The following is a 62,311-nucleotide window of genomic DNA, read 5'->3' as shown; positions in this document are numbered from 1 at the left end:
ACATCGTTTTTTTTTTTGTTTTTTTTTTTAATTAACAAGCTAACACTTTTGATACATAACAAAAAGAAACAAAAAATTACATGACACTTTGCAAGAGGTAGCCCTTTTTGATGCACCCAGTTAAATTCGATGGTTGTCTTTCTTAATATAACCTCCACCTTCTATCCCAACCAACCAAAGAACAAGCTAGTCAAGTTTCGTTCAGTATTCTAAAGTGATTGGCAACTAAAACTTCCGATAGAACACCTCAAAGATGAGGCTATACATGTATTGGTAGATCGTGCGCGTGCAAGTTTCTTATCACTATGTGAATTGTGCTAGAATCAGGGTGCCTAAATATCTAGACTAAGACTCCTAATAATTACATATTTGCACAAGAGTCAACATTTCAAGGTAAATGAGCTCCATTTTTATGATTTTTTTTTTTTCAATTTTTTTTTTTAATTATTATTTTTTTTTTCAAAAAGGAAGAGTTCAATTTTTCGATTATGGCATATTATCATGGTATCTACTCTATACCCCCAAACCTAAACTAAACATTGTCCTCAATGTTTCAAAAGATGAATAAAATTATAATATACGAATAGGACCATGCTGGGCAGAGAAAAAGGAAAGAGAATACCCGGATGTCGGCGAAAGCAAGATTAGAACTCTGTTATTCAAGGCAAAAATCCAACATATGTCAGCCGAGATCATATTGGATTAGCAAAATATATACAAAAGGAACAAAAGGATTTTTAAAATTTTTATCTACTGGATTATATACAAAAAATTCACCATACACTAACAATCTAAAGAGTTGAGGATCAACCCAAAAGACAAAGTGTAGAGGTTTCAACAGCTTCACACAATAATAATATGATAGGCATGCAAGTGAAGCTGTGAAACAAAATGAGCTACCCCCAAACCTGGATTTTTCAACGGATAAAATTTTGGAAACAAAATCTCGCAGTTTTGGGGGTTCATCATGTACAAGGTCTAACTCAAAGTGAACTTTTCTAGGGACGGGCAAACATGCATATCCTAACTGTGGCTCCTCGAAAGTATTGTATTTAGATGCAAAATAGTCCAAGAGGACTTGAGAGGCACACAGTTCCAGGCCTAGATTAGGTATTCTCATGAAAATTGGTTTGACAATATTGTTACAAACCAAATCTAGGTAGGATGCAAGGATATCAGATTGTGACTTAGGCAAGAAAGTGACATCTAAGTGTCTCACATGCATGAGATCAACAGTATCAATATTATCAGTCACATCAGCATTATCTAAGTCACACTCAAGATGTGTAGCATGCTCATCATCACAAAAAATTTGCACAAGTCCTAATTCAGAATCATGGTTATCCGATATATTCAAATTATCATCAACAGAAGCAATATATTGTGGCTTAAGTATGGAATCAGACACATCAACTATGTTTTCATGCATAGGATCATTAGTGTCAACAGAAGATTTACCTAAGTCATGCTCTTCACAGGATAATTGCACAATATCAAAATCAGTATCAACATCACATGCATATGGAATATTAGAAGAAATATCATTCATGAAGGTCGGGGCAGAAAAGCCTAATGTATTTGAAACCAAAGGTTCCACAACATTTTCAGCATAGACATGTTCTTCTAACATAACATTATCATCATCATCATCATAGTAATATGCATACTTTTCCCTATTAGCAGTTGTGGTGTTATTAGTCAACTCATGTTCCTCTAGATTAGGTTCATATTCAATATCATACACATGAGAAAGACTAGACATGCTATTTCAAAAGTTCAATTCATTACCACCTATATCATGTGACAGTGTCTCAGTTTCCCTAATGGATTCCCAGTGACTGGTTTTCTCTACAATCTCAGCTAAACATTTCCATGTATCATCCACAGTTTTATCAAGAAATTCACCATTACACATACACTCAACCATGGCTCGAGATTTAAAGTCTAGTCCCTCATAGAGGATAGCGACAAGTCTCCACTTCTCAAATCCATGGTGTGGACATTCGCTCAACAAATCATTAAAACGTTCAAAATAGTCAAAAACAGTTTCCTCATCCAATTGGACAAAACAATTGATACTTTGACGAATAGCGATGGTCTTATGATGTGGAAAGAATTTTTTGAAAAATAGATCTGTGAGTTGGTCCCAAGTGTTGATTGATTGTGGTCTCAAACCGTAAAACCATGTTTTGGCCCTTTCCTTTGGAGAAAATGTAAACAAACGCAATTTCAAAGAGTCTTCAGACATATGATCAGGTTGCATAGTCCGACAAATTTGTTCAAACTCTCTTACATGAGTATAGGGGTTCTCAGAATCGAACCCTCGAAATATAGGAAGTATTTGTATCATGCTTGCATTTATTTTAAAAGGGTTATTGGTTTGAGGTAAGACAATACATGATAATGGAATTTTTATTGTGGGAAACATGTATTCATGGAGAGCATGAGGTTGGACCATATTTAAAAAAAAGGAAACTAGTGTGACACAAATCCCACTATTTGGTTGATGAAAATTTGGTTTTTAAAGGCAAGGGGCAAAGCCCATTTTGGTTTTTAAAGATGGGGAGCAAAAATTTGGTTTTTGAAATTAGAAGCAATTTTTTTTTTTTTTTTGTGTTAGGTTTTGAAGCCCAAATTTTAGTTTAAAAGAAACTACAAGCCTAACAAACAACTAAATTACAAGCCCAAATAAAGAAAGAAATAAAAATAAAACTAATTATTAAAAACCCACAAAAATAAAAAAAGAAAATAAAAATAAAACTAAAATTATTACAATCCCAAATAAATAAAAGAAATAAAATTAAAATAATTATTACATGCCCAAAAAGATAATTACAATTACAAGCCCAAAAGAGAATAACAATACAAACCAAAAAAATTACAAGCCCAAAAAATTTGGGTTTGGGTTTAGGCTTACCTTTTTGGAGGGAAGCCCAGTTGGGATTTTATCCCTTTTCTTAAGTTGCACAAGCCCAGTTGGGCTTGGGATCTTCCTAAACTTTTGTTGGAGAGGCCCAGTTGGGCTTTGGCTTTCCTTCGGCTTTACAACAGAAACCCAGTTGGGTCAACCCATCAGCACCAGGCAGCTTGGAGAAGGCAGCATCAGCAAGAATGGCTAGCTGTACCAGGTTCACTCCAACTGCACCAGGGCAGCCTAGCAGGCAGAAGTAGCAGCAGCAGCAGCAGAGGCTGGCAGCAGCAACAGGAAGCAGCAGCAGCAGCAACACCTGTTGGCTCAAAAAGAGAAGTAAGTTTCTCTTGAAAAAGAAGCAATGAGGGATCAATACAGCAGTGATATGCAAACTAAGATGCAAACTAATATGCAATATGCAAGATGCTAATGCAAGTTACACTAAGATGCAGTTAACCTAAGATGCAATGCAAAACAGTAAGATGCACAGCAAGTTATGCAAAAACAGCAAACTAAGATACAAGAAAAACTTCAACAAAACAGCAACCAAGTCCCCGGCAGCGACGCCAAAAACTTGGTGGGCCCGGGAAAGCGTATAAAATTGAAGCGAAATGAAACGGGCCTACGGTAATACCGCAAGTGCACGGTCGTCAGTTGTAGTATGTGTGTGCAAATACGGGTCATTCCACAGGGACTAGGGTGTGTGTTGAAATCTTCCTAAGCTAAAGTTATCTAAACAAGTAACTAAGTGGCAGTGAGATAGTGAACCAAGGAATAACTGTGAAACAATGGCATTGAGCCAAAGGCAGTGAACTAGTGTAGTGAATAAAAGAAGATGAAAGTAAACAGTTGTGGGAACACTACTAGGGTTTTTGAATCCACCACCTAATCTTAGCTAAGTAATTCAGTTACGGTGATGTTCTTGTCCCTTGTAATGGATGTTGGACAAGATACAAGTCTGCCATTTATCCAGGGTGATCTGAAGATGGATAAATAATCACAATTGAAGTGTTTATCCTAAGCATTAATTGTCTGATTAAATCACAACTAATCAAATAATAAATCTATTCATTTAAGCTTGAATTGCAGCACAGCAACATAGAAGTATTCCAACTACCTAGGTTGCATATAACAAACAAGGTGAAAGTAATATGTTGTAGGACAAAGATTAAATCTACCCTTAAGCAATTAAGCACAGCAAGAACACTTCCATGAACATGAATCAAATTAGCAGAAGATTAAGGGTTTCATCTCCACCCCAGCAAACCAAATTAGAACATGCTGAACATAATTAACATTTGAAATTGAAATTAACTGAATTAAGAACTATAATTGAAATTCACAGAACATGGATAATTGAGGAACTGGCTAGTCCAGTCCTCTTGGTGGTGCTCTGGCTAATCCAGGCATGCCCCATTACAACACCCAGAGACCCCTATTTATACATACAAGCTATAATCAAAGAATCCCCAAATCAGTACCACATCAGCAAAATTAGGGTTTGCTAAAAAATACAATTAAAATCAAAATTGGCTAACCTAATCTACTGATAAGAACCCTACTACGTGACCCATACTTCAATTTCGACATACAATCGATTTCCCCAAAAAATCCCCAATGTCAGAAAAATTAGGGTTTGATAAAAAAATCTTACCTAATCTCTGAAAATGATTATGACTCTTCACCCATGCCTCTATTCCTCTTCATGCGTCTTCTCTTGTTCTTCCCATGCCCTAATTGCTTTTCTAGCTCATCTATTTCATCAACCCCTAACCTAGGGTTCCTGTGAGAGGAAAAGATCGAGGAATTGATGTTATAGAAAGCTAGAGGAGTAGGGGAAGAGTGGGTTTCAGTTGGTAGGAGCCATGATGTCTTTGGTGAGAGTTGTGGTGGTGGCAGAGGCGGACATGGTAGTGGTTGAGGCGGACATGGTTGTTGCAGAAAGAAGAGGGGAAGAAGAAGGAAAGAGAAGGTCGATGGAGTTATAGCTTAGGGTATGTTTGTTTGGGTGTAATAGACCTAGGTGTTAGGGTGTGTGTCGGGAACATCAAGATTTGATGTCTTGCGAAGATGAGACGTGGGATAATATCTTCTGGAACGGATCTAACGGCGAGATGGAGACAGATCATGAGCGACCGTTGGATGCAAAAATACAAAGAAACTGACGGCTCAAGATCGAGTAAGGTGCTGTGGTGTTAGACAGGAGCTTCAGACTTTGATGTACTGGCGATGCTGCGACCGTATGATGCTGAGATGATCCAATCTGACGGCTAGAAAGGAAAACGGGTATGGATATAGGAAATGGATTTGGATGAGGGTTTTGGGCCTTGGGTATGCCAAGCCCATATCTTCTTTAAGAACAATTCTTCCTCTTCAAGCCCAGTTCTAGCCTCCTGGTCTTGCGCACAACATTCTTCGCGGCTTCCTTGTGTTATTCCTCTTGGCTTCCACCACTTTTCTGCTCTTTTTGCTCCGCTATTCATCCAAACTTTATTTATTACCTAAAAATGCAAAATTAGTTAATAAAAATATTTATTCTTGAAAACAAAGAAAATACAGAATATGGGATAAAATGTAGAATTAATGCACAAAAGATGAGTTAAATGCCAAGAAAAATATATAGAAATATGCACTTTTTAGCACTCATCAGTAATCCCTTGAACTTTGGAACCCAATGAAGAAGACTTGATTTAAGTTCCACTGCGTCAGTTAGCGTAATACACAATGGTTGAGATTCTAAACATGGTGATGTTAGATCTCTCAACGTCTTCCTCTCCGGAGGTGGAGGTGGTGGTGGTGGAGGTTTTTCAACGTCGTTCACCATTGTTGATGAATAAGTTTCTTCTCGTTGATGCATTTTCTGACATGCCTGAAGTACCGTTCCTTTACGGGTTTGAATACCGCACCTCTGGTATCCATGTATTTCGGTGCCAGAGATTAAGTACCTTAAAACAAAAATATAGAAAAAGAAATTAAAAATTAAAAAGAAACTCTAAAAACAATAATAAAATTAAAATAAATAACAACTAAAGCTACCGACTGCTCCCCGGCAGCGGCGTTAAAATTTGATGGGTGTTGTAGGCTCAACAAATTAATAATCTTATTTCCACACAATTAACTGGTAGTATAATGGAAGTAAGGATCGTTCCCACGAAGAACAGTGAGTTTTAGTTGTCAAAGTGTCACAAAAGGGGGGGGGGGGTTGTTTTAGATTTCGAACAAAGTAAATAATCAAATCAAATAAAGTCGTATTGTAATCAATAAAGAGAGATATGATCGATGAATCCTTCTTCGTTAATAAACCTTCAATGAGTTATTATAGTTTCCTACTCGTCGTTAATCATAGGTTATCACCAACCGCAGAATAACAGCTAGATCAGTGCTATCTAGGGCTGTCAATGGGTACCCATTACCCGGAATCGGACCCGCTAGATTCGGGTCCGGTTCTGGGTCCAAAAGTTGGACCCATTAGCAACTTAAGACCCAACGGGTAATTACCCGATTGGACCCGAATATTAACGGGTCCAAACAGGTAATATCCGCCGGGTACCCGCGGGTAATGGGTACCCGGTTATTTATCCTTTTATTCATCTTTTTAGCAAAATTATAGGTATTTTGCTAGTTTCGGCTTTGAATTTTTTTCAGTTTTTTATTTTTTCTTACATTAAATATTTATTCAGTAAATTAATATTAGAAATAATAATAAATTTTTATAAAAATAATTTAGATCCAAGTTAAAAAGAGAAAGAAATTAAGTTTTAAAGATTTTTTTATAGCTTTTTTAATACCCAACGGGTACCCGGGATTTTAAACGGGTCCGGTTCTGGGTCCGCAAATTTAGGAACCGGACCCGACCTTAATAAGTAGGGTCCGGGTCTAGTGATACCCGGGAAGATCCGGAACCATTGACGGCCCCCAGTGTTATCCCCTAAATTCCTTATATCACTGGATGCGGAAGTTCTCGCCTACCAGATTCTATTCAACGAACCACCAAGTAGTAGATCACTCAAGGTGTAATCCAATTGAATGCTTTATCTTTTGTGAATTTATAGGTTGATCTTACTAGTTAGACTCTTAGATCAAGATCGAATTTTTAGTGTTGTTTATACACAGAATTGCTCCACGGAATCCCTCTGCAAGTTTTTGTGTTCTCTACTTGCGTACAAGTTATTCGACGATTACTTATCTCCTAACTTAATACTAGCAATAGATTGAATCAACAAATCAATTTAGTTGGCCATTTAAACAATCTATCAATCAATAATAAATATTCATAATAGTATAAACAAACGATAATCATATGAAGAACTTAAAAGTGGATTAATATAATAACTCAAATTTTGTTTACAACTTATAATTCATCCTCAATCAATAGGTGTTTAGCTACTCATGGATGTAGAAACATCCATGATATACATATGAGAAAAATAAAGAGATAATGTTAGATTGATAATCGCTCCGTATGATGATTCTTCTCTCCAAATCCTAAAAATTTCGTGACCTAATGATGTGATATGATTTCACATAACCTAATACCTTTTTATAGGTTTACGTTGCTTGGCCTTCACGTATTTAGTTTGGTTTAAGAACCCGACCCGAAATAACAAAATAACGAATCCAAACGTGCCCTTAGGCTTTCCAAGGTATTAATACACGTTTTCCACTTGCTAAGTTCGCGAATTCAAATTCCAGTATAAATTTTCGGAATTAAAGTATGAAACCCGTCCGCGAACTTTACTATCTTCGTATTCAATAAAAGCTTGTTTTGGCCACAAGTTCTTCATCCGAACTCGGAATGACCTCATTATTTTTGTATTCTTTTTATATTTCAATTATATTCAAGATAATGATGATAAATCATTAATTTGAATGAGGTAAGATTGGTCTTTGGACCTTCTCTTGATTTTGAGCGTTGTTCTCCTATTCGTCGCACTTCTTCCACTACTCTTGGATTTAGGCATTTGGATACTTGGAATACTTCTCTTCATAGATCTTTTGTATCTCCTTTTGGATGAGTCACCTAATAGAGGCAAATAAGAGCAAACAAGAGTAATAATACGAAAATATGCAAGAATAATAGCTAAAACAAGTATGGAATGGACACTAAAATCATATGAATTATGCACTTATCATATTCCCATAATCTTTACTTACCTTTTTTGCATAATAGGTAAAACATATAGTTGATAATCCACTCCCCCTTACAAAATGCTCCGAAAATTCATATGTTATAATATAATAGTATTAAATGATTCTCCCATTTTTGTCAACAAATTGACAAAGGTGAATAACAATGGATCATAATAAACTACACAAAAGAATTATCGAGACTAGAGACAACATACCGGATCTTTATTTAGACGATTTCACCAAGTAAACTTAGCGTCTTTATCAAGGAGACATAAAGTTACAATCATCACCTACAATTCCACAACCACACTCACCACAAAGATATATCAATTAAGCAGAAGTTCAAAATGAACTCTCTCCCATTTGATGTCATTCCTAAAAGAACAACATGAACAACCTTTCTCTAACTACAAGAAAATAATTTTCTTAGACATTAACAAATTTACAAGTAAAATTATTTTCCTAAATATATTTTTTTCTTTTCTCGTCAATTATGAACAAAGAAATTATAACCAACGATCTTAATGTCAGAGGCACTAAGATATATTACTTTCGTGAGAAAAATAATCATCGACAAAAATATTCTCTGGGCCAGTTATGAACAAGGACTACAATTTTAGCGATATGAATCAATGTGATGATGGTATCCTCTTTATCCATGTACATACGTAGAGATTAAAGTTCTCGATCTTATTCTCTCCCAGTTATGGTTTCAGGGAGGAAAGACGACAACTAAGAATATTATATGGAGTCCCTATAATATTCACAAAGTGTAATCGTGGGAAGATCAATATCTCAATTCTCAAAATAGTTTACTCCTTTTTTATCAATAAACACGAAGATTTAAGAGCTTAACCTATGAGAGAATATGAAATATTCGTCCGAATTACCATAAACTTGTTAGCAAAGAACCAATCTTACATAATAAGAAATACACATGATAGTCGATAAATATTAGGTATTGCAACCATCTCCAAAATAAAATTTAAATATATAACCTTTAATCAATAGTATTTAGAATAACTAATGTAAAACACATAAATGTGCTACTAAAAAAGCTAGTGTTCCTCCTTAAAACAATAAAAATAAATATTCCTACAAGCAGTTAACTAGAAAATAAAAGGGAGAAGTAATTAATGGAGCTAAGCATCATCTTCACTTTCAGAGTCAATCCATGAGTCTCGAATATTTTCAGTATCATCTTCGATCTCGAGAATTTTGTAGCAAACAATCCCAATTGTTGCTGCACCTTTTTGTTATATTCCTGAGAACTTCGTGAAAAACCCAAGGAGGTAGGATCACAAGAACCGATCGAGGGCAGAGATGAACTCATTTTCCTTTAATAATCATGCACTCTCATCCCTCGAACAGTAGACTTGAAAATGGAAGAGAGATTACTAAGAGAAGTATCAATTAGAGCAATCTTGAAGGCTTTACAAATACTCTCGATTAAACAAGGAAAACCCAATTTCTTGTCATAAAGAGTTATGGTGGTCATTTGTTGTATGATCCAACCACAAATTTCAAGACCTTGAATTTCCAAGTCAAGGAAGTAAACTATTTCCACGAAGTCTCACCTCCAACGAGAATAATCATTGGTCGAAAGACAAATCTTTGGAATCCCAACTTTCCCAAAAATCTTCAAAGACATGGAAAGTGGAAAATTTCTATCTTTCCAACCAACACTTCTACCAATGAGCTTATACGAAATACTTTTACAAGAAGGGCTTATCTTCCCTTTGTCCAGGAAAGGAGAAGTTTACCATAGGTATACTTGTAAGGCTTGCTAGCAAATCCCTATCAATTTAAATGACTCTTTATCCAATATTAGTTCTAAAGAACAATTTCTCAAGATCAACATCATGAATGTTAGCATAAAATCTTGTGGGAACATCAAGTCCTTCACCATGTCCATCAAAGATGTGACAAAGATTAGTACTTTTTAGAACAAGATAATTCATCAATATCCACATACTCCTTGACCAAATTCTTTTCAAATATAAAACCTCTAGAGAGAATTTTATCATAGGTTTTGGAGCATTCTTCATCAACAAAAGTAATTTTCTACAAGATATTTTATTACTTGATTCTCCTTTTTCCTTAAGGGTAATAGCCTTTTGAGAAAAGACCTCAGGCATTTTCTTAGATTATTTAGCATCCCTTCGATTCCAACCATACTTGCTTAAAATAGTAAATTGAGAATGAAAAAAGGGAAGAACTTACTTGGAAGAGACCTACTAGAGGGAAATCACCCAAATTCACACTCTCCTTGAAGAATAATTTTGACTCCAAGAAAGATGGTATCAAAACTGAAGAAAATCAACTTCAAGATCATGAAAAGTACAACTAGTTTCATAACCCTAAGTTTCCTTTCTCCAGCCGTTCGTGAAGTGTTGAAAAGGAAGATGAATAAGCAGTTCGCGAACCAGTGGATACTATATATTTTCCTCATGGGCTTTATCCGGTTGCGGAACGAATTCTATTTTGGGGAAAATAACTACAACTTCTAAATTTTTCTATAAAAAGTACCCTTTTTGAGGAAACTCTTCTCGATAAAAATCGATAAGAAAATTTAGATGATATCACTGAGACTCACTAATAAGTCTTAAGTGATGAGTGAAAACTCAAAAAAATTGTGATATAGAATTGGTTAGTTGATACATAATCCGACAATAGTATGTATTTTACCAAGATGAACGGCGTTACCCGAATATTCTGATAAACAATTGAGATAACGTTGAGAAGGTCGGTTTTTATTTCAAACACAAACCTAAATTGAAATATCAACATTATGATTATATAATATCTAAGACCATATCTCATATTGGTTGGTTAACAAATATTCCCATGGATCATGTTCTCGTCTTTTTCTTAGGTGTCAGATTGTAAGGATAGTGATTTTTTAAGAGCATAAAATTTGTTGATACCATATCAAGTCATTACATTTTTTACTCACTTTTGGTGATATGGTACCACCCAAGTCGTATTTGATTTTCATTTGCAGATACATGTGTATGAGACACACATGACACCATACAGGGAATTATGTCGTAAAACACATCTTTATGGAGCAGAGCTCAACATGACAAGGCAGATCTTTTAATATCCACTACACAAAAGAATTCACATTCTTCATTATCTGTTGTATAATAGTAAGAAATAATTAGATCCCACTAGAGACACTCGATAAAAGATAAATCAGAAAGGTCACAATAAACCAAAATAAGCACAAAATTAAATAAGAACTATTTATCTGTTACTTGCTCCATCTCAAGCTATATACATGGTGCGGTTGTGCCAAACTCTTGTTACCAATAAGTTGGGTGAGAAAGAATATGCTCATGAACCATATCAAAATGATAGTTTTCTTCTCCCGTGCTTGGAGTTCCATAACCAGAGTAGTCAACGTCTTTGCATTCTTCCTTTGAAGGGATTGTGCAGGACTTCCTAACATGTCCAATTTTCCCGTAATGATAAAAGATTTTATCAGAGTCAAAACTTTACAAGGAATTAACCTTGTTCTTGATCAAGACCAGATGTTGCAAGAGTTCAAGAGTATCTTTAATGGCTTTAAAGAGATATTCGTCTATACACTATCCTTTACCGCATACCTTAAGAAGATTGAAAGACAACATTTTAATAAAATGAAGCCTAGTACTCTTGACTTTTTCCCTTTTTGAGGGAACTTTTTTTATTTAGATTCTTTCTACCAACCATCAGATCAGAAATCTTGGTTGAGTTGAGAGCATCTAGAGAGACTAAACAATCAGTTGATACCCTAGGAAGAAGGCTCTGGAGAATCTTTAAGGTAATTTGGTATACGTTATCGGCGAATGGAAAAAGCCTCCAAATATATTCACCCATTAGGAAAATACTTTTAGGAACAATAAAAACACCGAGTTATTAGGTCTAACAATGATTGCTGGCTCTGACAGATTGAAAATGAGAGGGTACCAAGTACACCACCAACGTTTTTGTTCGGCTACATGTATGGACAAAACCTAAAACCATTACAAGTATATTTAAATTAAAGATCCTTTAACAATATGTATATAAAGTTTTTATCTTTCTCTTCCACAATCAATATGTTTAGATTGATAAGGCCGTGAACCTTACTGTGTGGAGTAGTTCTTGGACGATCTCACAAATCAATACCCAAGATCAAGCTAGTCGTATCCAAATCAAGAGGATCCGAATTCTGACAAGTATGTAACTTGTAATATATCTTTCAAGATACGAGTTCAACAAAACTAAGTCTCGTAATTGAATAAGAACTTAACCTACGTAAATTGAATACATACTACTTGGCCATTCCTATTATATAATAAAATAATATAATACAGAAAAGGAAAAATACGAGACACCTAAAGTTTTGTTAACGAGGAAAATTGTACCTGCAGAAAAACTCCAAGACCGATCACCAAACTATATTAAGCCGCTAAATACACTAGCCTACTACTATACATCGAACTGGAATATAGTTGAGACCGAATTAATTTTCCAAGAAATTCAGCTGTAGTCGTGCTCCTTACATCTCTTGAACCTGGCAAGGCTCTAGGAAATTGATTCCCTTAGTTGATGTCCTTTACAACCCAAGAGTTTCTTTAACCTAAGTGAAGACTTTGATATTAATATTGCTCTAACAGGAAATTCTATTTGGTTTCCCGTTATATCTTTAGATATTGGAAATTTGTTTGGAATAGACAAAAGCTAGCAAATCTCACGAATCTAGAACAGTAACTCGGTCAGCTGAGAAGACTGGATTATTAATCACCTCTCAAGAATAATCTAAATGTGTTAATAGAGAAGAGTTTTAGATATCTATCTTGAGGAATCACAAAGTTTGAGACGAACAGAACTTTGCGATTTTTATCTATCTCGCTCATGATCGAAGATTAACTAAAACCTCAATGATCAATAAGAACAAGACTAGGATACACGAACTATCAGGTATAGATAGTCGGACTTGGCTTCAAGAATTCCTTGGTGAAGTCTTCGATGCGTAAACCTAATTATTGTTCACGGAGGAAACCTAGGTTAATAAAGGAATCTAGTAAGCAACTGGCACATAGAAATGTTACGGATTAAGAAGTCATGTTGCATGAGTTCTTTTATTTATAGACTTTCAAGACTCTAGGTAGATTTGAATTCAAGCTAAGATAACTTAAAATTCAAGCAAACACTTTCTCTGTTTAGATAAAATTCTTATTAGGAATTCATGTAAGCATGTGAGAAGTTTGTTAGAGCACTGCTCGATCGAAATCGCAAGTGTTGCTATATCAAGCTTGTTTTTCAAGTTTAGTTGCCAAAACTATAAGTCTTGATTTCTGGTCTACTTATTGCTATGTCTCGGATTAGGATAAAATGTATAGGTGAGCTTTAGACTTCACGAAGTTCATCTATTGATGACGAATAACTGCTAAGGGGAGCTTGTGGAACTTCATCAACAAAAGGTTTGTGGAGAATTGAACTCATCTATCACTCAGAAGTCTATTCTTTACATATCCCATTGACACAAAGTCGTATAGCTATATAGACTTTACATTATACGCATTTGATATTTTGAGCTGAGTTTAACTCGCTTATATCTTTCTTGAAATATGTGTTGGAAATCTTTTTGATTTAACTACATTCATCATTATTCTTGACGAAAGTCAAGAGATGATCATGTGAAAATCACCAGGTAAAATCTTACATGATTTGTGCAAGACAATCATTTGATGTAGACTCAGAATGTTTCATATTGATCATTCAATCACTTGAAAATTGCTTATAAGCTAATAGTTTGTGTGAGACAGCTATTGTCGTCTTCTAAGAATGTTTCAATGATTTAAATGGGAGTTAAGAGTTAAAATCCATGTCTAGATACATTACGGTTTGTGTACTTAGTGTACGAACTGTTTTGACGGAATTCAGGACCAGAAGTTTGCATACCGTCCACAAACTTATTCAACTGTTAAGTCAGGGTACTTAAGTTTGCATACCCGTTTGCAAACTAATTTAACTGTTGAAGTCCGAGAACCAAGTTTGCATACCCGTTCGCAAACGGTTTCAACTGAGTTCGGTCCGGAGCTAAAGTTTGCATACTTGTTTGCAAACTGTCGGCTTGTGACCAATGTCCGGAATTGCGTACCCGTTTGCAAACTTAAGTGGTTCAATCTCTTAAATCGGTTAAGTATGATTTCATACTTATGAACAAATACATTTATATAATAAGGAATGCAATCTTTGCAAACCGAGGCTAAAATGTTCATGAACTGATTCTTTTGAATCAATCTGATTTTGTTTCAATTGTGCCTTGTACACTTCTATGAGAATATAAACAATGAACAACTCTATGAGTAACACAATTAGATTCAATTTATTATCAATCGATCTAGAAGTGTTACGATGAACATGGTTAATACAAATGTGTTCATATGGCTAACTTCAGTTAACTGTTATTGAGCCAACTTAATATACACGTTTAGGTACGGTTACCCATATCTAAATGAACGTATATTTCATTTGTGTGTAACAAGCTAAGACCATCTAACGGTGGAAAAATATTAGCTTGAATCTTAAATCAGGTTTCATCTAACGGTGAATATTGATTGCTTTGTTCCAAAGTTATCAAACCCTGATTTGAAGACTATATAAGGGAGAACTCTAACAACTGAGAAACTTAATCCCCACACCTCTTGTGTGATACTAGTTGCGACTAGAGTTGATTCTCCTTTAACCTAGGTTTTTCCTAAAACCATTATAGGTTAACGACTTAAAGACTTCATTGGTATTCTGAAGGCAGACCCAACTATTTTCTATGTAGTGACGTGTTCTGATCTTACTTTGTTCTATCCTATTGAGTACTACTTTCTCTAAGATTTGCTCGAAATTTATCTCCGATAGGTAAGATATAAAAAGTAATCACAAAGCTATTCGTCTCATTCTTTGTGATTTCACAATAACTTGTTCTACTACCATATAGTTAAGTTATTGTGAGGTGATTGATATTTCTAGGCTGTTCTTCGGGAATATAAGACCGGATTATCAATTGGTTCATGTTCACCTTGATCTGTCAAAAGATAGAAAAAAAACTCCGTAGATATTTCTGTGGGATACATATTTATCTATTCTAATAAACTTTTCCGTGGGAGACATATTTGTTTATCAATTCTTCGACTTTGGGTCGTAGCAACTCTTAGTTGTGGGCGAGATCAGCTAAGGGAATCAAGTGCGTAGAGTCCTGCTGGGATTTAGAGACGTAAGGAACGTGACTGTACCTTAATTAGTGTGAGATTGGTTAGGGATCAACTACATTCCTGTCTCAAGTTAACTTGTAGTAGGATAGAGTCTGTAGCGTCTTAATACAGTGTGGTGTTTAAATCTGGACTAGGTCCCAGGTTTTTCTGTATTTGCGGTCTCCTTGTCAACAAAACTTCTGATGTCTGTGTTATTTCTTTTTCGCATTATATTTGTTTATATAATTTAAATATCACAGGTTATGCGTAGTTCAATCAATTGGTAAATCCAACCTTTGGTTGTTGATTCAAATTGATTGACACTTGAACGTTGGTCTTTGGTACTGATAGATGCATTTATGTGTCTATTTTGTTCTCAATATTCTGTAATGTTAGTACTCGATTTTATGCTTATTTTGCTATTTTATGTATTTGTAGGTGTTTTTGAAGAAATAATCTTTTATGGAGAAATTGGCTCGAAAATTTATATTTGCACCCTTTGGAGAAAATCACTAAAGGCACCCAGCAGATGTACTAAAGGCACCCCAGAAATATGTTGAAGGCACTCGGAGGAGTTGATATCGGCACCCATGAAAATTACTATTTACACCCAGAAAATTCTATATCCACCCCAGTCTATCTACTAAAGGGACACATGTGCAGGATAAGGTGCACCCACCCACATTCAAATTCTGGATTTTGACGGGAAAATGGTGTTAAAACAGGCAGAATTAGGGTTGAGATTTTAAGCGGTTTAAGTGAGATTAAATAGCTGATTCTTATTGTTTGATTCGAGAGAATTGGGTTGGATAATCACTGATTAATAAAACATGGATGTATGTTCACGGGGGAAGATAGACACGGGATTTGCTGTGATTTCGTGTGTTGCAGAGAAGATTAAACGTGTAAGAACCGTGTTTGGAGTGTGTTAAGCTGCAGTAAAATCGTGGAAGAGATAAAAAAAAAGGAGACAGTGCTCATGTTCTATAGCTGCAGACGCATGGTTGAGTTAAAAAAAAAAGGAAAAATATTCCCGAGTAAAGGAGGAAGATTTTGCAGTAATTGCAAAGATTTGAGGAGGCTGTTATGTATAAAGAGTTTGTTGTGGAGCTGTAGAAGAGCTAGCAAGTGATTGGGAATAGAACGGAGAGTTGCAGAGAAGAAACCATAGTTCGCAGGAAAAGTTTCCTGCTGCTGCTGGTGAAGAAGAAGCTGAAGAACAAAAGCCTGCATAAGACAGTCGCGCAATTTGCTACAAATCAGAACTGTCGTTCTTGCTACAGTGTAACTTATTGTAACTATTAATTCACAACTCTTATAAATGTTGCAGTTTCCTGTTTTTATTATTCTTCTCTCTTTTCACCATTGTAAACACACTTTTTATCTATGAATAAATATCTTGAGCGTGTTTTCACCATGGTAATTTTATTAAATTCTTTTTACGACTTTTGCATTAATATAATTTGAATTATGATTTTAAATTAATTAGTTGTGATTTAGTTTGATGGGTTATGCTTAGCTTAGGTGTTTTGGTAACTCATGCTTACCTTTTACAATTCATGTTTTATAAAATCTACCTTGGCAAAGATTTAGAGTCAATAATTATTATTTTTGGAGCTATAATGGTCAAAGAATTAATAATTGAACCATAGAATATGAGTTTGGTGGAATTCTGAGTCCTAGTAACTCTTAATCTTGTTACCTTATTTTGCATATTTTTGCTAGTTTTAATATTTTATTTTATTAAGTCTAAAATCAATATTTTCCCAAGTCCGAGAAACGAATTCCCTACTTATCACTGTAAAAACTACATCAGGTACCGTTCAAGTTGTTTCTCATATAAATCAGGCTCGCGGATTTCTATCTGTTTGATTTGTTGGTTACATTGAGAAACAAAAATATAACTCTTGGATATATTTTCCTTGATTGAGTGTGACTGTATAGTTGATTCTCTTGGAATTATATTGGGGGTTAGTCCATACAGATTGCCTAAATGAAATATTGGGTGTGGTTGTTAGACCCCCCCTCTTTTTCAATTGGTATCAAAGCAGGCAAACACGTTTAAGACCTCATAAGTATGTGTTTGTAGTAATATGACTATGGACAGAAATACTATCTCTATAAACTTACCGTTAATCTTCGATGGCTCAAATTACTTGTGGTGGAAAATTTCTATGTTTGCCTTTCTCCAAGCACGTGATTTTCAATCATGGGTTTGGGTAGTTAATGGCTATGAGCCTCCGGTTGTTATAGAAGGCGATGTAATTGTTCCTAAGGATATTGGTGCATATGATCCTGCCGAGATTCTCGCTGCAAAGAAAAATTCTGACGGATTAAATGCTATCATTCATGCCATTACCCCAAATATTCAGCACCATGTGACTACGTGCACTAAGTCTAAATATGCTTGGGATATCTTAGAAACTGTATTCGAAAGAAATTCCTCTGAGAAAGAAGCTAGGCTTCAAAACCTAAATTCTGATTGGGAAAACATTCGTATGGCTGATAAAGATTCATTTGATGAGTTTAATCACAAATTGTCTGAAATTGTTAATGCATCTTTTGCATTGGGTAAGATTATTCCTGAAAAAGACATTGTGATGAAAATTCTTAGATTGTTGCTAGCTAGATAAGGTTCTAAGAAACATGCCATCGTTGAAGGAAATAACCTTGATATACTTTCCAGAAACACTCTTGTTGGGGAATTAAAGATCTTTGATCATGACTCATGAGCATACATTCAAAACTGGAAAGGATATTAGTTTCAAAGCACAAAAGAACACTAAATTGCTTGACACAAGTAAAAGTGTTGGCACCTATGTTGTTGATCCTATTGAGACTGATTAATCAAATGAAGATATTGACAGTTCAGTCTCATTGATCACAAGACAGTTTAGAGATATTCTTTTTAAGACAAGTAAACGGTTCATCAGAGATATACCTAGGTCATCTGTCAAAACTCATGACCTTGCACCTCCTAAAAACAGGGACACCGTCGATACTGACGATGAGGATATGTCACAATGCCATAAGTGTAAAGGTTTTGGTCATTTTGCTAATGAGTGTCCAAATCGTAGAAAATATACTGGAAACAAAGGTCTTGCTGCACTCTTGATGAAATGTTTTATCACTATGATTCAGTTGAAGATGAAAATTCAAGTGTTGCGCTCCTTTGTGAAAATATTGATTTTGATAATTGTAGTAATACGTACATCAATTTTGATATTCTTCCTGGAGAAACTTCTTCAACCACTTTGAAGGATAAAATGGATTTTTCCCTGTCTACTGAAAATTCTGTCTCACATGTTTCAGGTACCTCAATTTGTTTAGCAGCATGCTCAACTATGGTGTCTGAACCATCCTCCACATTGACATTTTCTTATTGTACTTTTAAAGTTCATTAACTCTCTAAGTGTTTCAAGTACAAACATAAAATAATATATGCCAACAAACTTTAACGGAGAGCACATCGATTAGCAAACAAGCTCAAACTTGTTCAGAAGTCTAATTCATCTGAGGTATGTAAACTCAATACTTCTCCGAAAAAGTTAATTTCTAAAAAAAAATTAGACCTCCACAGAAATGAAAAGGTCTAAACATTATGTCAAAATGATATTAAGAATTCCATACAAGAAGTGTATGGTGGACAGATTATTGTTCACCCCAACACAGCTTAATTGGGTTGAAGGTGCATCTTGTCTCATGTGCCTGATTTCAAAGAGACAAGAGATGTGCACAAATCAGGCTTTGAGAAAAGAAAATTCTTGTTTTATTTTTCTCCTTTTTTTTTTGGAATTTTGTTGATCTTTTCATATCATAAATTGGTATTGAAAAGGTTTTCCTTGTTTCATTAAAAGAGGGTTAAAATCGATAATTCAACCTTTTTTAGGGTTATGAATTGGTCGAACGTGAATCCTACTCTGTATATAGGTTCCGTAACGCTACATTCCTTCCTCCTTCCATGACAACTCTTTTTATCACAGGATTGCTTGTAGAGCTTTAATTGTGTATTTCTCTCACAATTTCATATTTGAATGGAGACTCCAAGCATCATATCTTCTGATGGAAAAGATTTTAATATGATTTTTTAATACATCAATCATGAAGGAAAAAGATAAATCTCATTCCTCTATAACTTTAAAGAGAAAAGGGAAGAATATGAATAAACCAAGGGCTATCCCCTCTTATCTTCAGAAGTTTTCTGGTGTTCTTGAAGAGTTGAAGGAAACAAAAAAGGAGATTCAACAAAAAAAGTCTATTGTTCTAAGGACTCTTTAAATTCAGAAGGCCTTGGTTCGGCATCAGTCAAGAAGGTTTGTTGGAATTGACTCTTTTCCTCATGAACCTTATGCTCCAATGGTTGTTGACGATAAGGAATTCGGGACAATACATAATTTTTCAAAGGTCTTAATGTCTAGGAAACTTCTTATGAGAATTTATTCTTGTGTTTTAAGAAGGATAACTAGGGTTTGGAATTGCATCTATTTTGATTACACATAGCTATTGTCAACGATTTTCATCTTGCAATGTTATAGATTTATTTATTTAAATTCTAAAGCTATTTGGAAGATGATTTTGCAGTATTAATCTTTATTGGTTTCATATATTTCAAAAAATGTTATGGGATATGTGTGTTTACGTCCGTGAATTATGATTGTTCCATATATGTCAAAAGTTAAGTCTATTATGTAATTATGCAAATATTGATAAAACATATATTGAAATTTTGAATATTCCGCAGTATTGATCTTTCCCTGATCCACTTCTATGTGAAAGTACTGTAGGGATCCGTAAGTTTTCTTATGTTGAGCATTTCCGATTAAATTAATCATTGAGGTTCCTTGTGGTTAATTTGATTGAGTTTTCTGGATACAAATTTATGTTTCAAGTGATTTTTTAATGTCCAAAGAAATCCTTCTTTTCTTGTAAAAGTAAGGTCGCTCTTGTTTTTCTTTCAGGAATGACATTTTATGGGGGAGAGTTCTTAATCGAACTTGTGCTTAATTGCCAAATCTTTGTGGGGAGTCTGGCTGTGGAATATTGTAGGAGTTATCTTGTATCTTTATAAACTCCTTTATGAATACACTAAGTTTCGACTATGTGAAGTCATCGAAACAAAGTTGATATGTTCTCATTTAGTCATGAAGTATCTCTTTGAGAATTTCATTATGATCCCGCTAGTTTTCGTACCATTTCAAATTTATATTGACAAAAGGGGGAGAATTATTTTGTAGTTCACACTACATATGCATATGGTTTACGGATCACTATGTAAGGGAGAGTGGTTTTCACTGTCAGATAAAGTATTGACTAAGGGGGAGTGATCATACAATTGAATTTGATGTTGTGTAATAATACTATGACTAACAATAGTTGATGTTTTCTTATTTTTATGGCTACGGATCTTCAACAACTATGATGCTGAGTTGAACACGTTCAAAATCACTGTAGTACTTGGAGTGACGAAGAATTCAAGAAATGTTGAAGAACCAAGGAAATCAAGCATTTGGATGAGAAGCTACAGAGTTTATTTATTTTGTAATCCATATGTATTGATAGTTTTGTCACTAAAATTGACAAAGAGGGAGATTGTTAGAGCACTGCTCGGTCGAAATCGCAAGCGTTGCTATCTCAAGCTTGTTTGTCAAGTTTAGTTTCCAAAACTATAAGTCTTGATTTCTATTCTACTTATAGCTATGTCTCGGATTAGGATAGAATGTTTAGTTGAGCTTTTGACTTCACGGCGTTCATCGATTGAAGACGAAGAACTACTAAGGGGAGCTTGTGGAGCTTCATCGACAAAAGGTATGTGGAGAGTTGAACTCATCTATCACTCATAAGTCTAATCTTTCTATCTCCTATTGAGACAAATTCGTATAGCTATATAGACTTTACATTATACACATATGATATTTCGAGCTGAGTTTAACTTTCTTATATCTTTCTCGAAATATGTGTTAGATAGATTTCTGCTTTAACTACGTTCATCATTATTCTTGACGAAAGTCAAAAGATGATCATGTGAAAATCACCTGGTAATATCTTACATGATTTGTGTGAGACATTTATTTGATGTAGACTCAGAATGTTTCGTATTGATCATTCGATGACTTGAGAATTGCTTATAAGTTAATAATTTGTGTGAGACAGCTATTGTCTTCTTATAAAATGTTTCAATGATTCAAATGGGATTTAAGAGCTAAAACCCATGTCTGGATACATTACGGTTTGTGTACTTAGTGTACGAATTGTTTTGATGGAATTCGGGACCGGAAGTTTTCATACCCGTTCACAAACTTATTCAACTGTTAAGTCATGGTACTTAAGATTGCATACCCGCTCACAAACTAATTTAACTGTTGAAGTCCGAAGCTAAAGTTGCGTACCCGTTTACAAACTGTCTGCCTGTGACCAATATCCAGAACTTAAGTTTGTGTACCCGTTTGCAAACTTAAGTGGTTCAAGTTCTTAAATCGGTTAAAAATGATTTCATACTCATGATAAAATACATTTATATAATAAGGAGTGCAATCTTCGCAAACCGTGGCTAAAATGTTCATGAACTGATTCTTTTGAATCAATCCGATTTTTGGTTCAATTGTGTCTTGTATACTTCTATGAGAATATAAACAATTGAACAACTCTATGAGTAATAAAATTAGATTCATTTGGTTATCAATTGTCAAGAAGTGTTAAGATGAACATGGTTAATACAAAAGTTTCTATATGGATAACTTCGGTTATCTGTTATTGAGCCAACTCAATAGACACGTTTAGGTACGGTTACCCATATCTAAATGAAAGTATATTTGATTTGTGTGTAACAAGCTAAGACCATCTAACGGTGGAAAGATATTAATTTGAATCTGAAATCAGGTTTAATATAACGGTGAATATTGATTGCTTTGTTCCAAAGTTATCAAACCCTGATTTGAAGACTATATAAGGGAGAACTCTAGCAACTGGGAAACCTAATCCCCACACCTCCTGTATGATTCTAGTTGCGACTAGAGTCGATTCTCCTTTAACCTAGTTTTTTCCTAAAACCATTATAGGTTAACGACTTAACGACTTCATTGGGATGCTAAAGCCAGACCCAACTATTTTCTCTATAGTTCCGTGTTCTGATCTTACTTTGTTCTCTCGTATTGAGTACTATCTTCTCTAAGATTTGCTCGAGATTTATCTCCGATAGGTAAAATATAAAAAGTAATCACAAAGCTCTTACTTTCATTCTTTTTGATTCCACAATAACTTGTTCTACTACCATATAGTTAAGTTATTTTTAGATGATTGATATTTCTAGGCTGTTCTTCAGGAATATAAGACCGGATTATCAATTGGTTCATGTTCACCTTGATATATCAAAAGATGGAACAAAAAATTCGTAGGTATTTCCGTGGGAGACATATTTATCTATTCTAATAGACTTTTTTGTGGGCAACAAATTTGTTTATCAAGTCTTTGACTTTTCGTAAAAACTCTTAGTTGTAGGTGATATCAGCTAAGGGAATCAAGTGCGTAGAGTCCTGCTGGGATTCAGAGACGTAAGGAACGCGACTGTACCTTAATCAGTGTGAGATTGGTTAGGGCTCAACTACATTCCTTTCCGAAGTTAACTTGTAGTAGGCTAGAGTCTGTAACGGCTTAATACAGTGTAGTGTTCAAATCTGGACTAGGTCCCGAGGTTTTTTTGCATTTGTTGTTTCCTTGTTAAAAAAACTTCTAGTGTCTGTGTTATTTATTTTCCGCGTTATATTTGTTTATATAATTGAAATATCACAGGTTGTGCGTAGTTAATCAATTGGGAAATACAACCTTTGGTTGTTGATTGAAATTGATCGACACTTGAACATTGGTCTTTGGTACGTTCAAGTTGTTTCTCATATTAATCAGGCCCGCGGATTTCTATCTGTTTAATTTGCTGATTACATTGAGAAACAGAGATATAACTTTTGGATATATTTTCCTTGATTGAGTCTAACTGTCTAGTTGATTCTCTTGGAATTATATTGGAGTTAGTCCATACAGATTTCCTAAACAAAATATTGGGTGTGGTTGTTAGACCCCTTCTTTTTCAAAGTTCGCTTGAAACACAGAAGAATATACGCTATAGAACAGGGTACTAGAACCATTTGTGTTGACAAAAATGCGTTATGAACTTTCAAGCATAGCTCGTGTTCATTAACAATCAAGACTTAAACCATGGTTCACAAAGACATAGTGATTCAGTGATTTTTTCCCGACGTATTTATGAGAGTTGTAGCAATGCCAAACATATTTGTAAAATAGTTTATGATCATCTTCTTAGTTCGATACTCGGTAGGTATGTGCAGGGGTACGCCAGTCCGTGGACTCCGGCATGTATACCCTTAGCCGTTCTTGAACTCAGGTCCTTGGGGTACGCGTACTGGGTATGTGTATGTACTTCCTATTCATGAACTTAGAACCTCAGGGTACGCGTACTAGGTATGTGTACCCTTGCACATTCCAGAACCCGGACCACTAGGGTACGCGTACTTGGTATGCATACCTACCATGTGTCCAGAATTTCAATAGTTCTTAAAACTCTCTTTAGATAGTATGAAGCATTCCCAATCCTCATAGATAATGAATACCATTGCTTGGGAAATTTCCAAATGATCAATTTGAAACAAAAATAGTTCATGAATAATAAATTGTTCTTAACCGAAATTATCAAGGATTTAGAGCATCCATTGATTGAATCATATTTTGAGAGATTTATCAAGACAAGCTTGACTCAAAATTTCTTCTTTGCGATATAAAATCTACTAAATCACAGGACATAGTCTCAAAAGATAAAATGGTAAATGCCGTGACTAAATAGGATGGTTCAATCTTCACATACCTTTTTGTTGATGAAGTTCTACAAATATCTTCGTTTGATCTTTAGTTTTCAATCTTCGAGGATTAATCAGTGATGTCTGATACTCAACTACCATACTTTACTCCTAGTCCGAGACTTGACTCTAGTTGATTATAAATGAAAATATAATTTTGCGCATCCAATATTGACAAGAAACTTTTTTGTTTGTTTGTTTGTAAATAAGATATTTCATTAAAAGAACTAAGACTCAAAGTGAGTCACTGTTACAAAAGGAGTATAGCCATCTAATCTGGGATGATGGGAGTTCCCAATATTAGATTTATCTACTAAAAGTTGTTTTAAATTACATAAGCTAGGTGAAGTTTCCCATTCTACAATTGAGTTTAAGGGTCTAACAAACTTGGCTAAAATATGCATAACTTGATTTCCAAATCTAGAAACAAAATGAAATCCCAAAAAATCTATTAGATATTTTGTTTGCCTCATTGAGACATGATTTGGCACGCCAAGAAATATCTGAGTTATGACCATGAAAAAAGTTGAAAATACTCTCACAGTCCCCTTCAATATTGATTTTGCATCTGATTCTATTTGGCCCAGATTGCTTCCTGCAACACTCCTATAGCCTCTGCCTCTTGTGGGTCTGAGCCTGTTGACTGCCCTTCTCTTCTACCTTCACAATTTCCTGCATCATTCCTCAAAATTAAAGCATAATTGGATGATAATGATTCTGAAATCCATGCTGCATCAACATTGAGCTTTAGAGTATCTTCACTTGGAGCCTTCCATTTGGGAGCTGGTTTCTTCCGTTGTACCTATTTAGGTTCGGTAGTTTTTCGTTTTCTTCTAAACCAAAAATCAATGTGTCTCTGAATTTCCAATGCTAGGTTATTAGCAGATTTAACTTTATCTTCAAATACCATATCACATCTTCTTTTTTTCCTTCAGATAAACCACATTTTAGTGGGAAGTTATTTTACAAATATGTCTATTCTAGGGTTAGCAGTCCATTTTTTACAGAGATCTAAGATCGTACTTGAGGTATCGAAAGATAAAGAAACAAGGTTAGGAGATGATAATTCCATACTTCCTTAGCATAATGACAATGAAAAAAGAAGATGTTTAGTTGTTTATATTTCTACTTTACACATGGTACAGTTAGGAACTACATCTTTAACTTTCCCGAAAAATTTAGCATTGCTAGGCAACGCATTTTGTAAACATTCCCATAAAAAGAGTTTGATTCTCTTCGAAATATTTAAATTCCACATAGATTTCAAGAATGACTATGGCATAGATAAACTAACTATGTCATAGATAAACTAACTATGTCGAGTCCATTTTCATTCAATTTATCATATGTAGATTTAGTTATAAAGTCTCCTGATCTAGTTAATGTCCAAAGGATCTGGCCTTCTCTAAGAGTTCGAACTTTATCCTTAAAAAGATATATCTTACTAATTTTTTTTACATAATATCAACTGGGAAATTAGATATGAGTAAAGGATGATTCCATGAGCCAGTTTCTAGGTTAATTAAGTCTGAGATCCAAACTAGATGGATATTACTAGTGTTGTTTAGATTTTTAATAGTATCTCCTAGCTCCAATATCCATTTATCGTTCCAAACATTAATATTCTGGCCGTTGCCTAATTCCCATATACTTTATTTTTGAACAAGATATAATATCTTTGTCTAATACAGTTCTAAGTCCAGGAACTCCTTGTTGAGTTTTTAGTTCTAAGCGGAGATTTGTTCCTAAAATACTTTGAAACTATCTAAGTTCAAAGGGTATTAGATTCCTTAACCAACCTCTACGCAATTTTTACTAATATTATAATATTAAACTTATGTGATCCCTAATATTAACAATAAATTTAAGGTCCCAAAACCTGTGAGTTCGACCAACCATTGCTCTTCAAACCAATGTAGTCAATATCGGATACCGGTTTGTCTCGGCTGAGGACCGGTACACTGGTACAACATTGTATCGGGGAGATCTCGGTTTCAAATATCGGGGAGATATCGGTTCTAAATTTATATTGTTTCACACAAAATTATACAACATTAAAATGCATCAATTTTAGAAAAACAAACAAGTTCATTCAAAACATAAGAGTCGTCGTATGAAGTTCAAATTGGAAAAATGGGAGAATTCACAGTTGGTTTGATAGTTTCATACAGAAAGAACACACATAAATTGATTAGATCTAACAAGAATGGAACTATCAATTAAGATGGAGAAACTAATTTGTTAATGATGAAAACCATTTTATCAAGATGTATCAAGATTTAACAAATAATTCATCAAAGAATAATTAGATACAAATCACAGCAAAAGAAGAAATTAACTATCAAAACCCTAACCTCTTGTTAACAGATCGACCATCAATTGAATCTCGCCATTGACATTAAGAAGAAGAAAAAAACGGATGCCAAGAAGGGTTTCTGAAGATTTTTCTGCCAAAAATTTCGATGAGATTTAGGGATTTTATCCTTCCCTTCACTTAAAATTCCTAAATTGACCTGACGTTCACAAAACAATTCCGAAACTGTCCCATATCGAGAAAACCGGACTGTATCGTTTCGTATATATCGGCCGATATTATCGGCTAAATATCGTACCGCGATATTTGTGTTTTCGTTTCGATCTAACACCGGTACACGAAATTCCGCCGATATTTCGGCCGGTACAAGCGAAATTGACTACATAGCTTCAAACCAAGTCTCGTGATCTGGAAAACACAAAATGGACTACCTAAATGGTTACCGGAGAGAAACACGTGTACTCTAATGTCAAAAATTGGTGCCAATAGCCAAAATGTTTTCTTTCCCATCCCACCCAGGCCACACCACAGTCCAATACCTCTTCGATTGTAAAACTGAGCTAAAACCCTAAACTCAAACAGAAAGTTCCACTCTCTAACAAATCTCCAGGAAATCAAATTTGAGTACCTGAATTTGTGTGAAAATGGTGGTTCGAATAAGATTAGCTCGGTTTGGTTGTAAAAACAGGCCATTTTATCGAGTCCTTGCTGCTGATAGTAGATCTCCAAGAGATGGAAAACATCTTGAAGTTTTAGGTTATTACAATCCGTTACCTGGTATGTATTCATTTTCATAAAAAAAAACAACACAATAATCTTATTTTGTCACTCCAATTGTTTCAATTTTGTATTTTGTTTATACCCTTTCGTTTGATTTTTGTTTTTCACAGTGAAAAATTCTCAATTTTAATGAGTTAGTTGATTTTGTGATGTTGGTTTTTTCTAGGGCAGGATGGTGGTAAGAGAATGGGTCTCAGTTTTGATAGAGTCAAGTAAGTACTAATTTTGTGTTAACTGGTCCATTACTGTATCACTGATTGTCTCTTTCTTTCGGTATGATTTGTCTATAAAAACTAGTTGACATTGCTTTTAGGTAAACTTTATAATCTCGGTATTGTTTATCAACCACATTTTTAATACGTCGTGTGGGATATGTTCTTCACTTTTGTTAGTATGGCTTTCTCTCTTATAGATGGCAATGCTAGGGAAGAAGACAGGAGATGTCAAATGAAAATGTTATGTGCCTTGTTTGCAGTTTTGATTTTTGCTTGTTTTTATATGATATGAGTTTGCCAGAATGTTTGTAGTTGATGCGGCTTCTTTTGCCTTGACACAGTAGTAGTTTTGAAGCATCTCAGTTAGAGCAAACATATCTTAAGAATCCTCAGATAATCAATAGATTATAGGGTTTACAGATACATTTAGCTTATTTAGGTAGGGGAAGTATTTGCAGTTAGCTTATTTCTTATTCTTAGTAATGTGAAAAAATGAATACGAACAGGCATCAAAAGCTGTTTTTTCTATTTTATTTTTTACATAGGTTCAGAGTAGTTTCACTCTAATATATCTTGATTTAGGAAATGGATTGTCTGTTAGTGTGGGGAGACTTGTTTATATAAGAAAGACGACGTGTCACGTTTAGAGGATGAACATTGTAACTCTAGGAAATGATTTTGAGAAATGTTCTTTGCTCTCTTGTAGGTTGTTCTGTCCATTTTGGCAAATAGTTGAATTTTTCATGTGGTTTTTTGTTAGCTTGATCTATCATTGAAAATATTATGTTACTTCAGTATTCAGTTGCTCTTTATATCCGCGCAATCTCTATCATACTTTAATATAAGCTTTGACCTTGTATAAACTTGTTTATCGTGATATTACCTCCACATTTCTATCTTGAGATGGAAAGTTATCTCTTTACTGATCAACCTATATCGTCTCTTATTTGCATTTTGCAGATACTGGTTATCAGTTGGTGCCCAACCATCTGATCCTGTTCAACGTATTCTCTTCAGAGCTGGAGTATCACCTCCACCGCCAATGCTTGCCATGGCACATAAAGGAGGACCCCGTGAAACTCGCCCTGTTGATCCTTTGACTGGTAGTTTGTAACAATAGTGATCAATCTACAAGCTCCGAAAGTGCTGAGAACAAGTCAGAGGTTTAAAAGTTAAATCCATGAATACCTCAAGAAAATCATGTCTTCGTGTCCTATTTTGGGTGTTAAAACCAAATTATTCCTGCTCATGCTACAAGAAAATGAAGCTGCTATTGACTCATTTAGTTTCACTTTTGTCGGGGTGGAGAAAAATTGTAATCTAGTTTCTTAAAAAGAGAATCTAGCTCACATATGAGCATTTTATGCAGAGGAGTTTAGCAAGAATTTGATACCTTCCTCCATATATAAGGTTTAATCTTTCTGACTTTTGAACTGTCATGTTGATTCATAACAGGATATGGCCATGTGTGAGGAATAATTGTATGTTTCTTTTCTGGTTTTTCTTATTTGCAGAAAAGATTGCTCTGGTTTCTTCTTATAAATTTTTGTAGATTTAAAGGCAAATCTGTTAACCATATATTTTATGGATTTTGATTCAATCATAGGTTGGTATTTTGTGAAAAAACCCTACCGGCATCTATGTGACATTGCAAAGAAAGGGATTACTTCTTGTTGAGGCCATCAAAATGTGACAAACCACAAAATGCTAAACCCAAGTATGTCAATATACAGAAGAGAAGGTAAGTTCTTCTCTCTTCATTTTGAAAACCTTCAAATACACAAACTCTGGGTAACCTGAAAACCAACGAAACCGAAAACTACCAGTATTCTGAAAATGAAAATCGTTGTACCCTATCGATTCTTTCTCGCCATCCTTGTTGTTCTCCTCTCTTCTCACTCGTATTCTTGTACGTTCACCTTAACAAACAACTGCCCTTATACAATTTGGCCTGGTACACTGGCTGGTGCAAGAACACCACAACTGCCGACTACCGGATTTGAACTAGGTTCTGGCCTAAATGTCAGGATCCCCTAGACTCCAGGATGGTCAGGTAGGATTTGGGCAAGAACAGGCTGTACATTTGATCAGACAGGACGTGGTGTCTGTCAAACAGGAGATTGCGGCGGAAGGGTATATAGTGCAGCGGAGCTGGTGCAACACCTCCAGCATACCTTTTCGAGATAACTATGGGGAAGGGAGACGACAAAGAGTTAGCATCATGGATGGATATAATCTGCCTCTCACTGCTACACCTCAGACAGACATAGGTGGATGCAATGCAACTGGTTGTGTTTATGATCTCAATCTAGGTAAAGATTGTATAATCCATTGAATATAAAACTAAATCTCAATTGCATCTGGCGTATCCTATTTGAAAAATTCTGAATCTGCTTTTTAAAATTTAAAGATCAGCAACTAACAGCTTATATCAAAATCTTTATTGCTCTCAGGTTGCCCGAAAGAGCTGCAGCGTCTGAATGAGGCTGGTGTTATTGGTTGTAAGAGTGCCTGTGAGGCATTTGGATTAGATCAGTACTGCTGTGCTGGTGAGTTTGCAAATCCAAACACTTGCAGACCTTCTGTATACTCCATAATCTTCAAAAGGGCTTGCCCCAGAGCATACAGCTATGCTTTTGATGACGGCACCAGTACTTTCACTTGCAAAGCAATCGAATATAACATCACTTTCTGCCCTACACAGATTGGGTAAGGTTCAATCTTGATCAATAGGACTTTTTTCTGGAAAAAAAATATAAACATAATTATTCTCATTGAAATAGAATACAATGTAATTTTCTTCTTATCATCTGTAAAATAGAACCCAAAAATGAAAAAGGGTTTTGCCTAACTATAACTTGTAATTTCTGTATCTTGTTCTGTTCCCATGCAGAGTGGGGAGGCAAGATGATGGAGTCAATTCTGAGCCTATACGTGACAACAGTTATGGAGAGGTTATGGCAGTGGTTCCCTCCTCTTCGAACAATCTAGCATTCCCCAAGTCGATCATTCTTCTACTCATCCTTACATTTTTCTAGCCCGTCCGAGCTCTGACATCTGCACTGCAGTTATAGGAACTGCATTTCATAAAGAATCTTATTAGCACATAATTCAAATTTATCTAACATAGAGACAAAGGAGTGGATTGCGTAATCCTTCTTGTAAATATGTGGAGAATGTAAGAAGCCGATGTAGCGTATAGAAAATGGTATAAGTAAATATCTTGGTTTCTTTGTAAAGTATTTATTTACTGTTCTACAAAATTGTGCTTAATTTGAAAAATACTGACAGCAAAAGTATAAAATTTAAGGACTTGAGAGATCAAAGATGCCAAAAATCATATGAAAACCTTTCGCCCGACAACAATGCAACTGAATGATTGACAAAATGTGAAATGGGTCTTCATAACTGATCATTTTTTGTTTGTTTGAAGAAGATTAAAATTGATAACAAGGTCCCAAGAAGGCACAAAGGAACTCTAACATTTGGAGTTTTGACTTTATTGACCTACCACTAGCACGACTTAGGCGATCAAAGATGCCAAAGATCATATGAAAGCCTTTTGCCCGACAGCAATGCAACTGAATGATTGACAGATAAAAAATGGGTCTTGATTATTGATCATATGAAGTTCCTACAAAGAACTCTAACATTTCAAGTTTTAACTTTATTGACCTTTCTTACCACCAGAATGGATAAACAACCAACACTCACTGTAAATGGCTCGCATACGAGCGTTATCCGACCTTGTACAGAGTGTCCGATGCGGCGACCTATGTAACACACACCAGTTGAGTTGGACAATGCCTGAAAACGAAGTAGGTGGACCACAAAGAAGAAAATACAAATATGCCGACTCTAATTATGTCCCGTTCTGTCTGCTTCATTTTTTAGCTTCGGATGTCGATTTGGAATTTCCTATTCCCCACCCACCAAATGCAGTACCCTTTGGTGGAAAAGGAAACCCAACTACAAATATAAGAACTAAATTTCTAAGCAGTGGAGTTTTAAGAGTCGAGTTAATACTCGATGAATAAATTACAACTCCTTTGACTTTAGCACTAAGGCGATACCCATCAAATGGGTCCGTTTCTTACATGTAACCATATGCCCAGTGTATCAAATAGACGTGAAACAACTTGTGGGACAAAGCTCAACCTAAAGCTGTGGGAGTGTTTCTGGCCTGCTTCTATCAATTTATGACGGGTGACGTCTTTCTTAACACTGTTCAATATCTCAGAGTTCAGCAATAGAGTTTCCAATCAAAAGTTAAATCAGACGGATGAGGATACATACATATTTGACTTTTATTTCTTGGAGCCCTTGCCTTTCTTGGAAACTGGGGCTTTCTTTTTTACTCTCTTAGCTGGTGGCTTAGCGGTTATTTTGCCCTTCTTTTTGACGCCCTGCACAAAGACATAGAATGAGCAATTTAGCATACTGCCCTGTAACATCATAAATTACTTTAAGTTTGAATGTGGGAGATTATTATTATTTTTTTCAAATAGGCTTCATGAACTTACCAATGCTTTATCAGCTTTTCCCTTGACCTTTCCATTGGCTTGTTCTTCACCTTCTTCTCCTTGTATTTTAGGCTTTGGAATTTTATCTGCCTCTTCGTCAGAATCAAATGAGTATCCCTCTAGTGTCCCTGCTCGCGGTAGATGAAATTAAAATATGTTACAGTAATCAGAAGCACAATACTGGTACTTCATAGAAGCTTCAATATGACTTGCTTCAAGTTAACATCGAATGCCAAACACAAAAGATCAAACGAGTTCAAATCATGATGAGAATATATCCCGCAAGAAATTTAACCTTCAATCATTGTCTCCGACTCATAAACATTGGAGTGTGGTTTCAGTTGAATGAAGTCATCCATGATAGCTTCTATCTGGTCATGAAAACACAACTTGAATCAACAAACTAAGTAAATGTGGAGAGCAAGATAAAGCAAAACGAATCTCATCAGTATAGCAGATAGAACAGAATATCCACAAGCATAGGGGATTCAAATCCGATACACTCAAGTCTTTTGAGTTAAGAAGTTCGGTTACTGCAAGTTTGTGAAAATGTCAAGGTCAAATTCCATATTTTCGTCAATCAAGCTACCAGCTACCTACTTGATACTCCAATTCAAATCCTGAATAGGACTTCAATGTCTTCCAATTCTAATCACTTTTTTTCCAAAACCACCAAAAATGCTGGACCTACTGGTGGTGGAATCACATATCGTGTAACAGTGTTGACATCACATCCTTTACATGAAAGCATCATATGCTAAATTCAACAAAGTTGAGGTGACCTATATCTCAATCAAAACAAATTTCATCGCTAAGACTAGACATCAAAGCAAAAGAAATAATATATATACTTAGCTTGACAGCAATAAAAGCCTAAGTAAGTCATGAACGTACCTTTGCTTCCGTTTGACCAAAGTTGACCTGAATAAGAAGAGGAGTGTTATTTTCAAATCTGCGGTAACTTAAAATCAATTTATGTGCTAAAATTTACAACACCAAACAAAGAAAGGTTGTATAAAGATTCGGTTCGAGTGCATTACTGGTAAACAATTTTTAACACCATGATACTCTACCAAGTGCATCACAATAATGAATAAATAAAACAGTGGATGGGAAAAATATGGTCCATTAAATAGGGTTAGAGGTCTCTGAGTTTCATTTCAGTGAGAATAATCTTCATTCTGAGATATCATCTCAAAGTCTGTCTTAGACAAATTTAGTGGGCCGAACACTTATTTACACAGCAAGAGAAATGGAAGGAGAAAAAGGGAGTAGAGGACATACAACACAAAATGTTCTCGATGGAACTATTGTTGTTTTGTATATGGTTCCTGAAAAAACAAAACAAAATCGATAAACAACAGTATACAAAAACCTACAGAATAGATAGTAATATTGACAAGCTTGGACAGATATCTTCCAACTAACGACAACTGCTGTAAAATGTAAATCCATGCATACTGGTACTGTGGTTCTTCTAGGGGGCCTGAATCTGATTCTTGGGAAATTGACACTAAATTGTCTGGGATAATTGAGCTTAGAAAAGTCGTTAAGAGAACAATTGGACTAATCATTTAGTAGACTGCCCACTTCGAAATGCTGACTCCAGGTAGGGAAAAAAACAGTACAAGCATTTGAGTTGTTAAGCTCAAAAAGTAGTAATTTAACAAGTTGAACTCAGATGTCTAACCTATATAAATTTAAAGCCTAGAGAGTAAAAAACTCAGAATAGATAGATAAAATATTATATGGAGGACTGGAAAGTTTAATTGGTTTTATATCTTTAGTGAGAAGCATGAATGATTTGAAAGCAGCAAGATTCGCTATACCTTTTAAATCCAAAAGCAGTTCACTGCTACCACATGGCGTGTCTGAAATTACTAATCGTCCAACAGTACCAATATCTCCACTCATATCTATGGAGTCTCCTTCACATTCAACAAGTGCCTGCACTAACATATACACCAACAAATTAAGTCTTCTACAAGGAAAACTAAAGACATGTGGTACCTAAACGGCACTAAACATAACAACCAGTGAAAATCGTTCCTTTGAAATGCAGTCCAGCAAAATTGTATTTGATGCATCAATGAAGCTAATACATAAATGCAACCATGCGCTATTGCAGTATAAGGTAAGTCGAGTAAGATGAACACATCCTTTCTCCTTAGCTCTTACACTTTTATTGATTTCTTTAACAATTATCCCTATTTCTAGTCAATTTGGTATGCGTTTTAGTTATGTAGCATTTTTTACATGCGAAGCCAACATGATCAGGTCTACGACAATCTCAGCAAAAATTAACAACCACGATGATAGTCGCGTGTGTAAGCTCAACTGACTGGCCAGTGAAATACTTCTAGGGACAGAACATGAATACAGTTTAACTTACTACCAAAAAAAGAATAAGGTACCTTTGACCGCTGGACTTTCTCTGCCATCATCAAAGGCAATCTTGAAGAGCCCTGCCAAAAAAGAAACAAAAGCCAACATATTAAGGTCCCAGTTTCACAGGTGAGTTACTAGCTAGGAGTATGAGATGGGAACATAGAATCTGTTAGAACTTCTTACATGAGGTATTGCACTCTTCTCAGTTACTTCTGCCTTCACAGCTTCCTCTTCAATATCAGTCTCTATATCAGAGACGAAGGAATAGATAAATTAAAATCATCAACTATTTTATCTGATTATATATCCTTCAATTCAACTATGCCATCAAGCAATCTAACATACCTTCTTTATGGCTTTGAGTCTCTACTTTCAGTTTCTTTTTTGGAGACTTCGATTTGGGAGACTTTTTAACTTTTGAATCTTCTAAGTTTTTGTCAACATCTGCCCCTTGACTCTTCTCTCCGGCCGCATGATTTAATAATAAGGTTTCTGAGACTTACTATCTGATTATAAATCCTGTAATTTAGAAACATTATCTAGTGGTCTGACTTACCTTCTTCTAGGACTTGAGTTTCCACTTCCGCTCGAGCCTTCTTAGTCTTGGACACAGATTTGGAAGCTTTACTAACCAAAGGTTCTTCTGAACCGTCAATGAGAAGAACATCTTGATTGTTATCTTCCTTTCGTGATTTCGATGATAGACCCAAAGTTTCGCTTATAGGACGGAAATCATCCTCGTCATCCTCATCTGATGATAATGCTATATGCGGTTGCTTGGGAGCCTGTTCATTAAATGCAACACATCAGCCATCACTGAGTTTAAGTATATGAGCTACTCATAGTATATAAGTGACAATATACTGAACTGCATAATTTACATTACACCCAACGATCAGATGTATAGAAGAACACATCTTGCTCTCCCAAAAGCCCACGACAGAATTCTCATTATAGGATAATGAGAAGTAAAGCAGAGCTTTAGTTTACTACCAGAAATGTTTAAATGAAAGCAACAAGAAGAAATAAAATTGAGCTTATGGAACCAGAACAAATCAAACTGAGCACAATAGCAAGGAGACAGGGTATTCAAATAACAATTAACAGACCAATTATGCAAACCAAGACAGACAAGATGCTTATTGTGAGTCTCTATAGTGTTTTTATCGGAAATAATGTTTGGAACTACAGAAATTTGAAAAGCCCTAAAATTTAAATTCACACACAAATCAATAGAAACAGAAGGCAAATCAAGGGAATTAATTTGTAAATAAGATTTAGGCAAGTAAAGAGTGGAGAAAGGAACCTGATTTGCTGCACTCCTAGATTGATCTGTAGCAGGGGGATGGAACACCAAATAGTTTGATTCTCTAATTCCATTTTCTACATCAACCATGTTCAAATCACCACCACCTTGACTCATAACATCGATCTCGGAATGATCTCCTCTACCGTTAACCATCATACAAGAGTGAGAGTTGATATTAGGGTTTCGAGTGGAAGAGATTGTGTCGAGGAGGACATAATTATCTTCAATTCCCGAATCTCGGATCCGGGTCTTCACTATCCGACCCGACCATTTCAGCAGTACTCGAACGGTCGAACCACCAGCTTCATTAGGCCCACTACTTGCTACATTAGGCCCAGTAATTGCTTCTGCACCATTAAGCATTTTTTCGACAAAGTGAGCATGTTTCGCGTAATATTCTTGAAATGCCGGCTCAGTCGTTCCAAAGATAAAAATGTTCCAAGGGCGTTCTTCACATAGTCCATTTTCATTCAATTTATCACACATTCATTTAATTATAAAGTCTCGTTAATGTCCAACGGATTTGGCATTCTCTAAGGACTTGGTGTCTGTCAAACAGGAGATTGCGGCGGAAGGCTATATAGTGCAGCGGAGCTGGTGCAACACCTCCAGCATCCCGTTTCGAGATAACTATGGGGAAGGGAGACGACAAAGAGTTAGCACCGTAGATGGATATAATCTGCCTCTCATTGCTACACCTCAGACAGACATAAGTGGATGCGATGCAAGTGGTTGTGTTTATGATCTCAATCTAGGTAAATTTTGTATAATCCATTGAATATAAAACTAAATCTCAATTGCATTTAGCGTATCCTATTTGAAAAATTCTGAATTTGCTTTTCAAAATTTAAAGATCAGCAACTAACATCTTATATCAAAATCTGTATTGCTTTCAGGATGCCCGAAAGAGCTGCAACGTCTGAATGAGGCTGGTGTTATTGGTTGTAAGAGTGCATGTGAGGCATTTGGATTAGATCAGTACTGCTGTGCTGGTGAGTTTGCAAATCCAAACACTTGCAGACCTTTTGTATACTCCACAATCTTCAAAAGGGCTTGCCCCAGAGCATATTGTTGCGCCAAAGCCTGCGGAAGCGTTAGGTTTGCACTACTACGAGGTATCTCAATATCGCCAAGAACGCAATCACATACACAAGAAGAACAAGTATTTAACGAGGTTTAATCCTCGGGAAGGAATAAGCAATTTTATATATCATCGTATAGGTTGGAATATACAAAGCCTTTAGACGAGAAGAAAAGAACTCTTACTTAGTTCTGGTGTGTTTTCTATAGTTCTCTCTATGGCTATTTATACACATCAATAGGAGTGGACATATTCCTTAACAAGGAATACTTTCCTACAAGTATATGGTTTCCTAATTTTAGTTCTAAGAACAAACCTCTTAAGCTTCTATACTTAGGACACAAGTACTTGGTTTCCTTAACCAACTAGATTTCCTAACCTAGTCCTTGACCATCCTACCAACAATTCTCCACCTTGGAACATGCATTCATGCATGAGACGATCAATAGAAAAAATCACCTCCATCTTCCAACATCGATTGAACCATCATTGGCTGCCTACATATCCTCAATAGGAATCAAACCCAACCGTAGTTCTCTTAAATGGCCTTGCTAGAAGACCTCCACCAGGTTCATAAGAACCTTTACCCCCAAATAGGGCCTTTCACCAAACTGGAAGGATGTGGATCAATTTCAAACAATGTCGAAACTTGATCCCAGATACTACTTTAGTCAACATATCAGTTGGATTGTCTTTGGTATTGATCTTCACAAGTAGAATGTCTTCTTCTTCAAGAATTTTTCTCACAAAGTGAAATCGTACGTCTATATGTTTGGTTCTAGCATGATGCACTTGATTCTTAGCCAAATAAATTGCACTTAGACTATCACAATACACAGGCAGTTGGTCTTGCACAACTCCTAAGTCATCTAGCAAACCTTGTAACCATATAGCCTCCTTAAATGCCTCAGTCACTGCCATATACTCCGCCACCGTAGTTGAAAACGCCACAGTAGACTGCAAGATTGATTTCCAACTTATTGGTGCCCTGCTACGGTAAATACATACCCTGTAGTTGAACGTCTTTTGTCCAAATCACCAGCATAGTCAGAATCCACATACCCCACACACAACTGATTGTTACTTTTATCCTTCACAAACTCCAAGCCAACATTAATCGTACCATAAAGATACCTCAAAATCCATTTCACAGCATGCCAATGTCCCTTACCAGGACAATGCATATAACGGCTGACCATACTAACTGCATGTGAAATGTCCGGCCTTGTACATACCATCGTATATATCAAACTACCAACAACTTCAGCATATGGAACTTGGGCCATATACTTTTGCTCTTGTTCAGTAGTGGGAGACATACGAGCATTCAACTTAAAATGAGCAGCAAAGGGAGTACTTACAGATTTAGTTCCTTCATAGACACCAAACTTCTGTAACACTTTCTTCAAATATGCCTTTTGAGACAAAAATAATTTACCCTTCTCTTTGTCACGTTGAATCTCCATGCCAAGAATCTTCTTAGCTTCTCCCAGATCTTTCATCTCAAACTCAGATGACAACTTGTTCTTCAAATTATCAATCTCTTTCTTGTTATTCGATGCAATCAGCATATCATCGACATACAATAGAAAATATATGAAAGACTCATCACGTATCTTCTTAAAGTATACACAATGGTCATAATGACTTCTTGTGTATGTTTGGCCTATCATAAACTGGTCAAATCGCTTGTACCATTGTCTTGGAGACTGTTTTACCATACAACGATCTCTTCAATTTACATACACGATCTTCTTTTCCAGCAACCTTGAACCCACTCGGCTGAGTCATATAGATCTCCTCTTCTAGATCCCCATGTAAGAGCGTCGTCTTAACATCTAGCTGAACTAGGTCTAAATCATATTGTGCTTCCAAGGCCAACAAAATACGGATTGATGAGCACCTCATTGTAGTCAATCCCTTCTCTTTGGGCATAACCTTTTGCAACTAACCTTGTCTTATAGCGAACTTGATTCACCGAAGATCCTTCTTTCTTAGCATATACCCACTTGCACCCTATGGCCTTCTTACCGTTCGGAAGCTTCATAAGAATCCATGTGCCATTCTTGTAAAGAGACTCCATCTCGTCCTACATTGCACCTTCCCATTCTTTACACTCTGCACTACGTACAACTTCTAAATAGGAAGTAGGAGTACCATCTTCAACAACTGGTAATGCATAAGTAATGTAATCATTCATCCAACCAGGCTTCCTGGTTGATCTTCTTGGTTTGCTGGTTGCTATGGTTTCCATGACCGTAGCTTCTATATGTTCTACTGACTCTTGTTCTTCTTCCTCAACAACGTCACTATCATTTGGAACTTCAGTAGATACTTCTCTTGCGGACCCAATGTCTCCAGAACTATTATCACCAGATACATACTTAACTGGAATTGGTGGAGTTGCATCAATCTACACCTGCTGCAAAGGCTCACTAGTACTGGTGTTTCTGTTCTCCACCTACCGAGAACCCCAAGACTTTACCATAGACATCTCATGAAATGTGACATCTCTACTCATGACTATCTTCTTCTCAACTGGATTCCAAATCTTGAACCCTTTTACTCCATTCTTCATACCCACAAAGATTTCTTTCAAGGCATGGCTATCAAGCTTGTTTTCACTAACATGATACCACGCAGGACAACTAAAGATATGAATTGAGTCATAATCATAAGCTGGTTTACCAAACCATTTCTCCATAGGAGTTTTACCTTCTAATGCAGCTGATGGCAACCTATTAATGAGGAAGCACGCATACGTAACTACCTCATCCCAAAACGCCTTACCTAATCCAACATTAGATAACATACATCGTACCTTCTCCATCAAAGTATGATTCATGCGTTCAGCTACCCCATTCTGTTGCGGTGTCTTCTTAACTGTGAAGTGCCTCTTTATCCCCTCATCCTTACATACTTGCAAGAATAGATCACTCTTGTACTCTCCACCATTGTCTGAACGTAGTACTTTGATCTTTCTGTCGGTTTGAGTCTCATTTGCCTTTTTCCACCTCACAAAGATTTCTAGGACTTCATCTTTATGCCTCATGGTGTACACCCATACGCGCCTAGAATAATCATCAATGAACTACACAAACCAATGTTTCCCTCCCAATGATGCATTCTTGGAAGGACCCAAAACATTTGAGTGAACATAGTCAAGAACTCCACTAGTATTGTAGATAGTTGTGCCAAAGCTTGTTCTTGTTTTCTTGCCCTTAACACAATGTTTACAAAATGCTAACTTGCAAGCAATAGCACCTTTCAACAAATCTTGTTGAATCAACCTATGCAACGACTTCTCACCTGGATGTGCAAGTCTCATGTGCCATAGCTTTGTCTTCTCGGTAGATGCACTCTCGATGTGTTCAGAAATAGACACATCCCATGTTGTTGTACTCCCAATCAAGTAGTACAAGTTATGATGACGTGTGCCCTTCATGATTACCATAGATCCAAAGATTACCTTTAGAACACCATTTTCAGCGACTATCTTATAGCCCTTAGCTTCCAAAGTTCCGAGTGAAATCAGATTCTTCTTTATGGAAGGAACAAATCTTACCTCCTTCGGTTCTCTAACCATATCGTCATGCATCTTGATACGAACACTACCAATCCCAATCACCCTGCAAGTATGATTGTTTCTCATACGTACTTCTCCATCAAGCTTTTCAAAACTTGAGAACCAGTCCCGATATGGACATATATGATACGTTGCTCCAATATCTAATACCCATGTACCATATGTAATAGTACAAGCTGATGGTGTCACACTTAGCGAGAAATCAGAAGCATCATCTGATTCTTCATTACCTTTAGCAATGTTCACCTCGGTATTACTATTATCTCCTTCTCTTGCCTTACGCTTGGTACAATCCTTAGCCCAATGACCAAAGTCGTGGCACCAAACACACTCATCTTTCTGCAGTCGCGTTCTACTCTTAGAACGTCATCTACCTTGACCATAACCACCATTCTTCTTTCTCCTATCTGATGAACGACCTCTTGCAAGAAGCAAATCATTATTAGTTTCACTTGCAACGTCTTCACGATCCATCTTCCTGAACTCCTCACTACGCAATGTTGTAGTGACCTCAGCGTATGTCATCTTATCCTTGCCGTGCATTAAAGCTTTAATCACGGGTTCATACTTTTCAGGAAGAGAGTTTATCAAACACAAAGCTTGTTCCTCGTCGTTGATCTTCTCATCGTAGTTAACCAACTCAGCAAGAAGCTTATTATATGAATTTAGGTGCTCGGTTAGGGTTGCACCTCTCTTCATGTTATAGCGATACAAATTCCTTTTAAGATGTATCCTATTGGCCACGTTTTTCACAAGGTATTCCTTCTCTAGCTTTTCCCAGAGATCCTTAGCTGAAGTCTCGTGCTGATAATTAACTCTTACTGCAGTTGCTAAACACCCTCGTATGGAAGCAAGACATAATTTATTCATCTTGTTCCACTGCTTATCAGACATCTCCACTGGCTGACCTTCTAGAGCTTCTTCTAGGTCAAGATGAACAAGAGCATCCATTACGTCTGTTCTCCATAAACCAAAGTTATTGGTTCCTGTAAACTTTTCTACCTTGAGTTGTGATCTATGTTAATGAAGTATTTCTTCTTTTGTTTCTTTATCTTTACTTGTGGACTCCGAATGTTCTCCTAAAAGATCTTTCGGATCAACTGGTTTATCTCCGTCAACCATTATTCTTAAACAACCAAATATAGATAAAAAACAGAACCTTTGAGATTAGTATTACCTCAAACAATCTTCAGAAAAAAAAAACCTTCACTTCAACTTCAATTTGAGTACCCGTATCCAAGAGCGTCTCCTTGCTCTGATACCAATTGTTGCGCCAAAGCCTGCAGAAGCGTTAGGTTTGCACTACTACGAGGTATCTCAATATCGCCAAGAACACAATCACATACACAAGAAGAACAAGCCTTTAACGAGGTTTAATCCTCGGGAAGGAATAAGCAATTTTATATATCACCGTATAGGTTGGAATATACAAATCCTTTAGACGATAAGAAGAGAACTCTTACTTAGTTCTGGTGTGTTTTCTCTAGTTCTCTTTATGGATATTTATACACATCAATAGGAGTGGACACATCCCTTAACAAGGAATACTTTCCTACAAGTATAGGGGTTTCCTAATCTTAGCTCTAAGAACAAACCTCTTAAGATTCTATACTTAGGACACAAGTACTTGTTTTCCTTAACCAACTAGATTTCCTAATCTAGTCCTTGACCATCCTACCAACACATACAGCTATGCTTTTGATGACGACACCAATACTTTCACTTGCAAAGTAATCGAATATAACATCACTTTCTGCCCTACACAGATTGGGTAAGGTTCAATCTTGATCAATAGGACTTTTTTCTGGAAAAAAAATATAAACATAATTATTTTCATTGAAATAAAATACAATGTAATTTTCTTCTTATCATCATCTATGAAATAGAACCCAAAAATGAAAAAGGGTTTTGCCTAACTATAACTTGTAATTTCTGTATATTTTTCTGTTCCCATGCAGAGTGGGGAGGCAAGATGATGGAGTCAATTCTGAGCCTATACGTGACAACAGTTATGGAGAGGTTATGGCAGTGGTTCCCTCCTCTTCGAACAATCTAGCATTCCCCAAGTCGATCATTCTTCTACTCATCCTTACATTTTTCTAGCCCGTCCGAGCTCTGACATCTGCACTGCAGTTATAGGAACTGCATTTCATAAAGAATCTTATTAGCACATAATTCAAATTTATCTAACATAGAGACAAAGGAGTGGATTGCGTAATCCTTCTTGTAAATATGTGGAGAATGTAAGAAGCCGATGTAGCGTATAGAAAATGGTATAAGTAAATATCTTGGTTTCTTTGTAAAGTATTTATTTACTGTTCTACAAAATTATGCTTAATTTGAAAAATACTGACAGCAAAAGTATAAAATTTAAGGACTTGAGAGATCAAAGATGCCAAAAATCATATGAAAACCTTTCGCCCGACAACAATGCAACTGAATGATTGACAAAATGTGAAATGGGTCTTCATAACTGATCATTTTTTGTTTGTTTGAAGAAGATTAAAATTGATAACAAGGTCCCAAGAAGGCACAAAGAAACTCTAACATTTGGAGTTTTGACTTTATTGACCTACCACTAGCACGACTTAGGCGATCAAAGATGCCAAAGATCATATGAAAGCCTTTTGCCCGACAACAATGCAACTGAATGATTGACAGATATAAAATGGGTCTTGATTATTGATCATATGAAGTTCCTACAAAGAACTCTAACATTTCAAGTTTTAACTTTATTGACCTGACTTACTACCAGAATGGATAAACAACCAACACTCATTGTAAATGGCTCACATACGAGCGTTTAAGGTATCCGACCTTGTACAGAGTGTCCGATGCGGCGACCTATGTAACACACACCAGTTGAGTTGGACAATGCCTGAAAACCAAGTAGGTGGACCACAAAGAAGAAAATACAAATATGCCGACTCTAATTATTTCCCGTTCTATCTGCTTCATTTTTTAGCTTCGGATGTCGATTTGGAATTTCCTATTCCTCACCCACCAAATGCAGTACTCTTTGGTGGAAAAGGAAACCCAACTACAAATATAAGAACTAAATTTCTAAGCAGTGGAGTTCTAAGAGTCGAGTTAATATTCGATGAATAAATTACAACTCCTTTGACTTTAGCACTAAGGCGATACCCATCAAATTATGGGTCCGTTTCTTACATGTAACCATAGCCCAGTGTATCAAATAGATGTGAAACAACTTGTGGGACTAAGTTCAACCTAAAGTTGTGGGAGTGTTTCTGGCCTGCTTCTATCAATTTATGACGGGTGACGTCTTTCTTAACACTGTTCAATATCTCAGAGTTCAGCAATAGAGTTTTCAATCAAAAGCTAAATCAGACGGATGAAGATACATACATATTTGACTTTCATTTCTTGGAGCCCTTGCCTTTCTTAGAAACTGGGGATTTGTTTTTTACTCTCTTAGCTGGTGGCTTAGCGGTTGTTTTTTCCTTCTTTTTGACGCCCTGCACAAAGACATAGAATGAGCAATTTAGCATACTGCCCTGTAACATCATAAATTACTTTTAGTTTGAATGTGCGAAGTGACTTGATTCTCAGGCCTCCTTTGGAAATGGGAGTACAAACTTTCTTCCAACGAACTGCATCATGGTCTTTCTTAAACTCGTTAGGATCCCAAAGAAAATCTCTCGTCACTTTCTCAATCGCTTCTATCACTTTAATAGGAGATGTAAACAACGAGAACATATAGATGGGGATACTCGACAAGACACTTTTTATAAGAGTGAGTTTTCCCTCTTTATTAAGGATAGATCTTTTTCATGAAGCTAATCTCACTTGATCTTCTCAATAATCAACTCCCACTTTCTAACCCCCAAAGCATGATCCCCAAGAGGAAGGCCCAGATAAGTGGCAGGTAAGAAATCAAAAGAACACCCCAACATGCTGGATAGATCTTGTAAGTTTGTTGCTCATGCAACCCATACATACTAGATTTTGCAAAGTTTATGCGAAGAACAGAAGCCAACTCAAATAAAAGAAGCAAGTATTTCAAACTATTCGCTTGTTCCCTGAACTCGTCAAGAAAAACAAGAGTGTCATATGTGTTGAAGAATAAACCAAGATACTATGAAGAAGACTGAAGGGATAAACAAGAGTTTTTGATACATTAGTGTGGATCAACTATGAGAGTTGACAGAGTATGGTTGGATCAACTGATATAGTTGATATGAAGTGAATCGATCAACAAGAGTTTTTGACGCATGGTACGGTTTTTAGAAGTTTACTTGGGTTGCAAGTATATAGCTGGTTTTAGAGTTTGTTTACAGGAGTATTTTCTAGAAGAGTCTTTGTTAGAGTTTGATTATGTTAGGAAAGTGTTTATTACTTGAGAGTCAAGTATGTAAGCATATAAATAGGCTGTTAAGGCCGTGAGTTTTAATTACATCAATTAAGAGAAGTTTGTTTGAGTTTAGTTTTGTGTTCTTTTAAGTTTTTGATATCATATTTTCTACATCTGGCATCAGAGCACTGGTATCAGATTATAGGGATGTGGGTATGAGAAGTTGAAGAAGATGACAAGTTTAAGTTCAATCAAGGTGCCAGTGTTTGAAGGCAAAAACTTTTAACATTGGAGGTTACAGATGGAGAATATTTTTACATATTAAGAAGTATGGGATATTGTGAAAGATGGTTATGTAGAACCAGCAGAAGGAGCTGTAGTTGAAGGAGCTGCGCAAACTCTATTAACTGAAAACAGAAAGAAGAATTCTAAAGCTACATATATTCTTCATCAAGGTGTTCACGAATTTCTCATGTACATAGTTATCTATATTAAGCAAGCTAAAGCAGCATGGGATGGTTTGGTTAGCTACTACACAGGGTCTGACAAGGTCAAGAAGGTTATATTGCAAACCCTAATGAGAAAGTATGAATTATTGCAGATGGAAAGTACTGAAACTATATCAGATTTTTCTCAAAGACTTTGAATCTTGTCAATGAGATGAAGTCTAATGGTGATACTATAGAAGATTCAACAGTTGTTGAGAAGATATTAAGAAGTTTGCCTGAGAAATTTGAATCAAAGGTGACTGATATAGATGAATACAACACAGCTGCAACTATGACTCTTAATGAGTTATTGGGTTCATTACATGCCTATGAACACAGATTGCTAGAGAATACAGTTGCTGAAAAACAAGTTGAAGAAGCACTTCAAAGTCAAGTTAGTTGGAGAAAAAATCAAGGAAATCTAATGATGGAGGTTCTCAAGGAGGATACAATAATGGAGGAATATCAAATAATGGGAGTTATAGGAAGCCATTTGATAGATGAAAGATACAATGTTATAATTGTGGAGATTTTGGACACATTGCTACTGAGTATTCAAAACCACGAAAGACAGTTGCTAATAACTATAAAGAAAATTTCAAAGCTAATATTGTTGAAAGTCAAGAAGAAGAAGAAACATAAGAGCAGAAGACTGAAAACATGTTACTAGCATGTCATACAGCAGAAGAACAACCTCAACTTAAGTGGTACTTGGATACAGGTTGCGACAATCATATGTGTGGCAGAAAAGATTTGTTTGAAAGCTTGGATGAGTCTGTAAGATCCACAGTAAAGTTTGGGAATTGTTCAACTATTCCAGTTATGGGAAAAGGAAGAATAGGAATTGTTCTCAAGAATGGTTCTAAAGCATACATCATTGATGTATTTTATGTTCCAGTTTTACATCAGAATTTGCTAAGTATGGGTCAGTTGTCTGAAAGAGGATATTCTATAAATATTTACAATGGTTTATGCTTCATCAGAGATAGAAGAAGAAGATTGATAGCAAGGGTGGAGATGACTAAAAACAGACTATTTCCTTTGAACATTCAACATCAAAAGGAAAGATGTTACAGTAGCAGTGTTTATAATGATACTTGGTTATGGCACAAGAGAATGGGACATGTGAACTTTAACAGTTTGCAAATTTTAGAAAAGAAAGAGATGGTGTTAGGATTACCTTTCATTCAAATTCCAGAATAAAGAAGTGAGAATTGTATCTTTGGCAAACAACATAGAGATCCATTTCCAGTTAACAAAGCAAGAAGAGCTGAACAACATTTGGAGATCATTCATTGTGATTTGTGTGGTCCTATAGAAGTTCCATCACATGGAGGTAATAACTATTTCATAACTTTCATTGATGACTTTAGTATGAAAGCATGGGTATATTTGCTTAAACAAAAGAGTGATGTTTTTCATGTTTTTATAAGTTTCAAAGCATATGCTGAGAAACAAATTGGTAAAAACTTAAAGATATTAAGAACTGATACAGGAACATAATATATCGTTGTTGATAGTTTCATGGAAGAACATGGTATTTTATATCAGCTAACAACAAGATATACACCTCAACAGAATGGTGTAGCCAAAAGAAAGAACAAAACCATAATGGAGACGACAAGAACTATAAGAAGAACAAAAGATTTACCAAAGAATTTCTGGGGTTATGAGTTGATACAGCAGTGTATCTACTTAACAAATGTCCTACAAATAATTTGAATAACAAGACACCAGAAGAAGCATGGAGAGGAGTAAGACCAAGTGTAAGACATCTTAGAATTTTTGGGTGCATTGAATATGCACATGTGCCAAAAGAATTAAGGAAGAAGCTGGATGATAAGAGTGAAAAATGTATTATGGTTGGTTACAGTTCAGTGACTAAAGAATACAAGCTATATAACCCAGAAACTAGAAAGATAGTTATAAGTAAAGATGTGATATTTGATGAAGATTCACAATAGAATCGGAATAATGGATCAACAATGAATGTTGATCCTCATAATATTGGTTCAACAAGGAATGTTGATCCATCTACTACTATCAGAACTATTCCAATTGTGGTTGGAGAAGAAGTACAAGCTCGAGATAATGTTTAAGAACAATATGAAGAAGCAGAGCAGAAGCAATAACACAACAAGAAAATACAAGACCAAGAAGAAAATATATCATACCTTCTAGTTAAATGATTATGTTGTATCAAGATATGATAAAGATATTGATGATGAAGTGGTGAATTTTGCACTATTTGGAGATTGTGATTTTGTAGCTTATGAAGAAGCTTCTAAAGAACAAGGTTGGATTCAAGCCATGAATGAAGAATTGGAGTCAATTGATAAGAATAATACTTGGAAACTAACAACACTTCCACTAGTTAAGAAGCCTATTGGTGTTAAGTGGGTTTACAAAACAAAATACAAGTCAAATGATGAAATAGACTGAAAGCAAGGTTAGTTGCTAAGGGTTATAGACAGAGACAATGAGTTGATTATTCAGAAGTATTTGCACCAGTTGCAAGACTTGATACAGTAAGTATGATCATTACTTTAGCTGCACAAAAGCATTGGAAGATATTTCAGATGGATGTAAATTCAGTATTCTTGAATGGAGTATTGGAAGAAGAAGTTTATGTAAAGCAACCATCTGGATACATTATGGAGGGGAAGGAGAATGAAGTATACAAGCTAAAAAAAACTTTGTATGGTTTGAAACAAGCACCAAGAGCTTGGCATACAAGAATAAATTCTTATTTTCTCAAGAAAGGTTTTACAAGATATCCACATGAGCATACTTTGTATTTGAAAGTTGATGGTCTTGGAAATCATATTATAGTATATTTATATGTGGATGATCTCATATTTACTCGAAACAGTTCTGAGATGATCAATTAATTCAGGGAGGATATGGAGAAGGAGTTTGAGATGACAGATCTTGGTTTGATGTCTTACTTTCTAGGTATTGAAGTACAACAAACTGAGAGAGGAATTTTTATTAATCAACAAAGGTATGCTGAAGGAATTTTAAAGCGTTTCAAGATGGATAATTGTAATACAATTTTAACACTAGTAGAAGAGGGACTGAAGTTCACAAAAGATGGATCAGGAGAGCTTGTGAATTCAACAGACTTTAAAGGTCTTGTTGGATGTTTAATATATTTGACTGCTACAAGACCTGATATCATGTATGCACTTGGGTTGGTTAGTAGGTTTATGGAATCTCCTAGACAATCACATTTACAAGCTGCAAAACGTATTCTGAAGTACATAAAAGGAACAACAAGCATGGAAATATTTTATACTGTTTCAGAAGATCCAAAGTCGGTTGGTTTAACTGATAGTGATTGGGATGGAGATACAGAAGGTAGAAAAAGTACATCAGGTTATGGTTTTCAGTTGGGAACTGGTTTTTTCTCTTGGTCATCTAAGAAGCAACAGGTTGTTGCATTATCTACAACGGAAGCTGAGTATATAGATGCTACAACTGTGCTATACAAGCTGTATGGTTGAGAATGATGCTGAAGTCATTGTTTCAAGAACAAAAGACACCAACAACAATTTCACTAACTAATAATCCAGTACTTCATGGAAGAAGTAAGCATATTGATAACAAATATCATTACATCATAGATCTTGTAAGCAATAAGGAGATAGATGTTGAGTTTGTTGAGAGTGAAGAGCAAGTGGCAGATATTTTCACCAAGTTTTTGAAGTCTAACACTTTCATTTACTTGCGTGGAAAGTTGGGGATGATTAGCAAAGAGTATCTTGGTTTAAGGGAGGATGTTGAAGAATAAACCAAGATACTATGAAGAAGACAGAAGGGATCAACAAGAGTTGTTGATACAGTAGTGTGGATATAGAATTTATGGGTCCTTTTGTCAATTCCTACATAAACTTTTACATCTTAGTAGTTGTTGACTATGTGTCTAAGTGGGTTGAAGAAATAGCTACCAAGACAAACGATCGCCACGTTGTGATGAAGTTTTTTAGAGACAATATTTTCTCTCGATTTGGTATGCCTAGAGCAATCATTAGTGATAGAGGATCCCATCTTTGTAGACGATCTTTCGAGACGCTCATGAAAAACTACTTCATTACCCATAAGGTTTTTACACCTTACCACCCACAAACTTTTAGCCAAGTAGAAGTGTTTAATAGGCAGATCAAACAAATTTAGAGAAGACCGTAAACCCTACCCGAAAGGATTGGTCTTTGCGCTTAATAGAAGCTTTGTGGGCTTACAGAACCGCTTTTAAGACTCCACTTGGGATGTCTCCGTATAGAATTAGAACACCGAGCTTATTGGGTCATTAAAAGGCTAAACTTTGACCTACCTACTGCTGGTGATAACCATAGAACTTCAACTCAATGAGTTATAAGAAATTTGTAATGATTTTTACCAAAATGCGAAAATTTACAAGGAGATAACCAAAGTTTGTCACGATAAATCGATTCCTCGAAAGTCGTTTACACCAGAACAGAAAGTTCTCTTGTATAATTCTCGTCTTCACCTTTTTCCTGGTAAGCTTAGATCTTGTTGGACTTGCCCATTTTATATCAAGACCGTGTATCTGCACGGTGCTATTGAGGTTAGGAACCATGATAGTGGAGAGACTTTTAAAGTCAACGGTCAGCGGTTGAAACCATTCATCGAATTGACCAACCCTGAAGTGGAAAATACAAATTTACAAGATCCCATTTATCACAACTAATATTCTGCAGGTACATTCATGTCTGGCTGAAGACATTAAACTTAGCGCTTTCTGGGAGGAAACCCATCTTTGTGGTACATGGTTCTGATAACATCTTTCCCTATCTCTTTTCTTTTGATTATCATTTCTTTTTTTTCATGCATTCATATATTTATATCTGGAACATCGGGGACTATGTTCAATTTAGGTTTAGGGGTAAGGGAGAAAAAATTTAGTTGTACCAAGAATCTCCAACATTTAGAGTCACATAGTATTCAGTTAGTTAAGTTTACATATTGTTTCTCACCTAAAAGATAGAAATTCGAATTGCTAGGGATAACATTCTATTGAGACATTAGAGAAAAAGACATTGAGATCATTGACACTCAGGAGAGAACATGTACCTTTTAGAGGGTAATCGTGATGTACTTAACCATCCATGATGGAAATACAATAAGCCAGAAGGAAATGCCAGAAAGACAAAGCAACCTCCCGTGTAATCGTAGTTACTGGATTACGACTCTCTCTCAATAGAAACTTATCATCATCAACAAGCGGAGCGACATCAAAATATATGAAGAAAGTTGAAGAGTTAATGGTTTAGAAGAAACAATAGGAAGAAGAATTCAAAAATCAAAGTTGAAGACTTAGTTACAAGAGCAAAGAAAATCAAACGATGAAAGTTGTTGAAGTACATGATACCAAGACATTACAAGTCGAAAAGACCCAAGTGCTAAAGTCCTTCTCTCCTGGCCATGTAAATTTTAGTCTTGTTATTATTGTATGAAAAAGAAGAAAAAATGATGAAAAGATATATATATATATATATATATATATATATATATATATATATATATATATTTTGTTAGTTTTTTTTTCTTCCAAAAAGGCCATAGAGAAGTAGAAATATTTAAGGAAGTTTCAAGCAAGAAATTGAAGAATTAAAGAGAAGAGTTAATTGTCAAGGTTCTACAAGGTTCAAGAGTTTATCATCAACAGTTGAAGCCGAAGAATTTCTACTGAGCACTATGAAAGATTCGAAAAGATGCATATTGGTTTCTCTGTTAGTCCGCTTTCCATCTGGCACAAGATCTTTATAGCACTGGTTCAACTCATCAACGTAATTTGTCCAGCTGTGTAACGGATGTCCCTCTCATCTTTATCTCTCTCCTAATCTTATCACGCTGTAAAGCGGATGCATCTTACAATGTTTATCTAGCTGTGTAGCGGATATCTCTTTATCTAGTTGTGTAGCGGATGTGTCTCCCCTTTTCTTTATTTAGCTTTAAAGCGGATATTTTTGATTTCTCTAGCATTTTAGTTATTTGGCGATAGGTTGAGAATATGTATGTCATCATAGCTCTTTGAATACTTATGACCAATTTGGAGTAAATGGTTTTGTGGGTACACCTCTGTTAAACCCTTCCGAAAGGTTAACAAAATATAGGTCTGGGGGTATTTGATGAGTGTGCAAACAGGTCATTTTTACATATTAATTTATATTTGTTTAGTTCTTTATTTCGTACACTTTGATGATTTTATTTGAATTTTGCAGAATTGCATAATGAGAATGGAAAAATTGGAATTACTACGGGCACCCGTATGAGATTAATGTAGAAAGATGCGAACGTGTGCAACCATCGTTCAAAGCTTGAGCTCTCACAGCCAATTGTGGTCCACCAGCTTGATCATGCAGCTAAAGAATGAAATGAGAAAACTAATTAAAGAAATAGTATATTGGACAGTCAAGTGAGAATATATTCTTCTCAAATCTACAAAGACATGCAATCCAAAGCCAGACAAATTTGGAAGGCTATACATACTCAATTATTTGCATTGAATTAAATATTCGGTGGATTAAATAATTAAGTCAAGTTTTGAATGGAGATGCCAATCACAATTGTCCAAATTCATTTACAACCAAGGCATGACCTTTTTGTAAGGAAAGAATATAATATTAACATCATTTCTATGGGGTATGAAGATTAGTATGTCGACATCATAAGAATTATTTTGCTGTGTACGCAAGATTTGGAGTTAAATGCATACTTTTCTAATCAGTGAAGTATGAGGAAGTGGTGAGTATATAAAGGGGTGTGGTGTTCGTGGAAGGGGGATCTTTTTGTTTTGGGTCCAGAGAACATTGTATTCCGTTTTATTAATTTTGGCTCTCCACTTTATTGTTTGGTGTAATTGAAAGAGAAGAAACAAGAAATTGTGAACAAAGTCCTGAGATCTGTAAGTCCTTTTGAGTTGAATAACAATTCCATAATTTTTTATGTGTCTTTTTTTTCGATTATGAGTAGCTAAATCTTTTTCTATGATTAAAGAGGAAGCTTTATTATGTATGCCAGATTGCTTTAAATTATTTTCTATATTAGCAATTCTCCATTGCCTTTACATTCTTGTGCATTAACAATAATAATTAATCTTTATGTGTCCTCGTGCTTGAATAACAATTTATCTATCTAATTTGGAGACCATCATTTAAGTGAAGATAATTATTAGCCATTTAAGAATTTTCATTGATTTAAAAGATAAATTTCTGAGACGTATTTTGTGTCCTAAATCGTCTCGAGATTATTGGTAGAAAATTATTTAACATTATAGTATACATAATAGCGGTGGAATCTCGAAGTCCTAGCACCCTATTTGAATACAAAATCACCATATCAATCTTTTGGTCTATTTTACCAATTTGTGTTTAGTATTTTTCCTTTTCTTAGTATTTTCTTAAACCAAATCTTTATAAAAGTCCGAGTAACGAATTCTTACTTCCACTTTAAAAACTACATCAGTGATGGTGCCGAAGAACAATGATGGCATAAGGATTTGCATCGACTTCCGTGACTTAAACAAGGCATGTCCAAAGGACAGTTTTCCATTACCAGATATACCATAGATGGTTGAAGCGGCGTCAGGAAATGACAGATTATCACTGATGGACGGATATAAAGGTTACAATCAAATTCCTCTGGCGGAAGAAAATCAAGATTATTCTTCTTTTTTCGCACCCAGAGGATTATATTGTATAAGAAAATGCCTTTTGGCTGGTGAAACATATCAAAGAATGGTAGAAAAAGTTTTTGCAAAGTGGATACATACAACATTAGAAGTATACGTTGATGACATGTTGGTGAAAAGCAAAAAAGCCGAAGATCATGTTGACAATTTGAGAGAAATCTTTGAGCAGATGCGGCAATTCAACATAAAGATAAATCCATAGAAGTGTATTTTTGGAGTCGCATCAGGGAAATTCTTAGGATATATTGTATCTAAAGAAGGAACAGAAGTCGACCCAGAAAAGGTACAAGAGGTTCGTGATATGCCAACACCTGCAACTGTGAAAGATGTACAAAAATTGAATGGACTCCTAGCTTCATTGGGGCGGTTTATTTCGCGTTCATCAGATAACTGCAAACACTTCTTCAACATCCTAAAGAAGGGGACTAAGTTCAAATGGACAGATGAATGTGATGAAGCGCTGTAAAATATAAAGAACCACTTAATGAATTTATCTATCTTGCAGAAAGCGGAGACAGGAGAAGAATTACTGATATATTTGGCATCAACATCACACGCATTAAGTGATATACTGCTACGTTTTGACCAAGGAGTGGAAAAGATGATATACTACATAAGTAAAACATATAATGCAGCAGAGAAAAATTATTCAAAGATTGAAAAGTTAATCCTCGCACTGGTCTATGCAACATAAAAGCTTCGTATCTATTTTCAAGCCCACAAGATTAAGGTATTAACGAGAGTACCAATTGAGTCAGTAATGAAAAACTCAAAAAGATCAGGAAGAATCGAAAGATGGAATGCACAAGTAGGGCCCTTTGAGATCAAGTATGAAATATTATCTTCACCAAAGTCGCAAGTTATCGCAGATTTCTTGGCAGAATTCTTATTAGAAGAGGACGAAGGTGTGGAAGAAATGATGGATGTAGATGAAGGGCATGGGAATCCTAAATACCTGTTGACAGATCATAGAAGGTGGGAGATATTAGTAGATGGGTCATCCAATGGAGAAGGCATGGAATTGGAATAGTTTTTATCTCACCAGCGGGAGTGAGAATGGCAACTCATTTAGGTTGGAGTTCGCGTCCACCAATAATGAAACCGAATATGAAGCGGTGGTGCACGCGCTGCAGTTGGAAATTGAAATAAAGTTAGAAGATGCGCGGATAACTAGTGACTCACAATTAGTTATCCGCCAAATAGAAGGAATATATAACACCAATGATCCATCCTTATAGAAGTACAAGAAACTTGTCGCAGAGCTATCAACACAAATTCCAAAAATAACTTGGAGACACATATCAAGGAAAGATAATAGATTAGCATATGCATTTTATTCCATCTATGATGGTAGATCCAACCGCAAGGTGTATAATTACAAACGCTCTTTTCACCCTCTATCAAAAAAAGAAGAAGAAAATGATGCATATGTCATGATAATAGAAAATGCAGAAGAAGAGCAAGCGGACAAAGTCGCAGATTGGAGAACCGAACTCCACTTATACTTAGAAAAGGGAGAAGTCCCAAGAAATAGATTGGAGGCACGCAGGCCAAAGAGTCGAGCGACAAACTATGAACTAAGAGATGGTGTATTACATCGAAGATCATTCCATGGACCATCGCTTAGGTGTTTAACGCGAAAAGAGGTGATGGAAATTTTGAATACATTACACTATGGCGATGCTGGGAACCATAGTGGAGGCATATCTTTGGCATACAGAACAAAAATACAAGGATATTACTGGTCCTACATGCACGAAGACGCGAAAGAAGTATCAAGACTATGCGAAGAATGTCAACGTCATGGAAAGAAAATACATGCACGCACCAGGAGCGGCGCTGATCTCATCAACAAATGTGTGGCTATTTGGAAAATGGGGCTTATACATTGTAGGTCAATTCATAATAGGAACAGGGCAGAGGAGATATTTGATAGTAGTAACAGATTATTTTACAAAATGGGTAGAGGTGAAAGCGGTGCAGCATATTCGAGATAAAGATATATTCACATTCATATTTGAGAATATCATTTGTAGATTCGGCATCCCCGCACAACTAGTTTCCGATAATGGAAAACAGTTTGAAGGAGAAAACATAGAAATGCTACTTAATGAATTCAAAATAAAAAGCGGAAAATCCGCCCCTTTGTATCCACAGAGTGATGGACAAGCAGAGACAACCAACAAGACAATCGCTGATACACTGAAGAAGAAATTGGAAGGACACAGCAAAGAGTGGTGCAAACAAGTGCATAATGTAGCATGGGCATACAGAACAACCAGGAGAGAAGATACAAGAATGTCACCCTTTTTCCTGACATATGGAGTTGAGGCGGTTTTACCAACTGAGGTTATCATTCCTACAACTAAGAAAAAAGCATGGGAAAAGATTTTAAGTGCGGATTTGATCTTAACAAAACTTGATGATCTAGAAGAAAGTAGAGAAATTGCTTTGCAACATATGGAAAATTATCAAAGGATAGCTCGAGAATATAACAAGCGCGTTAAAGAAAGAGAATTTCAACCAGGAGAGCTAGTGTTGCGAGAAATACCGCCTTATCAGAAAGGAAGAGATGGAAAGATGGAAAAAAGATGGGATGGACCGTAATAATAAAAAGAATAGTTGGGAATGGAGCGTACGAATTGATGGACCCTGAAGGGAAGAATACTTGTCTCAAGCTTGAACATCCATGGAACACATTATATTTAAAGAAATACTATCCATAAATCATGCGGTAATGGTCGCACACAAGCAGAAAGCAATCCAATGTAACTGAGAGTAGAGTGTACGAAATGAAAGATGCGAATTTATAAAGATTCTACAGAATTATGATATTCAAACATATGAATAAATTTGAAGATTTCGTTCTTTTAAATATAATTCTCAAAAAGGAAAAAATAAGACCTTAATAGAAGGCATCAGAAGTAAAGACTCCAATTAGGGAGGCTAGGTATCCAATTGTGGCGTGCACCTTAGTTCGCATACATCAAGAGGCAATAATAAGACCTAACGCGCATAAAAATTGGGAAAACCTAGTTAGCATGGCTCAAGTGAAAGCTACATCGACCCTGGAGCTTGAGTCATGGAGATTTGGGATGAAATAAAAGCCCATCCAGGAGAGGTTCCTAAGTTGAAATATTAAGGTGATAAGGTCTCTTCTAAGGAGTGCATAAACTCGGTCAAGGCGGCGAGGTACACGGTTGAGTCAAGAGTGCCTGGGGCGTCTGGAGCGTACTTGGCCGCTCTTGACAACTCTTGACTATGATGGAATCGGTCCGAAGAAAACCCACTTAGGGTGCGGTCTTGTAACCATAATTTATATTGGAAGATGGATAAGAGGCCGCGAACACAATTGGTTGTTGCATCACTGGATGAGAGGAGTCCACCCTAACCCGGTAGGGGTAAGCCTCCTTGAAAGGGAATCAGGGGAAATATAAGGACGACACCCTCCATGCGGGAATAAAACCTGCAGGACAAATTAGGATGGCAAGATAAGACCTTTAATTAGGAAGGCAAGATAAGACCTCATGAGAAAATTATATTTCGCACTAACATTGTTTTGCAGGACAAATTAAAAAATAAGTAAGACGCACAGAATCACTTACACATTTCTTGCAAGGAATATAATAAGAGGAAAGTATGGGAATTAACTTAAATAATATATTATCTTCCTTATTAATAAATGAACGATAAAAAAGGGGACATGTTTCGAGCGCACCAAAATACACTTGTAAAGACGTAAAAGAAAAACTTAAGCATCATTGGAAGGCACACCTTGATAAACCACAAAAGCTTCAGCGTGGATCTCGTTGTTAGGATCTTTGAAAAACCTTCATCATATCCATCCTTTTCAAGTTGATTTTCTTGAAGGGGAACTTCAAGATCTTCCTCCTCATCGCTCACATGCTCATAATCACTGTCAGATCAAGAAGCTGCTCGTCATCGCTTCTATCAAGAGGTGGAACAGTCACCAAAGGAAGTGATTTCTCAAGAAGAATATTGTTCATAATAGTTTGAGCCGTAATATGAGCGTCACGAGCGATAGCCTTCTCACAATTTCTTGTACCAATTTCCATGAAGCTTTGAAGATACGAGCATCTCCTCTCTGATCGATCACGAGAATAAGTAACAGCAGTTGAGAATTTCGTACGTTCTTTGCGAGACTTAGCCTTAACGGATCTCAACCGAGAGATGGTATATTGATGCAACTTCTCAGACTCTGCAAGAGCGAAGTTTTCAGAATTATAACCATAGCGAAGTTTTCGTAAAGAAAATATTTAAATAATAAAGGGCAAATAAATTGAGGCATCCATCTCCATGTGACTACCTTCCCTCTGCGAAATGAGATATTGAGCTAATGCAAAACCATTATTCTTCGTATTTTCCATAGCCTTATGAAAATCATCACCATCTAAACCTTTAAGACGAGACCGAATTTTCTTCTAATCCAAAGAAAGAAGAGCCTTCTCTTTCATAAGGAAATCATGAGAATTTTTTAACTGGGCATGCTAATCTTGAAGTTGGTTCATCTTCACATCAAATTTATCTTACTTTGAATAATTTTTTCATTTTGAACGGTCAATGTCTTTGTTGATTTATCGAGCTGATTCCTTAATGTATGAAGAGATTTCTCTTGGTTATCACAAATTTTCTGAAGAACAATATATTGATGCGAAAACATCGCTTCTTTCTTTAAGAAAGACCGCTTCTCCATGGATAGACCTTTTCATTTAACAAAGTTTGATGCCTTAAATCAGCGGTACACAACAATTTAGATAGATGGGAAATCTGGAAACTCAATGTCTCACACTGTTGAGATAAATGGACATCCTCATTTGTTAGATTTTCAATATGGTCAAGCGAATATGAATGCTCGTTATTTAACTGGTTTATTTGGTTCAGCAACTTCTCATTATCAGCACAAGCATCTTCAGCGGAAGACTGAAAATCATATCTCTTCAAAACGCGCTTCTGATTTAAATCTTAAAGTGCGAACGAGGAAATTCAAAAAACATAGACAAAAAATATAAATTACTTTTAAAGAGGATGTAAGAGTGAAGAGAATTGCACTTATAAGTTCTTGATTCTTTCTATGAAGACTTTCACATTCTATAGTTACAGTATGGAGTTCCCCTTTCAACTTATTAACTTCTTTCTCTAAAGCGAGTTGTAGCGCAGAATTGTTAGATTCAAAATATCCCCCAGTTAAGATCATCTGACCATGAGATTCTTGGAAGGGAAACAAGTCAAACGTGAATATGTAGTAAAACGATCTAAGCAAAATAAATAAATAAATATATATATATATATATATGGACAAGAACATTCACCAGGAGTCCAAGAGCGATATGGACACTTGGGTCAATAAGAGAAGATCCCGCTCCTTGTTTCCTTGTTAGGCGGAAAACCGCATAATAACTTACTCAGAGCATCACATATATGAAGTTTAAATGGGTCGGTAATGGACAACTGAGCGACATTGATAATATCAGACAAAGCTTGATAAGCAGGATCTACTCCCTCCAAGAATCCCTTATAAATAAAGATGGACTCAAGCGAAGGGGAGATAAATTTATAAGAACAAGAAATATAAGCAAAGGAAGCGATACTCATAGATGCAGGGGCAGTAATACTCTTCACAAGAGTAATATTTTCCACAGGTGTGATGTTCTCCACAGAAGCGGGAATGTTCGAAAACAACGAAACCTTCACAAAGGTAGAGAAAGCTTGATTAACTGATGGTGCGGTCATAGCTGAAGGAGCAGAAATTTCCTTCAACACATGATCAATCGACACGTTTTCCTTGGCAGCGAAAACTTCGTTTGGAGAAGCAGTTATATGTAAAGTAGCAGAGGCAATCAAGCCTTGTGGACGAGTGTCAATATTAATGCGAGAAGGGACCTTGATTTTCTTATGGCCAAACTCAGAATGATGAGACTCTTGTTGAGCGTGGGGGATTTGCAAACTCTTTTAATCTTCAACTTCTTACCGCCAACCGTCTCACATTCGGAATCCTGTGAATAACAACGCAGATAAGAAACAGAGGAAACAATATTGTTTCATAGAAGAAAAAGTATTTCTTACTCCTTTGTTATGCAATGATTTTATCTTGAGAGACTCTTTGTCTTTCAAAGTTGAAGAAGAATTAGGATTGGGAATTGTAAATTTGGTATGGCCAGAGGAAGAAATTTTGCTGAAACAGAACCAATATGGAATTAATATAACATATTAGAGCATCCACAGTCATAAAGTCGACCAAATGCCAAATAGCAGACCAAAAGCTAAAAAAAATTGGCATTTATAGTGTGCAAGCACAGTCATAGAAGACTATTTTTTATTCAGGCGGAAGTATAACAAACGCCCCAGTTCAGGCGCACTTTTAATGACCGCCTAATTTCAGGCGCACTTTTAATGACCGCCTGATTCAGGCGCACTTTAATGACCGCCTGATTATTGAATTTACAGAAATATTAGCCCACTAATCTTCTTCTAATAACGCATTAGCCCATTAATCTTCTTCTAATAACGTATTATCCCACTAAACGAGTGAATATACCAACGTTCCATTGGGGCGTACATTAAAAAAACGTCCCATTGGGGCGTACAATATACCAACGTCCCATTGGGGCGTACAATATAACTACGCCTATGTTGGGGCGTATGTATTACATGCGTTCGGTTAGGCGGAGTTTATAGATGCGCCTGATTCATACGCTAATTGTATCAACGCACCATCTTCAAACGGTAATTATACTCTCGTCTGATTTCATACGGTCACTAAAATCTCGCCTGCTTTCATACGATATTAATACTTCCGTCCCACTATATCTTCGTTTAGTCTGGGTTGACGACCACATTTGGTCTCAAACCCTAATTTTGGCGACCAATTTTGGGTTTGGTCCCTTCCGTTGCGGCACATTTTGAGACCAAATTTGGGTTTAGTCCCCAAATTTGGTCGTGACTGTGGTTGCTCTTAGCACTATGATTTTAATAGAAAGAAAGATAAGATCAGTTTCAGCAGAATCAGAACAGAAAGAGAGATAAGATCAGTAAAATCAAAATCAAACCTTTCATGAGAATCCATAGAAACAACAGCAAAATCAAATCTGAGATATCAAAAGTTGAAGATGAAGAAATTTAAAGAAGATGAAGATTTGCAGAGGAATCACAGAAACGAAAAGGGAAGACGAAATAAAAAGGAAAAAATTATATCTCTTCAAGCTTGGTTAATAAATAGATGAAAAAGGTGACCGGTTAAATTCGAACGTGCCAGTAAAAAGGAGATAAAATTAGCACGTGTAGACGGTTATACTGAAATCACGGAGATATGTCAGTAGACAAGAATATGAAAGGGTGAATGGGTGCGATAGAATAAATTGAAATTTCTCATATCGCACTCTTTTTCAAAGAAACGACATGAGAATAGGCAAAATGTAGGAGTAAAATACTACACCTATTAGTCATGCGAAGTAACGACCATCAAGACTGAGCGAAGGCAACCACATACAGTGTATCCAGAATGACGCAGCAGATGACGTCAACCTAGTCACGAGAAAAGTGTGAAGAGCCATGCGATGTTATAGAGCACGTGAGAAAAGAGTCAATGTAAGCGTGCGTTAATGACGCACACCAGATCCGAAAATGAAGGATTTATTACCTGTCATCCACTATGTAAAACCATATATAAGGGACCGGGCGACCTCGTAGTGAGAGGGATCTTTTTGGAGAATTTAGACAAGAAATTTAGGAGAGAGAAAGATTTTTTGTTCTCCAAGTTGGAGTTTTCTTGTTATTTTGTATTCAAATAAAGATCCAGTAGATGTTCTTATGAATGTTATGATGATTACTTGAATTGTTCTATAAATTTCATCAAGGGTGTGGTTGTAGGATTTCCTGCAACTACATATCCTCCTAAAGCTAAAACACCAGATGAACTCGAGACATCCTTCATGCAAATATTCAAAGATTACACCGAAGCAACATCTCATAATAATAAGGAGGATTGGGTACCTGAATTCGCCGATTGTACACAGAATCTTATTAAAGTAATCAGACAGTTCAGAAGATGAAAACCTGATTTAGATTCAAGCTAATATTTCTCAACCGTTAGATCGAAAACTTAGCTTGTTACACACACTTGATATGTACGCTTCTAGGTTTGTGTAACCGTACTCAAACGTGTACATTGTTGGTTAAACAATAGTTAACTAAAGGTTATCCATATGAGCATTTCATATCATACATGTTCTTCTTCACCATAACTAGTTCAAATGACTTCAATATGAACTAGTTAGAGAGTTGTTCAATTGCAAGGAAATCTTATGTAACTACACAAGACACAATTGAAGCAAAGATGATTTGATTTACTTGAATCAGTTCATGAAATTTATAGCCACGGTTTGGATACTGCATTCCTTAGTCTTTATAAGTTTAAGTTCAGAAATCATCTTCAGATATATAACCTTTTTAAGTTCACACACTAGGTTCGCGGACTTAAGTAACCGGGCAGAGTTACAAACTCCAGTAGAAAATTTCGGCAAAGACATTCCGCCGGTTCGCGGACTGGGTTCCTGGTATGGGTTCGCGGACTGGCATTCACGCAACTAGTTTGTCAACTCCAGCAAAATTTCTCCATGAGCCGATTCAATCGAATCGAATCATCTTTGTTTCAATTCTGTCTTGTGTAGTTACATTAGATCTCATAGAAATTGAATAACTCTCTAACTAGTTCATTTGAAGTCAATTGAACTAGTTATTGTGAAGAAGAACAAGGTTAATATGAAAATCTCATATGGTTAACCTTTTGGGTTACTATGTTTAACCAACATACACGTAACGTTTGGGCATGGTTTTCACGAACCCAGTAAACGTATACCTTAAGTGTGTGTGACAAGCTACGGTTGAGAAATATTAGCTTGAATCAAAATCAGGTTTTCATCTAACGGTGAATATGGATTGCTTTGTAACTAAGGAAAAACCCTGATTTGAAGACAATATAAAGGAGACATCTAACATTGAGCAAAACTAATCCCCACACGTCTGTGTGATACTAGTACGCTCGCTAGAGTCGATTCTCCTTTAACCTTTGGTTTTCTTCTTCTAAAACCAGGTTAACGACTTAAAGACTTCATTGGGATTGTGAAGCCAGAACGATACTACTTTTATCGTAGTTGTGTGATCTGATCTTGTATCTTCTATTATACGAGTACAATCATATTGATTGGATTGAGATCGTGAGAGTTATCCGATAGGCAAGATATAAAAGTAATCACAAACGCCTTCGTCTTATCGTTTGTGATTCCGCAACATCTTCTTTCGCTAGTCGATTAAGTTTTTTGTGAGGTGATTGACTAATCTAGGCTGTTCTTAGGGAATATAAGATCGGATTATCAATTGGTTCCTGTTCACCTTGATTTCATATCATAAGACGGAACAAAACCTAGGGTTTATCTGTGGGAGACAGATTTATCTTTTGA

General features: G+C 36.0%; 2 protein-coding genes and 1 pseudogene across 11 annotated transcripts; 2 read left to right on the top strand and 1 right to left on the bottom strand.

Annotated features, from left to right (window-relative positions):
• The first annotated feature begins 26,930 nt into the window (after positions 1-26,930).
• On the top strand, positions 26,931-28,974 carry LOC113321159 (30S ribosomal protein S16-2, chloroplastic/mitochondrial-like). Its single transcript, XM_026569047.1, has 3 exons — positions 26,931-27,213; positions 27,383-27,428; positions 28,392-28,974. Exons 1-3 carry the CDS (start codon positions 27,081-27,083, stop codon positions 28,543-28,545), a joined length of 333 nt encoding a protein of 110 aa, XP_026424832.1. The 5' UTR covers positions 26,931-27,080; the 3' UTR covers positions 28,546-28,974.
• Positions 28,975-29,125: 151 nt separating this feature from the next.
• Positions 29,126-30,170, top strand: LOC113321157 (annotated as a pseudogene).
• A 119-nt stretch (positions 30,171-30,289) lies between these two features.
• Positions 30,290-35,834, bottom strand: LOC113321156 (DNA-binding protein BIN4-like). 10 transcript variants are annotated; one of them, XR_003346522.1, is made up of 14 exons: positions 35,649-35,834; positions 34,899-35,127; positions 34,688-34,810; positions 34,526-34,587; positions 34,369-34,419; positions 33,784-33,901; positions 33,239-33,285; positions 32,849-32,875; positions 32,250-32,325; positions 31,955-32,082; positions 31,728-31,837; positions 31,107-31,204; positions 30,943-31,012; positions 30,290-30,508 (listed from the first exon to the last, which is right to left on the bottom strand). XR_003346522.1 is itself a non-coding variant. In XM_026569046.1 (13 exons), exons 1-11 carry the CDS (start codon positions 35,805-35,807, stop codon positions 31,739-31,741), a joined length of 1,119 nt encoding a protein of 372 aa, XP_026424831.1. In that variant the 5' UTR covers positions 35,808-35,834; the 3' UTR covers positions 30,290-30,508; positions 31,178-31,204; positions 31,728-31,738. The 10 variants fall into 10 exon arrangements, 2 of the variants coding, with proteins under 2 accessions (XP_026424831.1, XP_026424830.1); XR_003346519.1 differs by having other exon boundaries at positions 31,116-31,204; XR_003346518.1 differs by having other exon boundaries at positions 30,290-31,012.
• Positions 35,835-62,311: the final 26,477 nt, after the last annotated feature.

This window comes from Papaver somniferum, chromosome 11 (assembly GCF_003573695.1).
Source record: "Papaver somniferum cultivar HN1 chromosome 11, ASM357369v1, whole genome shotgun sequence".
In the NCBI taxonomy this organism is placed as follows: Eukaryota; Viridiplantae; Streptophyta; class Magnoliopsida; order Ranunculales; family Papaveraceae; genus Papaver; species Papaver somniferum.
Note: the sequence above shows the minus strand (reverse complement) of the source record. Positions and strands in the feature narration are given on the sequence as shown.

What these genes read in the sequence shown, in the direction of transcription:
- LOC113321159 (XM_026569047.1), top strand. Translation starts at nt 27,081, where the DNA reads ATGGTGGTTCGAATAAGATTAGCTCGGTTTGGTTGTAAAAACAGGCCA. An exon ending in TTATTACAATCCGTTACCTG is followed by an intron (nt 27,214 to 27,382) that starts GTATGTATTCAT and finishes GGTTTTTTCTAG; the next exon opens with GGCAGGATGGTGGTAAGAGA. An exon ending in CTCAGTTTTGATAGAGTCAA is followed by an intron (nt 27,429 to 28,391) that starts GTAAGTACTAAT and finishes TGCATTTTGCAG; the next exon opens with ATACTGGTTATCAGTTGGTG.
- LOC113321156 (XM_026569046.1), bottom strand. Translation starts at nt 35,807, where the DNA reads ATGATGGTTAACGGTAGAGGAGATCATTCCGAGATCGATGTTATGAGT. An exon ending in AGAAAGTCCAGCGGTCAAAG is followed by an intron (nt 33,902 to 34,368) that starts GTACCTTATTCT and finishes ATGTTAGTGCAG; the next exon opens with GCACTTGTTGAATGTGAAGG. An exon ending in CATCGAGAACATTTTGTGTT is followed by an intron (nt 32,876 to 33,238) that starts GTATGTCCTCTA and finishes CTTCTTATTCAG; the next exon opens with GTCAACTTTGGTCAAACGGA.